The sequence below is a fragment of the Mytilus californianus genome, unplaced genomic scaffold (genome assembly GCF_021869535.1).
Source record: "Mytilus californianus isolate M0D057914Y unplaced genomic scaffold, xbMytCali1.0.p SCAF_6, whole genome shotgun sequence".
Classification (NCBI taxonomy): Eukaryota; Metazoa; Mollusca; class Bivalvia; order Mytilida; family Mytilidae; genus Mytilus; species Mytilus californianus.
This window is the reverse complement of record NW_026262712.1, coordinates 16,450,350-16,522,438: the sequence shown is the minus strand read 5'-3', so window position 1 is coordinate 16,522,438 and position 72,089 is coordinate 16,450,350. Positions and strand designations below refer to the sequence as shown.

At 32.7% G+C, this 72,089-nt stretch overlaps 1 protein-coding gene across 1 annotated transcript; it reads right to left on the bottom strand.

Annotated features, from left to right (window-relative positions):
* Positions 1 to 24,023: 24,023 nt before the first annotated feature.
* LOC127706285 (synaptonemal complex protein 3-like) lies at positions 24,024 to 58,887 on the bottom strand. Its single transcript, XM_052210796.1, has 8 exons — positions 58,746 to 58,887; positions 48,771 to 48,831; positions 37,791 to 37,825; positions 32,807 to 32,924; positions 29,329 to 29,428; positions 27,544 to 27,642; positions 25,602 to 25,706; positions 24,024 to 24,280 (listed from the first exon to the last, which is right to left on the bottom strand). The coding sequence occupies exons 1-8, from the start codon at positions 58,861 to 58,863 to the stop codon at positions 24,227 to 24,229; spliced, it is 690 nt and encodes a 229-aa protein (XP_052066756.1). The 5' UTR covers positions 58,864 to 58,887; the 3' UTR covers positions 24,024 to 24,226.
* Positions 58,888 to 72,089: the final 13,202 nt, after the last annotated feature.

Below are 72,089 nucleotides of genomic sequence, written 5' to 3'. Positions count from 1 at the left end.
ACAGAGGCGAAACATACCAAAGGGACATTCAAACCAAGTCGAAAACATACTGACAATACCATGGCAAAATAAAAAGACAAAAACGACATGAAGACAAATAACGGTCAATAAAACACAACATAGAAAAGTAAAGACTGAGTGACACAAACCCCACCAAAAACCGAGGGTGATCTCATTAGCTCCAGAAATGTAATCATATCCTGCTCCGCATGTGGCACCCATCATGTTGCTCATAAGAACAAACCCGGTGATAAGTCTAAGTTGGTCACATTCGGAGAAAGAGGACGGCATTGTGGTTACGACAATTGGAACATATCCGTATTTATATGTGAAACAGATATTCCCATAGCGGTCAACCAACTCGTGATGGCGTCAGTAAAATTTCGAAGGGATGATTTCAACTTCACGACTTGGAACGCTTGGTTCAATAGCTTGTAAGCAGCAACCCTCTATCAAGGAAATCACGATATATAGGAAATACAAGCTCTGGAATATCGTATAAATGGAGAGAGATATACTCCATATGGAGGCGCTGCCGGAATATTGCTATACATAAAAATGGAAGGTTCACAATTGGGAAGCTGAAATCATCTCTTTTGTCGTAAAGTTTATTTCTAAACCGACCCTCATTGTCAATTTCTAGGTGTAAGTCAAGATATGAGGCAGCCTGTATTTGTCGTATCCATTATTTCAAGTTTGATGGGAAAGATGCGTTCAAAATAGTCACCAAATTTTGAATTCAAAGAAGCAGACTTAATATCTCTCAGTTATAAAATAGAACGATATAAGAAAACAAAAATATTTAATTAATCAAGAGGAACACAATACATTAATATGTAGATTCTTTTATATTATAAACGGGTTTTATACGGGAAAGACACGAAAAATGACGATTTAATGCCCGCATCAATATACTGAATGAGGTAGGAACAATTTCTCCTGACGATTTCCCTCACGGAAGGGTCAAAATCTAAAAGTTGTCAACCATACTCGAAATATTCAAGCGTCTATATCATATATTAATGTATTTAAAATATTTGTTAAAATTTTTTATAAAAAATCATTTCAAATGAACAAATTCCCATAAAATCCAAACGTGTTTCACAAATTTTGGATCGACGGACGTCGGTATAACCAAAACGAATTAATTCGTATCCGGAAGTTAATACATCGCTATTCTTCCAGCAGTATTTTGAATTTGGCTATAGATGTCCTTATAATTTTGAGTTTATCATTTATTAATCAGTTTAAATGTAAGCCGTAATATTTATTGTTAATCTTGAGGTAAACATTGAATTCATGTAAAGACTGAAAACCTTTTGTAAAATTCCCCAAACGTGAAATAAATTATTGGGGAAATAGCCCTACCTATGTTTGTATGACTTTGGTGGTCATAGTCTCAAACAGAGGGACATCAAAAGTAATTAAATCACTTTTACATATGTATAAAATTTACTCAATCCGTAACATTTAAACTTTCTGTATTATGGACGGGTTGATTTCACAAATAACAAATTCAAATTTGAGATATTTCGGCGCGTACGGCACGGCACGTTTTCCGGTACACTCGAAAAAAGTTTTGAAATCCACAAAAAAAAAAAAAAAAGTTTGAGAGCTGTTTGTGGGATTTGTTACCTTATAGTTTTAGTACATTTGTTACCTTATAGTTTTAGTACAATTGTTACCTTATAGTTTTAGTACAATTGCCTAAATCTACATAAATCAAAGAAGAGATAATTCATCATTAAATTATATCATTAACAAAGCTCTGACTATATCGGACACTAAATTATATCATGATTACCAAAGCTATGACTATATCGGAAACTTTCAAAGCTCTGACTATATCGGACACTTAATTATATCATTACCAAAGCTCTGATTATATCGGAAACTAAAGAGCTAACGATATTCATTTTCATTTGGGATACTATAACCTTAGTAAAAATGTATGTGGTAGAATAATTACAGTAACATAACTGGGTTGAAGTATTGTCCATGGTTTTGTTATGTTATTGTAAGCATTATGACAAGGCACGGTGTTTTCCATTTTATGAATATTTCCTAGAATTATTGCTCTTGAAGTAATAGAATTGTGATTATAACTGTCCAAATTCGAATACCCTTTCCAAAAAGCTGACTTTACGTGGCTTAAAACAAACAATTGGTTTATTTTTCTTTAAATATGAGAAACCAAAACGAAAAAGGTAACCAGCTCCCCCTCGCCCCCCCCCCCCCCCCCCCCCCCCCCCCCTCGCCCTCTAAATCTGCTAAATGTTTATTACAGAAACACATGTACTCCAACTTAATTAGCTGTGCATTAATTATATCATTAATTATATCATTAAGCTTATGATTTGCCTTATTTTTAAACCGTGTTGATGCCTCTCAAAACATTCGGTTTCGACTCTACTGGAGGAGTTCAATTGAAAACTGCAGTGTGCTAAAATATAAAAAGCGTATGTTTATCGTGATATTCATCTTATTACCTGATGAAACTAAAAAATAACAATAACTGCATACATCTGAATTCAAAAGTTTTTTTTTCTGCTATGATGTAAATGTCTTGAATGAAAGAGCACATTATGGCTCGCACATATATATAAAACTTAATCCATATAAAATAATCTTGAATTGGGACTACCATACACGATTTGTAATCTCAAAAATAGAAGGAAGGTGTTTAAAGTTATTTTTTTTTCTCTAAACAGTTTGATTAAAGTTTAAATTCATAAAGTGGGAATGACTAACGTTAAGTATGCTTTGTCCCATAGCAATATGTCATCAAATGTCCCAAGAAATTAGCGAGATCTCACGATATCTCGTCCTTCTGTATGTATCAAATCCATACTGTTAATGTAACATTTACGCCCTTAATTACAATCTTAATATCATGACATTTATGCGTTTCAAGTGCAATACAGTATAATTCTATTACTAAAACCAATATAACAAAGACAGCTCAAAACTTAAAATTTCTCTATTTTGATAATTTTGCAATTACTTTCTGAAAAATATAAATGAAATACATAAATCAATATTTTATTGTAAATATATATGTATGGTCATATAAGTCTACTTTGTTCAAGATTTCATTGAATGTAAAGGGCAATAAAACCTCATATTTGGCCCAAAATGTAGTGCACACTTAAAGGTTACCATTGTAGATCCAATTTTTTTCCTAACATGACTAAGTTTAAAATGTTCAGAAAATGACTACGAATATCACATTTGACGAGTTGCCATTGCAGCAAACACTGACTAAATGTGTATATTCTTTTACTCTTCTTGATTTTCCTGTTTTTGTGTATGTTTTAGAATCTAGTTTATATTTAATCATTTCTTTGATTGATCATCAACGTTATCAATATGGGATTTTTTATTTAAACCTTTGTGTTTTTTTAAAGTCAGTTTAGTATAAATTAAACATTATATAAAAAAAGATGTGGTATGATTGCAAATGAGACAACTATCCAACAGCCTCCAAATGCTATTTCATTTATGTTGGTAGTGAATTGGCTATTTTCCATTGTTTTGTAGATTTCAAGATTTATATTCAAAGTATCATTTTCACGCAACTTGAAGAAGTTGAACTTGAATGGTTAAAGGAAAGACTATTTATCTTGATTGCAAAGTATATCTATATATACTTTTTGAAAAAATAAATTTGATATCTTTTTCATTTGAACTGGGCCTTCAAACTTCTTTCACCCAGGGAAAAACGATAAAAGAGAGGCGAAAGATACCAAAGCGGTATTTAAACTCATAAGTCGAAAACAAACGGACAATGCCATGGCAAAAAAAAACAAAAAAACAAAAACAAAATCCAAAACAAAACAAAAGCAAAACAAATTTGATAAATTGGTGAAAGACAAGTAGTAAGTTATGGAAGATTTTTGCTTTAACTGTACTGAATACGACAGGTTAAATGGTCATTTTTTTACATCAAATTTGTCAATTTTGACATGCATATACCGCAACAATGACATTTTTACAAAATTTATTTCAGCACTAAAATGACCATGGAACCGTTCAGCTAGTTCATTAACATTTGTTGTACTTGATAAAAATAATTGAATAGATTTTCAGTTTAGAAGGTGTATATATCACACACTTCTGTATTTTTCATCGATTTGGTCATGTATGTGTTCAAATGGTCAAACCTAATAGATTTGTATGTCCCACCTATAAAAATTATGTTTTTCGGCCTGTGCGTCCGTCAGTCCGTCCGTTCGTGTCCCGCTTCAGGTTAAAGTTTTTGGTCAAGATAGTTTTTGATGAAATTGAAGTCCAATCAACATGAAACTTAGTACACATGTTCCCTATGATATGATCTTTCTAATTTTAATGCCAAATTAAGAATTTTGACCCAATTTCACGGTTCACTGAACATAGAAAATGACAGTGCGAGTGGGGCATCCGTGTACCATGGACACATTCTTGTTTTTTATAATGCCGAATGATTAATTCGTATCATATCAAAAACTGAGTCCTAAAAAGTAGAATAACAAAAATACCGAAATTCAAAACGGAAAGTTCCTTATCAAATGGCAAAATTAAAAGCTCAAACACGAATGGAAAACAAATGTCATACTTCTGACTTGGTACAGGCATTTCCTTATGTAAAAAATTGGTGGATTAAACCTGATTCTATAGCTAAATTTCTTTCAGTCTCGATTAATTATAACATACGCACCGTAACTATTAAATTCATGATCACAACTTTTCAGAACTTTGGTGATTTAGAGTTTGGTATATTGCATAGACTTTTTTCTACCGTTGATAACCGTATGTTGACCTCTAGATGTCCTGGAGTTGCTGTCTCAGTGACGTATACTGTCGTATTTCCCAATTATCTTTTTACTAAAACAGCGTGCTTCTATAAACTGGCAATCTAATTAGAATACAGATTCTGTGTCCATGCTTTGCTTCCTTGTAAGTGAAGTGTGGACAAAGGACATGTATTTCAATCAGGTTGATCAACGGGAAAAACACTCAATTTCCTTGAGTCGTTTTCTCTCTATACATAAATAAATAGATAGATGTTTAACGTCCTGCGGGTAATATTTCAACAATATTCAGGACGATACAAGTAAATGAAATTATACAGTTATGATAAAGTATTTGCATACTGCACCCACATAGGCGGATCCAGGGAGCCTAGGGAATCACTGAAGCATGATTGGAGCGGCCCCCCCGTATGAAAAGTTCTGGAACCGCCACTGAACACGTATGAATCAAGCAAATGCAAAATAAAAAACACTTATACACATTTCAATAATACAATATTTTAGATAAAGAATTATACACACTAAATCTGTAGTATTGCAGCGGAACTTTTTGCATTTCTAAAGGTCATCGCGACTTCAGAAAAAAGTTCAAATTCAGGATTTTCAGTTTAAAACTCAGAAACTTGGCTGATCTTATGTAAAAACATGTTATACGTTGTTATTTTTTCACCCAATTAATTGGTAAAGTTGAGGATAGTTTAATATCAGACAAAAAGTGGTATTCATCTCCACTTTAAAACAACATTTACATATATATATATTACCCTTGGTATATATATTTAAATTTTATGCATGTAAAATTTAATGTCTGAAATATTAAAAGTGTGGTTTTGATTAACACAGATGGGATAATATTTTTGTAAATTAAAAAAAAACTTATTGCATTGTATAAATTTAATATTCTCTACATCATAAAACTAACATCAACATTTACAACAGGGTTTACAACCATACAAATGTCAACTCTCATATTTTTAAAGAACATAAATTGACAATAATAGAAATTTACATATACATTAAAATGATCAGTGCAAATTTACATTTACACAACAATACGACGAAATATTAAAATCAAGTGAGTAATGATAGTGTCTGTCCGTTCGACCGTCTTTTCGCCAGCCCAGTAGTCAGCACTTCTGTGTTTACATGAAGTATCATTGACATGGTCATAACTATAAATACACTGTTTACAAAACTTAGATTTTTTCGAAATACTAAGGATTTTCAACTCCCGGAATAGTTAGTTACCTTAGCTGTATTTGGCAAAACCATTTTTTTCTGAAGAAATGTTCTTTAAAAAAATATGTAATTATTTAAAATTAAGACTGTTTTCATTTATAATTCATTTGTGTTGGGTAAGAGCGTTCCTGATGAAGGTCAATCCAGGAAATCGCTTCGTACGCAACACCTTTTTAAAGTGTTATTTTCATATTAACACAAAACTCCTTTAGAAGAAAGAATTTGTCCCTTGCATCTTTTAGACTGAGTAGAAGATGAATTTCATTTTATTAACGAGGGAGGGAATATACAAATTTATATATTATACAACGTTTATTAATGTGGACATATATGTGCTTGTATGTTTATGTTTATAGCCAATGTCTTGTCTTTGTTAACAGTCCTGTAATTTGGGATTTTAATCCAATAAAAATATCTTATCCTAAACGTCGACTCATATTTTTTTTTAAATTGTACAAAGTTGATATTTATATAAAGACAAAAACATTGTGACTACATACACTGATTCTTACGGGTATGAGACAATCGGATTCCTGCCCATTGTGACTACATACACTGATTCTTACGGGTATGAGACAATCGGATTCCTGCCAATTGTGAGTACATACACTGATTCTTACGGGTATGAGACAATCGGATTCCTGCCCATTGTGAGTACATACACTGATTCTTACGGGTATGAGACAATCGGATTCCTGCCCATTGTGAGTACATACACTGATTCTTACGGGTATGAGACAATCGGATTCCTGCCAATTGTGAGTACATACACTGATTCTTACGGGTATGAGACAATCGGATTCCTGCCTATAGATAACGAATTCATTGTGAGTATTTATGTGCTATTTTTATTGCGAGGAGTAAAAAGGTGTATATACTTATATTACATTCGCCAGAGAGAAAACCTTAATAAAAATATATATATTTAATAATCTTTGATTTTTTATGTCCATCATCAAACTTTTCTTGTGGAAATAACATGTCGAGTACAATAAATCACAGCCCGACCAATAAATTATTGTTGATGACTTTTAAGACGCTCGTTCGTTAAGTGTAAATAGAACGTAACAGTTATTTACGATTAGTCGATTGATAGTGTAAATAGTTACTACCTTAATGTCCTGAAATGGGATTTCTCAGAGAAAATATTAGCTATTGGCCGTAATTGACTCATCAGATGAAGATTGCTTGGAGCCTTTGTACAGTAATGTCATTTAACACGCGTCTTTTGTTTTTATATTTCGTATTAATTTAATTCTAACATACTTATTGCTAAGTATTCATGTGATTTTCATTAATGTTGATTCTAATATGGATCAAAGTGCACTTCAGTGATAAATTATAAAAGAATTTGCGATATTTTTGAAAAATCTGTCTTCGACAACATTGTTTAACGCTGAACAATATGATCTTATGAATATGCATAACAATTATAGTAAAAGCTGTAATGTGTATTTTTTACTCTTTTATATTCCAATTCCAGTACGTTTTAACTGTCATATCTTGATCATGAGTAAAAAAATCCGAGGAAACTGGTACAACTTCTTTTAATTTATCTGTTTTTCTCTATTTAACAAATGTTGAATGAATTTGTTATTAAATGTGATATGATTTAATACATCGATTTTTTAAAAAGTTATCTAACAATTTTTCAATCGGGCCAAGTAAATTTTATCGCCCTCTCCAAAGCAGATAAAACCAAACATTTGCCTCATAAAAAGCAGTAATTATGTTATATTGCATTATAGAAATAATATGTTATGTACAAACTACCTACTCCAACTACAGAGCCAGACACATGTGATAAGTTATGCTAAGTCGTAGCTTATGTTTTTAAAAGCATTCTTGCCTTACCGTCCTGTTTTATTTTGCTGGTTAATCTATGAATTATGGCTGATGGAAAATTCATTAATTTTGAGGTGGTAAAAAGAGATAAAAATGCAGCTGTATTTGACAAATATGATTTATGATATGATATCTTTACCGTTCCTTAACGTATAACTGGTGTAAACCGCCGCTTTTTGTCGTGTTTTTATGGCTGTTGTCCTTCATTTTGTTTGTACGTCAAACTTACTTGAAACATAAATTATTATCTATGTCAATTTGAGTATCCCGGAGAAGTTACAGAATACTTCTAATAATGATTGCCGAACTCTAAAGTATGTGAATATGTTGTTTATCAAGTATTTGCAGCTTAACAAACATGCTTATGTTCATTTAAAACACAATCACTGGAACATTTACACTGATGATCAAATTTCATCCAAATCTTTATGCAATAATGTGTATGTAATGTAATGTAATGTAAGGGGAAACGGGGCTGGTTTTCGATACATTGAAAAAATATTCCTCACAAAAAATGTTTAAAAGAGAATAAATAAAATTGAAATTTAGGAAGTTTTTTGAAAAATTAATTAGCAACGAATTAACAGACATAGAAGGCAATAGCAAACAATGTTTGTTAAAATGTTAAAAAAGATATTTCACAAGAAAAGTATCAGTCTTGCTCCAAAAGCTGATGACAAAATTAAGAAAAGTGACCACAATTTATCTATAGAAAATGGGAGATATCTTAAAATACCAAGAGGAGATAGATTGTGCAAAACACAAATGGATATAGAACTCACTTCATTTTTCATTGTGAAATTAACAGTCTTATTAGAAAAGTTTATTTTGATTTTGGTTGATGAATGAAAATACACACAATTTAACTGAAATAGATAAAATGACGTATATCCGAATCCCAAGATCATACATTCAGGTTTAATAAGCTTAGTTCCTTTTTAAATCAGTCAATAGAACTGAGGAAAGGCGACTCTTGAAATTTTTACTTAAATAATTATATTAATGTTGTTTTTGTTTAAGTTTTTGTCACATGCTATAGTTGTAGTATATCATGACAAAAATTCTAATAACTATTTTGTATGAAGGAAAAATATCAAAAATACCAGGCTTAGAATTGTGTACGCCAGACGCATTTCGTCTACAAAAGACTCATCCAGTGATGCTCGAATCAAAAAAGTTAAAAGGTCAAATACGGTACAAAGTCGAAGAGCATTGGTGAGTTAAGACCTTTTCAACTGATTTTTATAGTTTGTTCTTATGTTGTGCTGTAACACTATTGTCCCAGGTTAGAGGGATGGTTGAGCGCTCACAAACATGTTTAACCCCGCCACATTCTTTAATTTTCCAAGTCAGGAGCCTGTTGTTCAGTGGTTGTCATTGGTTGTCATATTTGTTTTTCATAAATTGTTTTGTTATAAATTAGGCCGTTAGTTTTCTTAATAGAATTGTTTCATATTTTTCATGTCGGGGCCTTTTATAGCCGACTATACGGTTTGTGTTTTTCTCATTGTTGAAGGACGTACGGTTGCCTATAATTGCTTTCACCCATTTCATTTTAACTTTGGTGGATAGTTGTCTTATTGGCAATCACACCACATCTCCTTATTTTTATATTGGGTACCAAAAATTCCGAAAGGAACTTGTTTAAGTATTATCTTAACCTCTTTTGTTTATTGATAAAGGAAGTTGATATTTTTTTATTTCTAAATTTCTATTATATTTTTTAACATTAATTATAGGTATGAAGTTCTGGTCTCCTCAAGGGTTTTCCTGCAGGATTCTAATGTTTGGTAAAAGGGAAATAACTAAAACTGTTGATTTCCTGATGCAGTCTAACCTAGTTGTATTGAAATAAAAGGTGAGTCAATAGAACAACATTTCTTCTTGCAATTGAATAAACAGTTTTATTCGGCAACTGCACTCATTAAAACTTATATCGTTTTTTTTAATTACCTTACTATGTTAATAAAAAAACATAAAGTGCAAATCCATATTGGCTTTCTTTCATAAATGCATTAGAAGCTTATCAAACAGTTGTCATTTAAAATATCAGGCTTATTACAAAAATAACACTCAATAAATTTTCTGAGTATATTATAAGCTAATCTTGTATGTTAGTCTCGCGTCTCACTCTCAGTATTTAGTCTTCTATGTTGTGTTTTGTATACTCAGGCGGATACCCAGTTGAAATTAAACAAAAAAAAATGAAACTCTTTGTGCGAGAAGGTAAAAAAGCCAAATTGGTATATTTGAATTGTTTACATCTGTTTCTATGGGCTTTAAAAGTATAATAAAGGTGCACAATTTAGGAATTTATGCATCTTATATACGTGTTTTACTTCGTCAAAATTATCTCCCCATTTTTACAATCGTATCGTAAAAATGGAAGCAATTGTAGGGATGACGCTCTGCCAATTTAGCTCTTGAAAACCGATAAATGTATCCTCATAGCACCGTTACGATCCTTATATGCCAGTTGTATTTTAAAAGACAAATGTATCTACTAGTTATTGAGCATCATTTAATGTAATTTTCTGCATTTAGTCAACTTAAAACTATTGTCTGGTCGTTTGTCAGGTGGAAATTTCGAAAGTTTAAAAACATTTAAAAAAATACTAATTAAATATTTCGTGAAAGGGCATAAACATAAACAGGTGTACTCGACTTTCTCTTTTCGATGAAATTATTGCCCATTTTTTAGGATTTTTTCCCCAAAAAACTGTCGCCGGGGCAGAGATGCAAATTAATGCTTTACAAAGATCAGTCTATTATCTTTCTGTGGAATTTTTTTTGGCGGAATTTATGCTTATGCACAAAATTGATCCACTTGTATTTGCAGCTATCATAATCGAGTGTTTTAATCGACTAAAAAAGAGTTCCATTTCTTTTGTTACGCCCCAGCGTGCCATATCCACCTCTATTTCATGGCCTTCTGCAAATGCCCATCAAAGTCAATTCGAGTTTCAAGAAAAATAGGATGAGATTAAATTGCATACAAGTCCATCAAAGTTTTCTTTGATCGTTGTCACTGTAAAAATCCTCAAAAAGTTTGACAAAGTTTTTTTTGTCAAAGAACACTTGATAGTGACAGAAGGGCTTAACATTTACTGCTATAAACGAGTGTCATTAAACTATATATTGAACAATCTTTCTAAAGAGGTAATCCGTATTCTAGTGCAACCAGTATTATGGTAGACTGAAGTTATCAGTGCCCATAATGGCATTTCAGTCTGTCTAAAGAGATTTGGATACAGAACAAATTAACAAAGGAAAGGACTAAGTCTGTCTAAGACAATAACTTGATAAGAACACCTCAAAACAGTTAAAGCTAGTAAACGTGACACGAAAGATTTGTAACCTTAGTTTTAGCACAATACAATTATACATACTTTTATAAACTAGAAACTTACAAATAAACAGTATCATTTAAATCATAAAGTACCGAAGCACTGGCTACTAATCGGGCGGTATACATAAAGTGGAACTCGTCCTCAATACATTGACTACATACTTTGCGTAAACGATCCATTTTGGGTATATTCAGAAAACGACCAGTCTCAATATTTAATGAATGTGCAGATAGTCTTATTTTTGTAATAGCCTTTCGGTATTGTAAATCAATGTTTATGATTATATTTCTGTAAATAACAAACTTGCTACTGTTTTTCAACAAAAAATATAGTTCTTGTGTTTTTATATCTAATAGACGCTGTTTTATTAGTGGAAAAGCGTTTTCAAATGTCAGTTCGGTCTGGCGTAGCCATAATTCACTTAGTCCGATGTTGTTTAATTCATCTTTAATCAGTTTTACCCAATTCATCGACCTGCGAATGTTATTTGCACTAGAGGTTTTAAGATCTTCGTAGACACCTTTCAAAATACAGTTATTCGTGTTCAAAAGTTTGAGCCAATATTTAAAAATATGCAGTTTACGTTTCACAATCAACGGAATACGTTCCAGCTCATAATACACCATAGCAGTATTGGTTGATTGCTTCACTCCGAGTAATCTTTTACAAAAACATAAATGTACTTTTTCGGTTTCAGCTGCTTTGGAAAATCCCCAGACTTCACAGGCATACGTTAAAACACTACCAACATAAATATCAAAAAGTGACAACAGAGTATTTATGTTTAGATAACAGTTTCTGCAATTAGAAAGCAGTGCAAACATCGATTTTTTTCCTTGCTCAGCAAGTTTCTTTTGTGAATTTGTAAATTTTCCGTTGAAGTTAAATATATCGTAGATAACAAAACTTGTCCACTAATTCTTTGGTTTTGCCGTTGTAAAACCATTTTTCGTCTTCTCTCATCTTACCCCCGTTTCTGAATATAACTATTTTACAGTTAAATCGAAATTTGTTGTGTACAATTCTAAAGAATCAAACATAGATTGTAGACCTTACGGTGACTCCGCAAATAACACCATATCGTCCGCATACATCAATAAGAAGAGACTGGGATCTGCTAGTTCATATGGCATCCGTTTTTGAGAAAAGAAATTTCGCAATCATTAACGTATAATTAGAATAATATCGGCGATAAAACCTCCCCCTGTGGGAGACCAACCTTATTTTCAAAGAAGTCAGAGTACGATCCATTGAATCTTACACAAGATTATGTCGATTCAAACATTGAACGTAATGTGTTTAACAATCTTCCCCGAATTCCTAAGCGAGATAGCTTTATCCAGAAGATCGTTCTATTTATACTGTCAAAGGCGCGCTTATAATCGACAAAACAACAGTAGAGACGTTTCTTCATAGCTAATAATTTACTTATTATAGACTAAAGTACAAAAATAGCATCAGCGGTCCCATGTCCCTGACGAAAACCAAATTGCGCATCGGTAAGAATGTCGTTACTTGCGGCCCACTGTATAAGTATTTGTGCACAACACGAGTTTCTTGAAATAACCTTCATGGCAAGATACGACCGTGGCAAAACGTTTTAAAATAAAAAAAAATAAATAAATAAATAAAACGTAAGAGTGTAAAAATTAAAAAAAATATGGATGTAGACGAAGGGGTTTTATAAAGGTCTAATAATAACATAAACGGTACCAATTTTTCTAAACTGACGAAAAGGAAAATCGTGAGTATAAATCTCTTAAAGTGTGATTTCCGATAATTTCACGTAGAACTTAAGTGGTATCTCACCGGCATGTGATGTACATGTGTTCATACAAACCCCTTTTATAGTGCAATCGGTAAAGATCTTTAAAGATGCTATTACTTGAGATTTCCACCCTTAATTACCAAGATTTAAAAACAACTGCATTAAAAACTCTTGAAACAAAATTGTGAGTTGGTGCATATGATTAACTTCGTATCTAAATCCTTTTTTGAATTAAAAAAAGACTCTCTTTTGAAGTTTTTATACCAAGAAATTTAAAAGAACTACTTGATAATCTAAATCGTTCAAGCGCTTAACGTTATTGCGTTGTAACCGTAATTGAAACATCAAAATAATCAATGTCTCCAAACTGACAATGAGCAGTAACTCATAAAAAAGATTGTTGACCGTAATAATGTCATTTCAGGATAAAATTGTAGTAATTTCTCAGAAAACTCATTAGTGTGCATCTCATCTCTATGCAATCAGCATGAAATGTGCTTACTTTGTAGGTCATTCCTTTATAAATGGAAAATATAGATATGTAACTTCAGAGTCAATTAAAAAAATATGTGTCAAATGGATATACCTGGTTTTGTTTTAGATTGATAATCCCTAGAAAATTGGTTTTACCCTTGCATAGCAGTAAAAGAAACTTAAAATAATTTTGACCAAACACATTATTCAGACTACAAAGTGAAGTATTTGCTCTTATTTGGAAATGCTACTTGCACGATGATAAGTCCAAGGTCATATCAGAGCGACACAGAGGGTTGAGAGCTCACAAACATGTTTAACCCCGCCACATTCTTTATGTGCCTGTCCGGAGTCAGGAGCCTGTAGTTCAGTCGTTGTCATTGGTTCATGTCTGTCATATTTGTTTTTCGTTAATTGTTTTGTTAAAAATTAGGCAGTTAATTTTCTCAATTGAATTGTTTCATATTTTTCATGTCGGGGCCTTTTATAGCCGACTATATGGTATGGGTTTTTCTCATTGTTGAAGGCCGTACGGTTGCCTATAACTGCTTGCATCCACTTTATTTGAACTTTGGCAATCATACCTCATCTCCTTATTTTAAAACAAACAGTATACTTCTCACAACATGAGATGACTATATTAAAAGTATTCTCAATTAAAACAAATGCACATACCTACTATTATTGTTCCACCATTAGCCGGAGATGAGACCTCTTGGAAGGAGCATGTCAAAGAATGTTTAAACTAGAGGCTCCAAGAAGATGATGATAGGTGGCTGTTTAACGTCCAGTGGCAAATACCATCTTCGGTACAGAAACCTGGATTGACAACAGCATAAAAGGGTGATTTTTCCGAAAGGATAAAACGTATTTAGAAATGACAGAAACCTATGAGGAGGTGTTCTTATAGCAGTAATGGACAAATATAAATGTATTATCACATATGTCCTATAATTGCAAACTAACTGTGATTCAAAACTAGAGGCTCTAAAGAGCCTGTGTCTATTAACATCTTCAACAATGGACTCTCTCCAACATTGTGGACTAGAATAGAATTCATGACAAAAACCCTTTTTTGTTGATCTTGTATTGCTAATATTTTTTTTTGATGATCTTGTATTGCTGATCATTTTTGTTTGTTTGCAGTTTCTCCAAGAACTCCCCCAAAAAAAGTTTAGCCCAAAATACAAAAAACGGTAAAAAAAATATCATTTAAGGCAATCACTCCTATAAAGAGTAAACCAACGACTTCGGCAATATTTGACTTATTTGTAGATCTTGTCTTGCTGATCATTTTTTTTATTTGAAGTTTTCAAGATAGTAGGCAAAAACGTAAAATATTGGTAAAGTCCTCATTAAAAATCAGTATCAAAGGGCAATAACTCTAATAAGGGGGTCGTCAGACGATTTCAGTAATTTAACTTATTTATAAAGTTTCTCTCCATCTATTATAGTTTTTCAGACATAAGCCAAAAATGAAAAAAAAAGGTAAAATTTGTCATTTAAGGGCAATAACTCCTTTAAGAAGTCGTCTGACAGTTTTGAAGTAAACAGACAATAGGTAGATCTCATCATTTTGAACATTTTTGCCTCTTTCAGATTTTCTATATTAATAGCAGTTTTCATTTCACCCTTATGTTCTATTTTTAGCCATGTTGGACATGTTGGTTGGCAAGCAGGGTCATGGGACACATTTTTACAGCGGATGACTGTGAGGGCATTCCGGTGTTATGTTGCCGCAGACATTTCTACCCACGTGACTTGCGTTTTTGACTGATAACCGAACGTATTTCGTATAATTACGCGGATATTATCGAGTGCAAAATAACATTCCTTATCGCTTGTTACATATTAATTTCATCAATAAATATTCATGAAAATAATTTTTACGAACATAGATAAATAATATGAAAATGTTTTGTCGTGAGAAATATATATATCAATAACAAATCAAGAATACCGAACATTTGTGTTAACGCATGCGGAAGAATATCTCAAGAACGTTTTGTAACAAACGTGGGAAAATATGAATGCCTACTCAAATCCAATCTATTAGAAAAACGAATTATTACAGAAGAGTGTCCACCATGCACTTGCACTGCACTATCATTAGAACAGTAGAATAGAATGATATACAAATGGATGAAAATTATATATAACTGTTATACAAATATTAATATAATATAATAACAAACCAGAGTGTACTGATAAAAATGATTATATCACTACAATATAATAGTTATAACGGTGAGATTGAATTCCTTGTCATTTATTCATCATCCACACAGGAACTTGTCTCAGAAAAAATATATCTGTGTTCCTTAACCTAACTTTCAGGTATAGAGATGTGATTTTTTTTCTGAGACAAGTGCTTGTGACCATCCACCAGACATTGCGGTCATCCGATGTTCAGTACTTCAGTACTTTGATTTAAACTAGACATCCTAATGATGATTGTGGCCAAGTTTATTAAATTTGGCCCAATATAGTATCAGAGGAGCAGATTTTTGTAAAAGTTAACGATGACGGACGCCAAGTGATGAGAAAAGCTCAATTGGCCTCTTAGGCCAGGTGAGCTAAAAAATGTGCAAACGGTTTGGACCTATCATCATATTATTACCCTGTTACATCAAATAAAGAAAGCATAAATCAGTACGGAAAGATCATTAAGCACAAACAATACATTCACTCAATGAGTCGAAGAACCCACAAGAGGCAACATCTTAGATCTTATATCTACAAACCGTTCATCTGGTTTCCGTAAGACTGTGATCAATCCAAGTATATCAAATCACGACATAGTGTGTTCTAAAATAGATATAACATCAGCTAGCCACCAGCTATATATGGCAAAGCAAAATGTGAAAATGTACAAATAACATCAAAACGGTCCGTGTAACACTTCACAATTCAAAATTTTAATAAGTTTTAAAATTTTATTTTTTTTAGATTTTTTATCAAAGTTTCAAGATATCAACATTCCAAATTTTTTAATTTTTTTTCTAAATTTTGGAAAATTTCACCAAATAAATAAAATTCTAAAATTCGTTTTAAAATTTAATAGTTTTCATATCTAACCAAACTTTAAAAATTCTAAACTTAACGTGCAGCTTTGATCATTTCGCTTGTAGAAAGTTTTATTTTTTTTTATTTTTGATTAAAATATCAAAAATAGAAAACGGACTTAAAGAAAACAATTGATATTTTATAGTATGTTTTTCTATGTTGTGATGTTACACTATTGTTTCAGATAAGGGTGAAGGTTTGGTACCTTTAAAACGTTTAAACCCGCTGCAATTGTTTGCACCTGTCCTAAGTCAGGAATCTGATGTTCAGTAGTTGTCGTTTGTTGATGTGGTTCATAAGTGTTTCTCGTTTCTCGTTTTTTATATAGATTAGATGATGGTTATCCCGTTTGAATGGTTTTACACTTGTAATTTTTGGGGCCCTTTATAGCTTGCTGTTCGGTGTGAGCCAAGGCTCTGTGTTGAAGACCGTACTTTGACCTTTAATGGTTTACTTTTATAAATTTTGACTTGGATGGAGAGTTGTCTCATTGGCATTCGTACCACATATTCTCATATCTATCATTATTATTATCGCTTTGTTGGGTTCCTGTAAAGTGCGAAACAACACCACGCCACACCACACCACACAACAACAAAACGATACGAACTCAAAAGCATGAGTGCGAATCCCGGCGAGGGAAGAACAAAAATTTTGCTTCCGCAAATTTGCAGATTTAACATTGTTGTGCTGATATTTAGAGTAATTACGTAATTATTACTGTATATACATAATTATTTCTGCAAGTCTAAATTGAAAAGAACGTTCAAACCTATGATTGCGTTGGATAAAAACCGCAATTTTTATACGTGTGCATGCAAAAAAAATTTCTTGGTAGAGGGGTCTAAATACAGCACAAACAACATTTTCCAAAAGACCAAATGAGTGAAAAAGAAACGGTATTTGGAAGGCCATATAATTTACCATCAGTTTTAATTATATGAGCAACACAATGCTATTTACTTTAACGATTCAGTTGTAAGGTAGTTTTGATAGTGAACTATTTTTTTGTGTTGTCGTAGTTTGTGTGTGCGATGATTTTTTTTCTCTCTCTTGGAGAGGCTTGCAGATGTTTAGCCTGTTGTCCAACCCAATTTAATATATTTTGAAGGAAAACACATTGTAAAACAAAACCGTAATTCAATTAACATAATGTTTTAAAAATTCACATCACCGACAAACATAAGAGTAAGTTGAACAGAAGTGACCAATCTTAATGGTGAACTATTTAGATTGCTTTTTGTCATATTTACTTTTCGTTTCTTGTTTTAGCATAATTTAGGTCCGTTGGTTGTCTCATTTTATCATGTCATTAACACGGTAGGTACAGTGTACGACCAAGATCTAATCTAATCTCACTTATCTTTAAACCCCCTTTGTACAGGAACCATATTTTCATATGTAGAACAGGTGCTCTCTTTATATAGAGTGCTGCTTCTACTTCCACCATTGGGCATCTAACCATATTTACATGCTCAGCTCGGGTGCTCTCTATATACAGTGCTGTTACTCCCTCCACCATTCGATATCTGATGTGCGCATATTTACATTGATCAGTCTCATCTTTGTACATTCTGATCCTGTTGCTCTGAAGGATATATACGAGCCTATAAGCAGCTTAAATTTTATATCAATCTTGCTGTATCAATAGTAGAGTGGCAGTTCATTTTGAGTAGAGGGTGTATATTTCCGGTTCTCAAATTTTCAGTTGTTCAGAAATTGAGCCCTTTATATAATGGCTGTAACCGAACTATTGACCTATTCCAGTGATTGTATATTGTCTTCTTGATAGTTGAGGTCCATACGGTCTTCTTAACTGGGTTGTTCAAATACCAGCTTGCCTCCTGCAGGTCATACTTTCGTAGCATATGCTTTTTAGAGATTTACAATAAGTGTATGACTCAGACCCGAGTCCGAATACGAGTCAGAGTAAGACAGTTTAAATGACGGGGGCGATCTCAAAAAAATAAAATTATTGTAAACAATGTACTTTAATCATAATAGTATTCGTTGAAAAGTTGTTTTTGACGATTGACAAAGTACAGAACAATGATTACCACAAACTTTAACTATGGCTTAAGTGTGTGAAGAGGAAGGAAGCCTCCAACGACTTAATAACATTTCAATTCGCCAATAACATGTTAAACGAACTCGGTATTCTGCAATGAGTCTGTTGAGCCTCCTACACTTTCTATTTTATTTGTTCTGGTTATCTGCTGTCTGGTGTATGTTGTACATGGCTGATGAAATAATTCAACCTGTTTTTCTTGGATAGGATCAGGAGCCACCCACTCCTGTATGAGCAGTAGAGGAACCTGAACTTAAAAAAAAATGGATAAAAGGATTGACATTAGAGATATAAATACAGGCGATGCTACAGCGAAAGCTGAAGAAATTGAGACACAGATAATGATTGATTGTGAGCTTGTTGTTGGTAGTATTAGCTCTAATCCATACAGTAGAACTGGAGAGATGTAAATTTTGTACAGTTGCGCCATTTTCTCTACGTCAAGACCGTTGTGGCCATGGAATCCTCCCCCAAGCAGGCTATAAGCACTTCTTCTTGCTTTTTTTAATATTTTCTTCCACATTTGTTATCATGTTGCCCTTGAGTGATGTAGTTCTAATGATTCCTAGATGTGTTGCTTTCTCAATTGATGACATATCGTTTGGTCCCATTTTAAAGGTCTGGTTGTTGGATTCCTGTTTTCGCTGTTTATGGGAGATGTTCAGGACTACACTTTTTGTTGGTTGTAGTTCATAGCCTTCCATATATGCATAGTCATAAGCCATATAAATGAGTATTTGTGCTTGATCAGGGTCTTGACTGATTAGTGCGATATCGTCTGCACATGCTGTACTATTAACAATAATATTTCCTATCTTATAGCCAGCTCCAGTTGTTTCGTACATATTAAGAAGTTGATTGGTGTAGAGTTTATACAGGTTAGTGCTGAGTATACCTCCTTGTCTGACTCCTTGGTCAACTTGAAATTGTTGAGAGATATTTCCTTCCCATTTGACTACACTTTTGGCGTTTTCGTGCAGGTCTATAATCAGTCCCCAATGTCCATTATCAATCCCTGCCAAGAATACCCTTCGGAGCATGTGGCTATGTATTACTGTGTCAAATGCTGCTTTTGCATCTAGGAGTACAAGGTAGAAAGTTATAGTGTTGTCTTTTGATTCTCTGTAGCTTTCTTCTATTGGTAAGGCTGAATTCAGTGGCGATGACCCTGCTGTAAAACCTCTTTGCTTTTTGTTTTGTGTTTCCAGTACGTTCTTTGATGATAGTTTCTATAATCTTTCCTATGACTGGCAACACAGTAATCCCTCTGTAGTTGATAGCTTGCTGCCTTGTTCCCTTGTTTTTTTAATACTGGTGTTAAAAGGCCCATCTTGAGTGTTTCTGATATGCTCCCATGTTTGAATATGCACTGTACCAGCAGAACAAGAAGTTTCTCTATGTCAGATTCTGCGTAGATGATATGCTCTATTGTTATACCATGGTAGTCTGCCGATTTTCCTTTGTTTATAGAACGGATAGCTTTTGTTATTTCTTCAGATGTTACGTTTTTGATGTTATTTTGTTGTACAAGCTTCTTTATTGATTGAATATCGTCTTCAACTAAATAATGATAAAGGCTGTCTATACGTGTTTTCTCATTGAATGTTGCCAGACTGCTAAAATGTTCTTGAAATCCATTGATAATATTATCGTTCTCAACATATTTTTCATCATTGACTTCTAGTTCCATGATCGCATCATTTCCTTTTTTCCTGCTGTTAAGGACCAATTTATGAAACATTTTCGCATCTTTTGTCCTTGTTTCGAGGATAGTTTCCTTCTCCTTGTTTTTGTTTGTTCAGCTAGTTCAATTCGTACTGCATGTCTGAAGTCCTTTTTAGATTGCTTCTTCTCCATAAGCATTTCATTATTTTTGTTGTTGGGTTTCCCATGATTTTTCCATACTTTATATTTTTTCCTCGCTGTTTTAGTGCTACTTGGATTTCTGGTGGCCACACTTTCAGTTTTGGTTTGGCATTGAATATTGCCTTTGATAATGAGGTGAGGTCGGCTGTTTCCCTAAGTAGTTCACACAATTTTAGTATAGTTTCCTCTACTGCTGTTTCTTCCATATTTTCGTTTATTTGTAGACTGTCAATATGTGTATCAATGTGGGCAGAGTACCATTCTTTGTCAACCTTATCCCAGTTGACCTTCTTTTTTATCCTGCTGTTACCGGGTATTTTGCTTATGATTAACTTCTGCATTTTTGTACTTGAATTTGATGCTCATACGGATAGGATGGTGGTCTGATGTATTTTCTATCAGTTCGTTCAGGACTTGTTTTGCTTGAAAGTCTTGATCTGCAAGGTTATGCAAAAAACAATCAATTTCTGAGGATTCTTGTGCTATTGAATTAGCAAAAGTTTTTGCCTTGTTGTCATATTTTAAGCCGCATTCATTTATAAAGTCTCGCAGGTATAGATTGCGTTTTGTGCCTGTTTGTACATTCAGATCCTCGTTTGCATCTCCTATAATAATTTTATGTGTTTCATTGTATTTTTGGTAGAGCTCATATAATTGATCAATTACGTCTTGGTATTCTGATAGATGGTTTTTACTCCTTTTGGTGGTAGGTATACCAGAGACATATACTGTATTATATGTCTCTGGGTATACTGATGTTAAGAGTATGTTGGAGTTGGAGTTTTTCAGGCCTTGTTTTCTATACACTGTATTCTTTCTGATCCTAGGTCTATTGGTTTTATCATGTGATTAATTTTTTTCTTCCATAGTATGGCTACTCCTGCGTATCCTCGAGGCATACATATTGGTAATAGCGGATCATGTTCATTAAGTTCACCGAGTAGATGTAGCTGTGTTTGGAACAACCAATGCTCCTGAATGAGAATTATATCATTACTGTGTAAAAGTTATGTATTATTGGTCCACACGTTTTTGTTTTTACAGTTGCATGAATGAGACAAGTTGTAGTTGAGAACTCTCTGATGTTTCGACGCCTGTTTCTTCTGTTACATACGGTTCAGGTTGAGGCATTGTAGTGCTAAAACAGACTGTTGTGCTGAAGTTGGTATATTATTTCTATTGCCACTAAGTTCTTGTTTATTTTCCGTTGCAGAGTATGACACAGTCTTTGGCCACAGATGTTGATGGTGACTGAGCAGTATGATAGTCTATATTTGGCTTATTGCCGCGGTTGTATATTATAATGCATATCTTTCTGTTTTGGCAAATTCTGGTCTGCTGATTTTTTGTAGCTCAGTGGTTGCCCAGTAAGATGTTGTACTGTGGTTTGTGTTATAAGAGCTATATTTTCGTTTTGCGTATGATTTAGTTTTTTCAGTTTGCCTACTACTGTCCGTCTTTGGTGATTCTGTAGCTGCTTGCTGATTGCCATCAAAGAGCTTAATCTTGTCGAGCTGTCTATCCATTTCGTCTAGTATGATGTTTGATAATTTTGTATGGGGATTTGCTAGTTTTTGATCAAGCTCTTGTTTCATCTTATGATAGAGGTCCTGACTACTAGTTGGGGCTTCACATGTGTTGGGTGAAGCAGGCATAATTTTTGGGGCCTTTATAGCTTGCTGTTCGGTGTGAGCTAAGGCTCCGTGTTGAAGACCGTACTTTGACTAATTAATGGTTTACTTTTATAAATTTTGACTTGGATGGAGAGTTGTCTCATTGGCACTCATACCACATCTTCTTATATCTATAGCTAGGTGGCTGTCAGATTCAATACTTCTTTTGAGTAGTTTAACAGTTTGTTCTAATTCAAAATTCCTGGTTTCTAGCTGTTGACATCTTGATTCTAGCAATATTTTCTCATTTCGTATCTCCTTTAGTGATTTTTCCTTAATTATAAGTTGCTCTTCTACTTTTTTAACTTTAATTTCCAGTGGAAAATATTTTTTGCATGTTCAAGAACAAATTAACAATAAATACAATAAGCAGGTCCTGTAAGGAAGGCTGTTCCGGATGTAGGTCAGGAAATTTAGACTGCCAATGGAAATTGAGGGTATATTAGATAGGGATAGAAATTGGGTTGCAACAGGCCACCAACGAACCCCTCAAAGAGTTGTTGCAAGGCAATAGCAGGTGACATTTTCTCTACAGGCCCCATTCTGACCAGACGTGGCTGCATACTTGTACTTTGCTCAAAGTTGATTGTCGTACGATAACTTTCAAAAGTGCAAATAACAAATACTGAACTATCCCTACTACATAAAGTGAATACTAGTACCCCGTTTCCTTTAATTCGCCATTTAAAATGTATCATTGTTGAAGCCCTCGTGGAGGTATCTTAGTCAAATATACAGACATATACTATTAATAACCACATTTAGAACAGTAATCACAAAGTCGACAAATAATTTCTGTGTATGGTTCATTTATTTAGAGAATCAATGTGTGTCAAATTCAGGTCTTACTAATCAATTTTTCCCTTTAGAAAAAACATATTTTTCATTTTATCCCTGTAAATCAAACAAGTTAGTATATTTTATATTATATATAGTTTTTCCAAAAATATTCTTTTCTTTTTATATCGTTTTATTAAATTTTATTTAGTTTTTTTTCGTTACATTCCGTTTTTTTCCCTTCGTTTCGCACTTAACAGGTACCACTTTTTAGTGCTTTCTAATATTTTAATAAAAATTAAAAAATTCAAACTTTCAAAATGCAAAATGATCAAAACTTCCCTTTAACTATCCCCAAAACTAAAACTTGGAAAACTTTTAAAATTTTGAAGTGTTACACGGACCCAAAACAATACATCATTTATTATTATATATGACAATTGAAGACAAGTGAGTAGGCAATAAGTGGATAGATTCCAGAAAATTTCAGAGGAGAGTATTTAAGAACATATTACCTCACAAAAACCAAAGGGTAAAGATAGATGCCCATGGCTAAAAAGGCACTTAAAAAAACTCATTGGAAAATGGGATAGGTGGTACAAAAGAAAAGAGAAATCGGGTATCCATGACGATGAGGTAAAATGCAAACAACTAAAACAAGAAACACAACTAGAGTTTGGACGTGCTTACTGGAAATATGTAGAGAATTTCCACAACAGGATGGCACTAGAAATTGCATGAAGTACTTTGGGACTGAGTGAGTACATCAAACACAAAGATCTGATAATAACAGCATCCCTCCCCTTAAATCATTGGAAATCCTCTATAATGAATCAAAGGATAAGGAGAACATTTTAAATTCCCAGTTCCAGAAAACTTTTTCATTAAAAGCAGATGCAACACAAAAAGAATTCAAATACAAGATGGCATGAAACCATTCAACTATATCCAACATAAATTAATATCACCGAAAATGGACGGTCTCCAAACTACTAATCAAATTTAAAGTAAATAAAGCAGCTGGACCAAACGATATCACCAAACAACTAAAATTTAACGTACATAAACATCTGTCATAGACATGCAATTAATCAGAAATAAAATGAGTCAATTATATCTACTCTTTAGTTACAACCAACATTTTCTGCTCATTAGAGGTTCTTACAACAAACTAATATTAACATTTTAATACATTCTACAATGATAACAATGAATATTTCATCCTAAAACAATCAATCTTGCACAACATGATAAATAAATAATTAAAGTCATATCAATAATCAATCAGTCACATAATGTTTTCTTGTTGTCTAAAATAACATGGTTTGCAGGGATTTTCTAACATTTGCCATCTCTTGTTGTTGCTGAAAAAAAACAACATGTAAGTAATGCAGTGCACAACATGATAAGTGATTAGAAAAAAAACAAGAACAAATAAGTTATTCAGCGATGCATGCTAAATTCTGTTTGACAATTTTCAAATGAAACAGAAAATAACTAGATATCATTGAGATGGGGGCCATCTCTGTGGGCCCCGCCGTGAATAACGTGTGGTAAAAAATTGGTATCTTTACCATAGGACATGGGGTTGTCAACTGAAACCATAGTTTTTGACCTTGACCTTTGACCTAGGAAATTGCACATAAATTATGACACACCCTCTGGTGTTGGTTTATATACATGTCAAGTATAAACTTTGAAATCATAACGGTTCTCAAGATATAGAGCAGACACGATCTCTACCATAGGACATGGGGTTGTCAACTGAAACAAAATTTTTTGACCTTGACTTTTGACCTAGGAAGTTGTACATACATTATGACACCCTCTGTTGTTGGTTAATATACATGTCAAGTATAAACTTTGAAATTATAATGGTTCTCTAGATATAGAGCAGACACAATTTGTTACAGACGGACGGACAGACTGATCACTATAGGCAACCCACCATTTGGCGGGGCCCTAATATAAGAGCAGTGTTCAAACATCTCCAGCTGCATAAAGCAAGTAGCAGACAAATTATATGCTAAAATAAAACTTGACAGGAAGATGTCAATCCTTCTTTCATGTAAAGGAAAGGAAAGGGTGCAAAAAAAGTTTTATTTGATCTAGATTTTAAAATTCTATACAACACAAAAAACAGGTAGCTTAGTCTCAATAAATATAGTTGTGATGTCAAAGAAAAACCAATTCTATGTGATGTGTTAGCTCTGATTCCTTGTCCCGGTTTGGCTATACTTTAAGGTTATTTTTTGGTTATATCAGTTTTTCAAAGTTTGTATACAGATATTTTGAAGAGGTAAAACATTGTAAAACATGATGGCAAATGAGATTTTGCCTTTTATTAATCTCCTTATACATTTGAAATTTCAAAGCCAAATGTTCCATTAAAACTGGTATTATTATATTGTATTGTGTATTATTATATTGTATTGTGTATTATTATATTGTATTGTGTATTATTATATTGTATTGTGTATGTATACACATGCAATGGCATTATATTGTACAACATTGAATTGTTTTGATTTATGTTTGTAAATTAACATGCTATTCTCTTTGCTGTTACTGTTTTAGCTTACCTAGCAAAAGCATTTATATGATTACAACTATGCATAAGACAATTATATGATAATACCACTAACAAAACTTAATAAGAAAGTAACAGTAATCTATATATCTTACTGTATCCATCAGAATTCTTTTCTGTAACAAAGACATTTCCTTCTTCATTTCAGATTGTACAGTGGAATGCTGACTTTGATGACATTTGTCTAGATCTCCTATTCCCTGAAAAATGACCAAAAAAACCAATCATGCACCACATTTCTACTTTTTTTAAATTGACTTTAGTTTGGGAAATTAAGCATACAGGAAAAACCTCCAGTCTGGATGTACAAATCACCTAATTTTTTAGGGTTCTCCACTGGAAAATAATGAATTTTGGTCTGAACTGTAGAAAATTATTTTTCACATTTAATGAGGTACTACAACAAAGCAAATTTATGAAGTATATATATTTTGTAGAATTTCTTGATTTTCCTTGTTTTACAATAACCTTTTAGTATAATTTGGATTGGCAAAGTATGTGTGCACCCAAGAAATAACTTTATATTTGGTGAGATTATGTCAATAGCAATAACAAAGCATCTCTAAAATTATTTCATTGTTTCTTGGCTGTGCACAATGTTTCATCTAAGGAAATATGGATGTAAAACTGCAAAATTCAACAGTTTTTTTCTTCATTTTCATGAAAAAGGTGCTTAAGATGATGTAATTGTTACGTCATAACTTCAAAAGTATTGTGTAAATCATTTTTATTTCCAAGCATTATGTGCAAATTATATATAGTTCTGAAAATAAAATTGAGAATGGATATTGGGAATGTGTCAAAGATACAACAACCCGACCATAGAGAAGACAACAGCCGCCAATGGGTCTTCAATGCAGCGAGAAACTCCCGCACCCAGAGGCGTCCTTCAGCTGGCCCCTTAACAAATATATATACTAGTTCAGTGATAATGGACGTCATACTAAACTCCAAATTATACACAGGAAACTAAAACTAAAAATGATACAAGACTAACAAAGGCCAGAGGCTCTTGACTTGGGACAGGCGCAAAAATGCGGCGGGTTAAACATGTTTTTTGAGATCTCAACCCTCCCCCTATACCTCTAGCCAATGTAGAAAAAACAAACGCACAACAACTTGTTTTCATGGGTCAAAAATCAGGACTTGTCTTGCACAGTTGCAGATCATTTTTGCTATGAAGTTTCTCTTTAACTATTATTATTTTCAAGATAATAGACAATATAATGGAGAAAAATAGGTAAAATTCATCCTTCAAGGGCAGAAACTTTTTTGAAGAGTCTCCTTACAGTTTTGGTGTAGATGGGCAGTAGGGAGAACTCAACATTGTAAACATTTCTGCCTAAGTTAAATTTTTCTCTATCTATAGTGGTTCAAGATAATTTATTACAAAGCTTTCATTTTAGCCCTATGTTCTTTTTTTTAGCAATGTGTGTCATGTTGGTTGGCAAGCAGGATTACTGAACACATTTTTATAACTATATACCCCGATGATGATTGTGACCAACATAAAAGGAGATGTGGTATGATTGCTTATGAGACAACTATCCACCAAACACCAAATTATGTAGATTTTAGCAACTATATAGGTCACTGTATGGCCTTTAACAATGAGCAAAATCCATACTGCATAGCAAGCTATAAAAGACCCAAACATGACAAAATGTAAAACAATTCAAATGAGAAAACCATCGACCATACTAATAAATATGTACAAAACAACAAATTGAAATAAAATCATTATCTATCCATTAACTGTAAAAATCATTGGCAATTGGCTAAATTGAAAAGATACTAAGTTTTGTTCCAATAGGTCCATTAGTATCAGAGAAGATTTTTGTAAAAGTTAATGGATGACAGTCGGAAAGATACAAGTAATGAGAGTAGCTTACTTGACCCTTTGAGTTAGGTGAGCTAAAAAAGACCAAATCAAAGCATATCAGAGATTTGTAAAATTTTTGAACAACTTAGTAAAAAAGTTTCTTTTCCATTTGGAATGCAGGTTAATATTTGGAAAATCTCTGCTCATGACCCTACCTTGGAATATTGTTCATGCAGCTGTTGAACTGTTTTGAGTCTTTGAGATTGTACAACTCTTGCTTGCTGAAACAATTTTTGTTGCTGTTTGAAAAGTAACTGAAAATAACAAATAATTTTTAGGTACTTTCAATTGCTGTTCAACAAAAGATCAAGAAATTCAATAATACCTTACAAAAGTACTTTAATATCAGATGTTATTTTAGATTGATGATACATTTCAATAATTGAAAAAAAAATTTTTAGTGCAAATTACCGGTACTTACTACTTGCTCCCTCAATTTTGTCAACATAACGTAACTATAAACAACTGAGAAACTGACATGTCAGCAAGGGCCCCGCATGACATTTTTATGTGAGGCAAAGAGACTGATGCAAACAAAGCCAATGTTAATAGGTTGCCAATTTTATGAATTTTGACACCAGCAATTAATTTAGGATGTGTTCTCCATTAGTATATGATTTCTGAAAATCCAAGCAAAATGACATGTATTTTGGTGGGCATTTTCATAAATGGTGGCCAACAGATAATTTAGTCACACAGAGATTCTTTTTGCAATGATACCTTTCTCATTTAAATCCTAGCATGAAAAATGACTCTCAGAATTAATCATTATTTTTAACAATTTTTTTTGAACTACATATCTATTATATATCATTTTTGGTTTATAAGAAGACATTTCTCAAAATTTGCGATTTTTTAAGAAAAAAAGATTTTTTCCACAATTAATTTCACCAGAATATGCACAACAACTGTGCAAAATGTCATATTGGCCTCCTACCTAAACTTTTGAGTTTTTGCATTTTTGAAAAGACATTTCTCAAAATTTGTGACTTTTTTTTGAATAAAAACTAAGTTTTTTCCAAAAATAATGAGCCAAATTTCACCAAAATATAATATGCACATAAACATATTATGCACAACAATTGTGCTATTGTTCATTAACCTCCTACTTATACTTTTTGAGTTTTTGCGTTTACAAGACATTTCTCAAAATTTGTGATTTTTTTTTACAAAAACATAGTTTTTTCAAAAGTTGATGAGCCAAATTTCACCAAAATGAAATATGCACATCTACATATCATGAACAACAACTGTGCAAAATTTCATTGGCCTCATACCTATACTTTTGGAGTTTTTTGCATTTACAGACAGACAGACGGACAAAAGTGAAGACTATAAGGGCCCTAACAAGTGGGAGGTTTAGCTAGCTATTTAACTCAACATTTTCTTCAGAAAAATGTAGGTACATAGTCAGGAATATGACAGCTGTTTTCCATTCCTTCTATTGGTTAATATATATATATATATATATATATATGTCGAGCATTTTATTTTGTCAGGGGGGCCTCCGTGGCCGAGTGGTCTAAGCAATTACTACTGTAGTCACTATCCAGTCAACACTGAGGTTGTGAGTTCGAACCCCGCTCGTGTGGGTGCACTCGACTCCAATCTTCATTGACTAGGATTTTCAGTTTTCCTATCTAAGGTCGTGGTTTTCTCCGGGCACTCCGGCTTCCTCCGCCAATAAAAACTGGCTGCCACGAAATAGCCCAAAAGGGGTGCCTTAAAAGTGGCGTTAAAACACCAAAAATCAAATTATTTTGTCAGGTTTTATGGAGTTTTCCCTTTTTGAATTCACCTTGGAGTTTTGTATTTTTGTTAATACTTTTTTTTCATCACAGAATGACAACAAATAATAGTATTTTAAGACATTTCCAAAACAGATAACTTGTATATTAATTTTTTTTACTATAGGCCTTCCCAAGAAACTTATAACTTACTGTTAATTTTTCTTCTTGTTCTTTTGTTTTTTCTATATCTGATTCCCATTGACTCAATACATTACTTATTTGTTTGTTGTACTCATCCTGGAGTTTTACCCTGAATGAAAATTAAACACTGCCCTCTAATATCAGCTACGAATGATGATATACTCAAAGCTGTATTTTTTCTGATACATTATAATGCTCTTAAAATAGTGTTATCAACTAGCAGTTTTGTGTTGATATGAATACCATACACATTGTAAATAAGACTAATTTACTTCAAAGCACAAAAATTAGAGACCCAAAAGGAGCCTGTACTGAAGTACATAAGTCAGCAACAAGACAAAATTTTCAAGTTATTGATAACTATTTTACATAATATTAAATCAATTATTGAAGTATAAGTGAAACAGTTGCACTTTAACCAATCAGTCACTAAAGTGTGATCAACAAAAGCTTAGTGAATTAAACTTTTCAAAACGACAGGGAATAACAGGTATCAAAACTTCCTGATGGAATAGAACTCAAACTGGAATCCATCAATTTTAGGACTAAAAGAAATTTCACAGTACCTCAACATCAATTGCATGACCATATAAGATTGTATTAAACATTAAATTTTCTGCACAAAATTCAGTTTAGCAGTCAACTTGAATTTGTCATAGTTTTCACTAACATGCATACATCAAATTTATTGTTCACTGTAAAGCCAAATGTCACTGCTCAAGTCATCACAAGATTACAACCAACTGTAACCAATCTAAATCTGTTGAAAGTTTGTTACTTTTAACCTTCAAGTAAGACATTCCAGTTTTCTTTACCTGTTGTACCTTCTTGTGGTGAAGAACATAAAATAATATATGGTTTAAACTCCATGCATACAAATAACCATCCCATTTTGACAGAATCCGTAATTTTTTTTTAGATGTCAAGATTTATAAATTAATGTAATGTAACATTTATGAAAGTGATAGTTAAGATTTACAGAAAGCATGATTTGTAAACATAACCTTGAAATTTTGTTACTTTAAACATATTTTGTGATCTAGGCCTTCAAGCTTAACCTTGTTCTAGTGTTGTTATTGCATACAGTTTCTAGTTTACCTTTTAAAGCTTACCATACAGTATCAGACATGGGGCAAATTACATTGCTTGCAATGTAATGCATTACATTACAATTACTTGGACAAAACCAGCATTATATTAAAATTACAATTACATGTATTTTGGTAATTAATGCATTACATTACAATTACTTTACCAAAGTAATGCATTATATTACACATTACATTTTTTAAATTTTATTATCAAAAGAAACATATATGCAACATTTTATACTGAAATCATGGTAACTATTAAACAGGTATTTTAAAAATCCTTTCATTGCCCTATTAGACCAAATGTCAACAGTCAAACAAATGTGATCAGCTTCCAGAAGGCTATCATACAATTTTTGACGTACATCCTTGGCCTTAGTCTGTATCAATTTCGATGAGAGATGTTTACGGCTTCGCTACTTGGAATTTGGAATTTTGGGTTAAGATTTTCTAAGAAGTTCTTAAAGTTTTGACTTTCAACTGTTGAAAATGGGAGTAAATCACTTCTAGCAATATACTCGAAAAGTGAATCTGTAGCTTTGTTTTGCTGGTAAATGGACAGAAAGTCACAGGACAAAAAGTCACAGGACATAAAGTCACAAATTTGATAGGACAAAAAGTCACAAATAATTTTTTGACAATTGTTTAAATAAATTTTGAAATATTTTCTTTTTATTACATATATTCATTTTTAAGTTAAGGAAATTGCTCATAAACCTTGATAAATGAAAATGTATTAAATTTTAATCATGCAAAGGATATATTTATTGGCAAAATGAAGCCATTTAAAGTACCAAGCCACTTTTGACATTGTGTTATCATAACAATCATGACAACTATTTGATCATTATTGATATTTATTGAATAAATTTTAACTACAAAGTTGCTTCATATATAAAACTTTAAGAAAAATACAAAAAAATATTTTCAAAATAAGTGTTTTCTTGTTCAAAGAAAAATAATCTCAAAACTGAATTGTGACTTTTTGTCCTGTGACTTTTTGTCCTGTGACTTTCTGTCCTACATTCGCTTTGCTTTGGGTCATTTTAATTGATATTTCTGAATACCAGATGGTTTTACAAAATTTGCAACGTTGATTGTTCTTCTGGGTCAATCTTTTTATATTTCGAAGTATACATCTCTGTTTTCTCAAAAAAGAAATAACAAAAATTTTGTAAGGAATTTATTCTACCATTATGTTTTTTTATTATATTGTTAACTTAATCTCAATGTTATTTAATTACTATAAAATCATAAATTCACTTATCAAAAGAAATGAATTGATTGCTATACAAACTAATTAGTGGTTTTTGACAGGTGTCAATTATCAATCATTCATCTTTAAATATCGATGTATATGTATTTTCAATGACTATAATGGTATATGGAAATGACTGCAAATAAAAAACTATATTATTTTTGTATGTTTATAAAATATATCTGTTTTGATTATTGATATTCATGTTTTAGTATTAAGGTTAGATGAAGAAATTCATTAGTTTTCAACAGTTCTCAAATTTACACTTTTTGTTAATAATTTAACTACACATTGATTTGTTTTTAATTTTCCTATTTTCTTAAAGGACAGAATAAAACAGTAGGTACTTATTATCCCTGAAATTTGTAGCAATATATAGCACTATCAGACAAGAAGTAATGCTATGTAATGTCATGTAATGCATAAATTACATGCATTTTTCAGTCTTCACAATAGACTTTTGAATCTAAAGGCACGAAACTGAATTTTAAGAAAATTTTAGTTAGATTATATTGGCCTGTGGAAATGAATTTTACAGGCCAGACAGAAGCTTTACAAACCTGGGCTGGTGGGCCTGTGGTTGAGCGCGAAGACTGATTTTTGCCAATGTAATGCATTACATTACAATTACATGCATTACGTGGGGAAATGTAATGCACTGCCGGCATTACAATTACAAATTATCATTACCCCATGCCTGCACAGTATAGGTTTTGCTCATTGTTGAAGATGACCTATATTTGTTGACATCTTTGTTCTTTAATGGATAGATGTTTCATTGTCAGTCATATCACATTTCCTTATTTTCTAAAGTACCATAATCTAATTCCAACCAGTATTTATGATATAGAGCAGTCATGATGTGTATTAGAAACAAATAGGACAGAAAGACTGATCACTATGTGGAGCTCTAATAAGATTATTTTCATCTATATTTTCTGTGAATTAAGTGCTGTATTAATATTATTTCTTAATTTTCAAAATAAATAACACTTCATACTTTTAATTTTTGATTTGTGTTACACATTTATTTTTCATTTTGATAACAACATAGCTATAGGTTATTTTTTTATTGAATGATCACAAAATCTTAAAATGAAATTATGATGAAGCAAAAAAAAAATCCTCACTGACAAACCTTTCATTCTTTTGTGTTGTCCAGATATCTTCTACCTTTTTGTTGGTATTTTTCAGTGAATTTTGTGTCAACTGTTCTAATCTTTTCCTCTTAGCTACCATAGTTTTTGTTATGTCAGCTAAAATAGTAAAAAAAACAATTGTCATGAGCAAAGGGTTTTGATTTAAAGCAGACTAATACTATCTTGAACAAAATTTCCCAAAATTTTTCACTGTTATTTAACAAATTGAATTTTTAGTTTATTAAAAGTAGTGCATAACCATTTGAATTTTTAAGTAATACAATAAAGCTATCTAAACTTTACTAATAATTTGTGTTTGGTGAATGTAGATATATGAGAAGTTAGTAGTATTGTAATTTGATCATCAAAGCATACTTGAACTAGAGTAAGACATGTCTTGAAATTTTTAAAATCTGATGGTTAAAGTCCCATAACTCTGAAATCACAAATGTCAATACATGTACAACAATAATAGAAATTTAGAAGTAAACTGATACAAGCACACATGACTGACATGAGTTAGTGTGCAACATGTAAAATATATGCTTCACTGAGCGCAGCTGGATACGCCCGCAGAGGTCCAACCCTGAACAGTTGGGGCAAAAATGGGCACAATATTCAAGCTTGATACAGGTCTGAATTTGGATTGTAATTAAATATTTGACATATTATAGGTTTCTGAATAAATGTAGTCAAAGAACTTGAAATTGTTTATATGAATTGAATTTATATTCAATTAAAGATTTCTTGCTGTTGTGCAATACACTGTGCTGTTGCGCAATACTTAGTAAATCTGTTGTCAGACTATAAACAAATAAAGTTCAATTTCTTCTCAATGTCATATTTGAAATTTATGAAAATCAATAGGGAGATTACATCAATAGCTATAAATAATTCACCAACGTTTCATGCGAACTGCTTAAAGCATTTTTGAGTTATTGTCCAAAAACTGGAAAATCCCCCCTTTTTTAATGAATAAAACCCCATTACTCAGAATTGTAAAATCTAAAATTTATAAAGTTCTAAAGGGAGCTTACATCAACAGATATAAACAATTCACCAAAGTTTCATGGAAACTGCTGAAAGCATTTTTTAGTTATTGTCAGAAAACTTGAAAATCCCCCTTTTTTATGAATAAAACCCTGTAACTCATAAACGTAAAATCTAAAATTTATAAAAATCGAAGGGAGCTCATGTCAATAGATATAAACAATTCACCAAAATTTCTTGCAAGTTGGTGTAAGCACTCTTGAGTTATTGTTGGAAAACTGGAAAATCCCCCCCTTTTTAATGAATAAAACCCCAAATGGCAAAACTCAGAAACGGTAAATCTGAAATTTATAAAAAACGAAAGGAAGCTCATGTCAATAGATATTAACAATTCACCAAAGTTTCATGCATATTATTTAAAGCGTTTTTGAGTTGATGTCCGACATTTTCGAATGAGTCCCTTAATTACAGCTTACTGACAAATCAGAAAATGATAAAAATTGAAAAGTAGCTTGCTTTTACAGCTCCAAACAATTGTGTAAAGTTTCAAGTAAATCGATATTCAAGTTAGTGTGCCCCTGCCCACATGTGAAAAATTTATTTAAATCTATGAATGAACAACAAGCCACCAAATTTTTAAATTATAAGAGAGCTTTCCTCCACAAATTAAAACCAAGGCTCATGAAATAATTTTGATCAAAGCTTTCTCTCTCTTTTGTACAATGTGTGGATGGTCAGACAGACAATGGAATACCATAATGCTGTCAAGTGTATAAAGTGTTGATCACCTGTGATACTTCAACAATGGACACTCTCCAACATTGTAGACAAGTATAAAATTCATGACAAAAATCTCTTTTTTGTTGATTATTTTATTCACATTGCAGTTCCTCTCTTTCTTCTATAATTTTTGCCCAAAACACAAACAAGAGGCTCTCAAGAGCCTGAATCGCTCACCTGTATTTCAGAGAAGATTTTTAAATGTTAGCAAACTTGATGAACAAATGTGTAAAATTGTCTTTAGAGGGCAATAACTCCTTAAGGGGTCAATTGACAATTTTGGTCATATTTACTTTTTTGTAGATCTTACTTTGCTGAACATTATTGCTGCTTACAGTTTATATATATCTATAATAATATTCAAAATAATATAAAAAAACTGCAAAATTTTGTTAAAACTACCAATTCGGTGGCAGCAACCCAACAATGGGTTGTTCGATTCTGATAATTTCAGGGCCGATAGATCTTGACCAATTAAACAATTTTATCCCATGTCACATTTGCTCCAAAAGATTTAGTTTTTGAGATATAAGCCAAAAACTGCATTTGACCCTTATGTTCTATTTTAGCCATGGCGGCCATGTTTGTCGATGGATACAAACTTCAGATACAATTCATAAACAAGATACCCTAAGGAACATTTAATTAAAGTTTGAAGGTAATTGGCCCAGTTGTTTCAGAGGAGAAGATTTTTAAATGTTAGCAAACTTGATGAACAAATTGTGTAAAATTGTCTTTAAAGGGCAATAACTCCTTAAGGGGTCAATTGACAATCATGGTCATATTAACTTTTTTGTAGATCTTACTTTGCTGAACATTATTGCTGCTTACAGTTTATATATATCTATAATAATATTCAAAATAATAACAAAAAACTGCAAAATTTTATTAAAACAGCCAATTTGGTGGCAGCAACCCAACAATGGGTTGTTCGATTCGTCTGAAAATTTCAGGGCCGATAGATCTTGACCAATTAAACAATTTTACCCCAGTCACATTTGCTCTAAAAGATTTAGTTTTTGAGATATAAGCCAAAAACTGCATTTGACCCTTATGTTCTATTTTTAGCCATGGTTGCCATGTTTGTCAATGGATACAAACTTCGGATACAACTTATAAACAAGATACCCTAAGGAACATTTAGTTAAAGTTTGAAGGTAATTGGCCCAGTAGTTTCAGAGGAGAAGATTTTTAAATGTTAGCAAACTTGATGAACAAATTGTGTAAAATTGTCTTTAAAGGGCAATAACTCCTTAAGGGGTCAATTGACAATTATGGTCATATTAACTTTTTTATAGATCTTACTATGCTGAACATTATTGCTGCTTAGTTTATATATATCTATAATAATATTCAAAATAATAACAAAAAACTGCAAAATTTTGTTAAAACTACCAATTTGGTGGCAGCAACCCAACAATGGGTTGTTCGATTCATCTAAAAATTTCAGAGCTGATAGATCTTGACCAATTGAACAATTTTACCCCTGTCAGATTTGCTCTATTTGAGATATAAGCCAAAAACTGCATTTGACCCCTATGTTCTATTTTTAGCCATGGCGACCATGTTTGTCAATGGATCAAAACTTCGGATACAATTTATAAACTAGATACCCTAAGGAACATTTAGTTAAAGTTTGAAGGTATTTGGCCCATTAGTTTCAGAGGAGAAGATTTTTGAAATAGTTTACGACGACAGACGACAACGACAGACAACGGACGCCAAGTGATGGCATAAGCTCACATGGGGCCCTTTGGGCACTGGTGAGCTATAAAGGGTAAAAAACAAATCCTCATTTAAGGGCAATTAATTACTACTATAAAGAGTCTACTAAAGATTTCCACAAAATTTGACTTATTTGTTAACCGTGTCTTGCTGATCGCTTTTGTTATTTTAAGTGTCTATCTCTCTTTATTGATTAATAGACAAAAAACACAAAACAAAAATTGGTAAAAATCATCATTAAGATCAAGAACAAAAATTAGTAGTTGACTGACGATTTCAGACTGATCATTTTTGCTACTTAAGTATCAATTGATCTATTATAGTTTTAAAGATAAAAGGCAAAAACACTAAAAATTGTCATTAAAGAGCAATAACTCCAGTAAAGAGTCAACTGAGGATTTTGGCCATTAGACTTAGAAGATCTTGCTTATCATTTTGGTTGTTTAAAGTTTCTATTTATCTATAATATCGTTTTTAAAACTAATATAAAAAACGCCAAAAAATTGGTAAAAATTTGTAGATCTTGTCTTGTTGATAATTTTTGCTTTATAAAAAGTTTTTTTTTCTACCTATTATAATTATACTTTTCAAGTAATAGCCAAAAATGAAGAAAAAAACTGGTTTGTCATTCAAGGGCAATAACTCCTATAAGTAGTCCTCTGACAGTTTTGATGTAAATGGACAGTAGGTAGATCTCAACATTCTGAACATTTCTGCCCCTGCCAGATTTTATAGCGATTTTCAAGATAACTTGCAATTTACCCCAATGTACTTTTTTTAGTCATGTCGTCCATGTTGGCTGGCGGGCGGGGTCATTGGACACATTTTTATAACTAGACATCCAAATGATAATTGTGGCCTGGTTTGGATAAATTCTGGCCAGTGGTTTCAAAGGAAAAGATTTTTGTAAAAAATAAATGGACGACGACGAATGCCAAGTGATGAGAAAAAGCTAAAAATTGTTTAGTCATTTAAGGTCAATTTAGGATTTCCATCACTTGATTTTCTGGTAGATTTTGTCTTGTCAATCATTTTTACTATTTACAGTTTCTCTGTATCTATCATAATTTTCACTAGAATATTGCTAAAAAGATGTCAAACTTGAGTATCATAAAGAAAATCATTTAAGGGTTATTTTCTCCTATAAGGAGTTGATCGCCAATTTTAGTTATTTGATTACTTAATTTTAACAGAGATAACTTAATTTTTCTAAAAGGATATACATGACTGAATGTGATTTTTTAAATGTTGAGCATAAATAGTTTTTCAGCACTGTGAATTAAAGAAAACTGAAAAGCTACACCAACCCCACTATTAACACAACTTGAACTATCACATTTCCATGTTCAGTGAACTAAGAAAACTTGTTTAAACAACTAAAGATAACATTCCAAACTAGACATCTAAATAAAATCAAGTTTAATTTCAAAGTTAAAGCAAAATTGTTCTCTCAGTGAGTTGTTAATAAACTAAACATAAGATGCATACCTCCAAAGCACTCCAGCATCTTTTGCATTTCTTGTCTGTAAAATAAAACAACTCATTAATATGCTTTGCATCATTTTTCTGTGCCTTTTGTCATTTTTTTTAGTTGTTTGTGCTCGGTAGCGTTCTGATGAGTGTAGCCCCTTTCTAACTGATTTCAAAATGTATTCAATTTTTGTTCTGTTGACCATTTTCCCTGGTTAGGGGAGGGTATATGTTTAGCCCTGACACAAATCTTAAAGCTTGATGTGCTGGTCCCAAACCAGGAGCTTGTAATCAAGTGTTTGTTGTTTGTTGATGTCTGCAATAATAATCAGTCAAATGATTTTCTCTTTTGAAGTGTTTACAAATTTACAATTAACAATTATGATAGTATAAGCAACAAACATGAGACATTAATGTACAGTATAACCTGGCAGATATTATAATAGACAATGAAAATAGCATTAATAACAAAATTACATTAAAAGTACTCTTGAGTATTTTTTTTTCCCTTCCTTTATAGCTAATTGTTGAAGGCCGTATTGTGACCTGCAGCTGTTCATCTCCTTCTCCTTTGTTGGATAGTTGTCTCATTGGGTATTATACTGCATCTTCTTATTTCTACTTTTTTTAATGGAAATTTAAAAAAAAATTGCTGTCTTCAGATTTTTAATTTTTATTTTCATTGTATAATAAAATTTCAATAAAAAACAATTGTGCTTATGAGGCATAAAATGGGGGACAGGGTGGAGAGTAGCCATTCATTCAAACATAGTTACCATGTTGACTATTAAAACTTTTTGCCTTGGTAAATGGTGGTAGGCCACTCAAACACTTCAGGCTTGGCTACATGTATTTTAAGCTCAAATTGCAAAAGTTATTGAACCTTTGAAATTTCAATAGAACCACAATGAATTGTACCCCTTTATCCATATTCTACATTTGTACATCCAAGATGTTTTCAAGCAACTTTTAGTAATATCCTTTCATGAAAAAAGACAAAAGACTCAGTGAGACAATTTGAAAATAAGGGGTACAAATTTTGTAAGCGAAAGAGTCCTGTTTAAGTTCTGACCAGATCTGTAAAGGCCGTTTTCATTTAAATTTCAATAGACCTTTAACATGTGCATTAATTAAGCATGAATAATGATAAATACAATAATAAATTTTATTATCAAATGTTAAAGGGAGTGAAAGATACCAAAGGGACATTCAAACTTATAAGTCAAAAATAAACTGACAACGCCATGGCAAAAAAAGACTAGACAAAGTGATGCCCCCGCACTCCACTCTGAAGTAACTGTATTATAACAAAGTCAATGTAGGACTTTCTTTGAGATATATTATTGTGTCTGTGAGACACAAATGATGCCCCCGCAGATGCAAAGTGTTATTTTAAAATACACAAAGTTGAGCATGGGAGCACATAGGTTTATGGTTCACTGTAGGAGGAGTTACCCGGAAACCCTATGCACCTCTTATGCAAGTATATACTCCAATAAACAGCTGCGCCATGAGCGCAAAGGGCTCGACAATAACGCTTGTCCTATTGTCCGGTACCAGAGGTAAAAAAGGTCGGACAAGTAAAAGCCATATCAAGCTTGTCTGATGGGACAAGTAAAATCATTCTGTAGAAAATAAATTAAATCCAACTTTGATGATCAAAGTAATAAACAAAAAACAAGAAAATTTGTTAATATGACATGTTTACTTGCGATCCATAATTCAAAACTGGTTCTTTGTCAGATACTTTATAACAGATTAAAGCACACTATTCTGGGAAACCAGTCTTACAGCTTTGTAGATAAGGTAACAAGACAGTTCAACATGGCAGGAAAATGAATTGACTCCATGTTTAATAGACAGTTCGGCACCGTTGGAGACATTTCAGACCAAGACAAACCAGTACCTTGTTTCCCTACCTTATTCTGTTGCTTGATAATAAATATGATAAATTTATTTAACAAAAATATTTAAAAAAAAAATGAAGAAATTATTGACCATAAAATTCATAAAATTATATTTGATCATATGTAGACCCTGAGACTACTATTTTTAATTATAGTAGTCTCAGGTAGACCAAACAATTTTTGATTGCATTTGAATAAACATTTGAATATATTAATAAAATGCTTCGCTGAGCATAGCCTGATACGACCGCAGAGGTCGAACCCTGAACAGTTTGGGCAAATTTGGACACAATATTCAAGCTTGATACTGTCTGAATTTGGATTGTGATCAAATTTTTGACATAATTTAGGTTTCTGACACAAAATAAATGTGGTCAAAGATCTTACAAATCTATTGGGCAATACTGTGCAATTGAAGATTTCTTCTTGAAACTTTTCAAAAATTCGAAATTTTAAAAATTTTGAAAAAAAAATATGAATCCCTTAAAAAAATTGGAAAAAAAAATCCCCCCCCCCCCCCCCCCCCCCCAACTTTTTGAAACCCCCTTGGAGCAAAAACCCCAGACTCAATCCCAGCCTTTCCTTTGTAGTATGGAACATTGCAGTACAATTTCAGAGAGATCCATACACTTAAACACAAGTTATTGTCTGGAAACTAGAAAAATGCTTGGTTTTGGCCCTTTTTTTGCCCCTAATTCCTACATGTTAGGGGCAATTAACCCCAAACTCAATCACAGACTTCCCTTTGTTATATGGAACCTTGTGGTACAATTTCAGAGAGATCCATACACTTACACACAAGTTATTGTCTGGAAACTAGAAAAATGCTTGTTTTTGGCCCTTTATTCCTAAACTGTTGGCCCCATAACCCCTTAAATGAATCCCAACCTTTTACTTGTGGTATTAAACATCGTGGTACAATTTCAGAGCAATCAAAATACTTATACACAAGTAATTATCCTGAAACTAGAAAAATGCTTGTTTTGGGCCCCCTTTGGATCCCTTATTCCTAAACGGTTGGGATCATCAACCCCAAAATCAATCCCAACCTTCCTTTTGTGGTATTGAACCTTCTGAAAAAATTTAATAGAGATCCATTCACTTAAACTAAAGTTATTGTCTGGAAACCAATGTGTCTTCGGACGACGACGACATCATACCATTATACGATCCCAAAAAATTTTTTGCGGTCGTATAAAAACAAAACTGATTGTAAGTAAGACATTAATTATAATAATCAATATCTTATCAACATAAAAGACCAGGATACAAACCAAATGTGTGTAGACTGACAGGCCTAACAGACTATGCCTCATGTGCAGAGTCTGATGAGACTTTGGCATTGATGAAAACTATATCTTAAGTCGGATTAGTCCTGTGACATGACTAGATTCAGTTGTTCTCGACTCATATTTCTAAAAGGATATTAAATTCTTTACTATTGTTTTAATTCATTTTGTTCATTGAATCAACTTAAAATCCAATAAAATGCTCCGCTGGGGTGCAGCTTGATACGACTGCAGAGGTCGAACCCTGAACAGTTGGGGCAAGTATGGACACAACATTCAAGCTTGATACAGCACTGAATTTGGATTGTAATTAAATATTTGACACAGCATAGGTTTCTCACACAGAATGAAAGTGGTCTAAGAACTTAAAAAATTTAAATTTACCTATTCAAACCATATCATTATTATTTGCTTTTATATATAAATCAGAAATAACCAATTTAAAATGGAAAATTTTAAAGAAAAAAAAGGAAAAAAAAATCCCCCCCCCAAATTTTTTGAACCCCCTTATGATTCATCACCCCCAAACTCAATCCCAGCTTTCCCTTTGTGGTATGGTACCTTGCAGTGCAATTTCAGAGAGATCCATACACTTGAACACAAGTTATTGTCTGGAAACTAGAAAAATGCTTGTTTTTTGGCCCCTTTTTGGCCCCAAATTCCTAAACGTTTAGGGCAATTACCCCCAAACTCAAACCCAGCTTTCCCTTTGTGATATGGAACCTTGCAGTACAGTTTCATAAAGATCCATACACATACACACAAGTTATTGTCCTGAAACTAGAAAAATGCTTGTTTTTTGCCCCTTTTTGACCCCTAATTCCTAAAATATTGAGGCAATTACCCCCATCATCAATCCCAGCTTCCCTTTGTGGTATGGTACCTTGCAGTACAATTTCAGAGAGATCCATACACTTGAACACAAGTTATTGTCTAGAAACTAGAAAAATGCTTATTTTTTTCCCCTTTTTGGCCCCCAATTCCTAAACGTTTCGGGCAATTACCCCCAAACTCAATTCCAGCTTTCCCTTTGTGATATGGAACCTTGTAGTACAATTTCAGAAATATCCAAACACTTACACACAAGTTATTGTCATGAAACTAGAAAAATGCTTGTTTTTTGCACCTTTTTTGGCCCCTAAATCCTAAAATTTTGAGGGAATTACCCCCAAAATCAATTCCAGCCTTCCCTTTGTGACATGGAGCCTTGTGGTACAATGTCAGAGAGATCCATACACTTACACACAAGTTATTGTCTGGAAGTTACAAAAATGCTTATTTTTGGCCCCTTTTTGGCCCCTAATTCCTTAACTGTTGGTACCATAACCCCCAAAATCTCTTCCCGACCTTCCTTTTGTGGTATTGAACCCTATGATAAAATTTCATAGAGATCCATTCACTTAAACTAAAGTTATAGTGCGAAAACTAATGTGTCTTCGGACGACGACACCAACGTCATACCAAAATACGACCGCAAAATTTTTGCGGTCGTATAATAAATATTCATTGATTGAACCAGAGACATATAATACTTGTTTATAATATGTCTCTGATTGAACGTATTTGAACATGCTGGCGGCCAAAGACCACAATTAATGATCCCGCTTTTCGTTGTCCACGAATATAGTTCCTTTTAATTAGAGTGTATTTTTTCTTAATTTTTTTTCTTTCCCTTCCTCACTCATTTCTTAGATTTTTTTGGATGGAAATGAAAGAAGAGAGGTGAAATAAACTTTTGGATGTTGTATTTTAACTGATTTTGATATGGAAAGAGTAATTAGGCCAGGTGCAAAAAGGTGATATTTACAGTTTTCGGAACATCTCTTGACTTGTCCATAGGGGTATGGATGTGTATTGGCTAAAATTGTAAGATGCTGGGGAGCGATATTTCTGAATGTTTGATATATGTTTGGACTAGTACTGTACTTTACACACACAAAATATTTGACAAAAAGAACCGGAGCATTTTTTTTAATGAAACAAAACGTTATAAAGAACTAATAGAGAATTTAATTGTGGTCTGTGGCCTAAGAGGTGAAATTCAGGAAATATTGAATTTGTACTTTGACAACTTCCCTGAATGATATATTGGTATTAATTTGTCAAACTACATGAGAATAAATGATTTCCACTTTTATTTGATAGAAATTTTGTAAAAAAGTGACATTTCAGCCTACATGCCCAAAATTGAACTTTTTCAGTTGTTTCAATATTTTTACAAAAGTAGCATGCTTACTTTCTCTCTCACAGGTTTTTCTGATTTTCTACTTGTGTTTGTGGTATCTAATGTAGATGTTTAACTCATTTTTGAACACTAAACATACAAAAAAAGTAGATAAAATCAGAATAAGAGTGCAAAATGTGCTGCTTTAATGGTCCTAGTCTAACGGTCAGTATGAAGCAAGTGAAAAATGAGGTTCTATGCACATACAAGTTGAATTCCTTTTAGCAGATTTCACTGAAACTGTATCAAAAGCACTTATTACTGGTTGTTTGACCTTGTCTGTTTCACAGACTACCTTTATTTTCTTTTGTTTGATAGCTAGTGGTTAAAATATTGGCCTTTTGAGGCTGAAATTTCATGCCGGTTTTAAAAAGTAAAGTAAATAACTTTGCATTAGATCATACTGTCTACATATATAGTTGAAAGTGACAGTCTTGTTACATCCAGGCTCCATGTTTTATCATATCTGAGCAAAGATTTGAGCAAAAGGAAGCATATCTTCATCTCCCATATCATTTATATGCTTTTTAATATGCAAATGTGGGGAACGACCTAAATTGACAACCTGTTTTTTTAAGCTTGACATTGCTGAAGACCATTTTATTCACATGTGTTATGCTATTTGAAACTTATATTTTCATTAAAAGTACATTTATAATATGTAAAAGGTTTTTTTATAACTTAGCAACTTCAGAAAATTGTGGTAAGTGAAAAATATTACATTGCATATAAGGCCTCACTTCATTTGAAAACCTCTATTTTTTGGCACAGGCCCATATGAAATTTACTTCTGGCCATTTTTTATAAGTCTGAAACATGAAGTATGCTATCTGTTGCTTTTAATAGGTGATAACTTATACATAGAGACATTAAAAAGTGTAAGTTTTGGTATATTTTGGTTTTTAGAAGCCCAAATTTGATAGTTGAAATTATTCTAATTCAACGCCACAATTCAGCACCCAAAGTTCAGATATAAAAAATGCCACAATTTTTATAATTGGTATCATATGGCTTTGAAACTTTGTAAACTGTTTCATAGTACACTAAGCTTAAATCATACCAAGTTTTATTAGAATTGGTCAAGGTTTAGACCCCTAATAGGCCAAAGACCACAATTAATGATCCCGCTTTTCGTTGTCCACGAATATAGTTCCTTTTAATTAGAGTGTATTTTTTCTTAATTTTTTTTCTTTCCCTTCCTCACTCATTTCTTAGATTTTTTTGGATGGAAATGAAAGAAGAGAGGTGAAATAAACTTTTGGATGTTGTATTTTAACTGATTTTGATATGGAAAGAGTAATTAGGCCAGGTGCAAAAAGGTGATATTTACAGTTTTCGGAACATCTCTTGACTTGTCCATAGGGGTATGGATGTGTATTGGCTAAAATTGTAAGATGCTGGGGAGCGATATTTCTGAATGTTTGATATATGTTTGGACTAGTACTGTACTTTACACACACAAAATATTTGACAAAAAGAACCGGAGCATTTTTTTTAATGAAACAAAACGTTATAAAGAACTAATAGAGAATTTAATTGTGGTCTGTAGCCTGGCAGCCATTGACCAGGGGAATATAAGTAAGGGAGAAAGAAACCAATGTTAATGCTTATTCTTAGTATAAGCCTCCTTGAATTAGGAGCACCTCCATATGGAGTTTTACCACAACTTTAAAATTTCAAATTAAATTGCGTTTCATTTGATTTTGCTTTTAATTTTATGCATAACAAAACATTAAAAGAGGTTTTATTTAATAAGATCTATATATAAAAATAATAAGTTAAGATGTAATCAAAGTACTGAAGTACTGAACATCGGATGACCGCAGGTTCTTGTGGATGGTCAAAAGCACATGTCACAGAAACAGATCACATCTCTATACCTGAAACTGAGGTTAATTTACAGAGATTTTTTTTTCTTATACAAGTTCGTGCTTGGATGATGAATAAATGACAGGAAATTCAACCTCACCGTAATAACTATTATATTGTAGTGATACAAATCAGTATACCTTAGACTATTATACTAATATAATAATAGTTCCAGAGAATACACTGGTTTGTTGTTATATATTATATTAATATTACGGTTGCATGTATATATAATTTTCATCTATTTGTATATCATACTATTCTACTATTATTATAGTGTAATGCAAGTGCATGGTGGACACTCTTCTGTAAAAAAAAATCAAAGTCTTAAAGGCTGTAAAAGCAATTGCTGCCATGTTAATGTTTTGTGGACTTTTATTTTTCATCCATATATATAAGAATTAAACCTGACAGGACAGGAGTGTTGACTAGTGAGAAGCAAGACGGTTTTAACTTTATATCAATATAAGACTTTAGCAGGAAATCATTTTAAATATGTTTTATATTTTACAAGGAGACAACAAGTTTACTAGGCTAAAGTTGGAGTTAATTATACATGTGCTGAAACATATAACTGAAAAAAAAATCATTATGGATTATCCCCTGGTAGTGTTTGTAACTGGGCAATAATTTCCTTTATTGGTTTAATTTTAACCATTTTCATAATTTAAATTAACCATTCAGTTAAAACATTTCAACTTTCCAGACGCTAATGTTGAAAAACGGGACAGAAATAAAATATCTTACAAGACATAAACATGTAAAAAATAAATATATATTTCAGCTTACTAAAAATATTTTCATAATGTTACTTTGACATCATTTCTTAAAACTAAGACCCAAACATAATTGCTCAGTTGACATGTGTCATCCTCATGCGATACGAGATAACTATAATTCTGATGCAATCCCAAAAAGGGGGGTCATCACAAACAAACATGACATTAAATTGTCATTATACGAACTAGAACAAACAGCTCTATGTTGCTTTGATATTTATCAATTTTCAGGAAACATGTGAAATAAATTTCAGGTCCATTTCATTATAGTGCCTAACAAGATTGTGTGAGGTAGACGAAATTGACCTTAAAACGATCGTATTGTCTTTTGATGTCCAAAAATAGGCATATCGGACATATACGGACTTTATCTAATGACTACATAAATTTGGGATTTATTATTATTATAATATTCTAATGAAACTGAAAATTGTAATTTTTTTTTAGGATAAACAACAATTTTACCTGGCGTAGCCGTTCATAAATGTTTTTCTGCATTTATCTTCGAAAAATGGCGTATTTAATGGAATAGAACGTTTATACAGTAAACTTTCTCTTTTTTCTCCGCAATAGGCTATCAAAAATAATTTATCTAATGTGTATGTGGAAAATTATGTGAAAAGATAAAAAGTGGCAATTGTTACCTTTCATACCTTAAGTTTCGTTCATCTGATTCTGACCAATGCTTATATACTAAATATCTATTTATATGCCGCTATTATTGTTGTTGTTACCAATTATGTAAATCAATTGTATCTGATTTTATGCCCTTTATGGGCCCTGTAATTTGGGAAATAAAAAAAAAATCTATTCATTGATAAAACGTAATATGGACTGGTCCAGTGTCCAGTTTGCAGGTCATTTAATTTTCTGTACACATTCATGCACGCTCTGATTTAATCACGAAAAAGCATGAACAGTTTGAAGGTAATCTAATAATAACTTAATCCAATCAAATTGCATAAGATTCAATAACAATGTCAAGTCCACATCATAATGAGTAATAGAGGTAAACTGGGTAGGGAGAAAATGACAGATATTTCAAGTTAATATTTATGCAATAACGAATTAAAATTTGTCAACCAAAAGTTTAGCTTCAATTTCAAAAACATGTCGTTCTGTATGGGTATAGTTTTCGGATCTTTCATTAGCGTATTTAAGGCTATAAAAAGTTTGGGCTTCAAAAGTACACACAATTATTGACTTTATACAGAAAATTCGTCCTTGTAAAACATTTAATAGTTCACAAATGATACGCGATTTTAAAGTAAAATTATTTCTTAAAACACTGCAAAAAATTTCATTCATATTGATAAAGTGGTATCGTCATAAAGTGCGTTGAAATGAACAGTGGTATAGCAAACATCGAATTCCCTCACAAAATGTTATCACACACTACAGTAAGGGGAGTCAGTTAAGTTTGTCTATTTTTAGATACTATACAGGTAATCTTTTGACCACTACGTATACAACCTGTGTGACCTGTGTAGTGATTTTGATTTTACGATAAATTCATGAATGAACGATAATTTTATGAATGAACATGAGCACCTGACCTCTTTCTTAAACACCTATTAAACATATAAAACCGTATTTAATAAGGAGATAATTCAGTCAAATTTTCAGTACTAAATCAACAACTGAAATGATTCCAATTTTTGATGAAACATCGTACGAACGGAGAACGGAATCGCAGGTATAAAAATGCACTTTTTTCCCTTGTAATGACCGCGGATCTATAATTTTTATAGATCGGTTGAAATCCCAAAACTAATTTGCATAATGGAAATTTAGGCGATAGCAATACATCGGAGTGACCTCAAGGTCATCCTCTGTAAAAATTAAATAAAATCTAAAAAGGCAGATTTTTAGTGAAATGTTTTATGTACTTCATGATCATATATCAATGTATATACAAATCAAAATAAATTGTAAAAGCTTGTTTTGACACCATCAATACATTAAAAAGGTTTAATCATATACAAGGTGGCCAGTTTTAAACCCATACCACTACCACAGAATGAATAGGTCCATAGGAGAACCTATAGTGGTTTGGGAAGAAATGATGATTTAATGATCGACACATGATATTGACATTGAGTCAGAGAACTCAGTCTTGCAAATAATCTTTTAGTCTGAAATAATAAAATGAATTTTGATGTGGTATTCATATAGGTGTAATACCACCATTGATTTTCCCCTATTAGTCTTTGTTAAATTTGCACTTTTCAAAAAATTGTGCAGAATTGATATTTGTTTCAAATAAAGAAGTAGTTGGCATGAGTAAAGTTTTATCCTGTCCAGTACTATAGACAAAATTTCACATAACATTTCATTGCATATAAGAAAATAACCATCACTTGAAGTTAACCAATCAAATTTTCACCTCTTTTTTTCCTGTGTACAAGCTTTAGTAACCATGTAACCTCAAGTTTCCAAAATATTCTATAGAACCACCAAATAAAAAAATAATGGTGCTTTGAAACACCCAAGATATATGTTTATGACTCAGAAATTTTTTACTGCAATGAAATGTAGGATTAATTTCAAATTCAAGGGAAAATTTTTTTCGACCCTTTTTCGTATGCAACCGGATGTGACATACTATGATTTGGTGGTATTTCACCTAAAACATAACAAAATGCTCCCTTTATTAGGTACAATCAAACGCAAGTGTTATTATTGCATATCATCAATATGTAAGATTTTCAATTATGAATTCGGACAAGTGAGTTAAGAGTTCGGACAAGTTGATTATCTTGCAACTTGTCCGAAGGGACAAGTTAGAAAAAATGATAATGTAGAGGCCTGATTTTAATCAAGATCATCAAAATTAAAAAGAAGATTTTTGCCAATTAAAATTTACAATCAGAGCAAAAATGTCATTGGATCTATCATATTCCATGTGGCAACATAAATAAAACATTTACCCAACATCTTCATCTGGTCCACCTTCATTCTTCTTTTTTCTTGGTATCATGGGAGTTTCATCTGAAAACATGACATATAATATATATTTAATAGAGTCATTTTTAAAATATAAAGCTAAATAAGAAACATATGAAAATACTAAAGAATATAAGGGTTTTTCATGCAACTTTGTTTTAAAGGTCGCAAACATATCTGTTGTTTTAATACATCTTTTGTCATATTTTGGTCTCTGGTTAATAGTTTCTCATTGGCCATCATACAACATCTCCTTATTTTAATATATTATATGAAAACAAAAGGTTTTAGCATAAAAACATGTAAATGTATTGAGATAAACAATTCTGAAAATTTTTGTATAGCTTGTATGCATTATTTTCATGCATCAGGGTATATTTCACGCAAATACTACAGATTTGTCCATGGGTAACCAGATTAAGCTCAAGAGTGCACACGCTGAAATGTCTCGCCTGCTTTACTAACCTTGATTAATTTAATGTTGAAAATCTTAAAAATAAAGGTTTTACTTTAAGCATCACATAAACTAAACATTATCAATAATTGTTGATAATAAGGTCATGGTCAGGCAAACCCTGGCAGACAGACATGTACACCTTACAATCATTCCAAATTTGATCCTAAGTGCTTATAGTATCATGTAACTTTAACCTCAATCACTGATCCATAAATTGAGGTCAAGGTCAGATGAACTCTGTCTGTCAGACATTGCAAGGAACATTTATACCAAATTATACAGTTATCCTATTTCATAATAAGGCCATGGAAAAATGAAAGTTGGTTTCCAATAACATGTGAAAATTATAAAGGACTGGCAGGCAGGATTCAATTTAATTTTTTTGTGGAAAACCAGTTTTGCTCTACAGAGAATATTGTTGTTAAACACTTAACCTGACATTAAATTCTTGTTATTCTATATTGTGGTATAGGCTAGGTGAAACTAAAGGAATGATAATTGAGCAATGTTGACACATTTTAAGAGATTCAGAAAAGCATCATTGAAAATTGTCCAAAGAAACCAGAGCATCAATTTTTTTTCATCTGCAAAACTAGAGGCTCTAAAGAGCCTGTGTCGCTCACCTTGGTCTATGTGCATATTAAACAAAGGACACAGATAGATTCATGACAAAATTGTGTTTTGGTGATGGTGATGTGTTTGTAGATCTTACTTTACTAAACATTCTTGCTGCTTACAATTATCTCTATCTATAATGAACTTGGCCCAGTAGTTACAGTGGAAAATATTTTGTAAAAATTTACAAAAATTTACAAAATTTATGAAAATTGTAAAAAATTGACTATAAAGGGCAATAACTCCTTAAAGGGTCAATTGACAATTTTGGTCATGTTTGACTTATTTGTAGATCTTACTTTGCTGTACATTATTGCTGTTTACAGTTTATCTCTATCTATAATAATATTCAAGATAATAACCAAAAGCTGCAAAATTTTCTTAAAATTACCAATTCAGGGGCAGCAACCCAACAACGTGTTGCCTGATTGGTCTGAAAATTTCAGGGCAGCTAGATCTTGACCTGATAAACAATTTTACCCATGTCAGATTTGCTCTAAATGCTTTGGTTTCAGAGATATAAGCCAAAATCTACATTTTACCCCTATGTTCTATTTTTAGCCATGGCGGCCATCTTGGTTGTTTGGCCGGGTCACCAGACACATTTTTTAAACTAGATACCCCAATGATGATTGTGGCCAAGTTTGATTTAATTTGGCCCAGTAGTTTCAGAGGAAAAGATTTTTGTAAAAGTTAACGACGACGGACGACGGACCCCAAGTGATGAGAAAGCTCACTTGGCCCTATGGGCCAGGTGAGCTAAAAAAAAAAGAATTGACACAGAGGGTAAAAACAGACCCAGCAGGGTTGGGGGAAACCAAAAATCATTTTTGCATGGCCTGAGTGAAAAATTCACATGACAAAAAAACATTTGTTTTTTTTCAAACAGTCACGGAACCATGAAAATGAGGTCAAGGACAATGAACATATATGACCGACAGAAGAGACAAAAATCAGACATGGTCCAAATTTTGATTTTATTTAATCTTTTTGTGATGTGATATTTATATTCATTCTTTCAGGCTGTCATTTATCTTGAACCAAAAGTTGCACATTAAAAATGAAGATACTTTCAACTTTGGTCTTAACTAATTTTCAGTATAACATACACTTTGCTATCATACATGTTTGGTATTTTTAATAGTCAGTTGCTACAAGTACAATTTCTAAACAAGAGGCTCCTAAGAGCCTGAATCCCTCACCTGGAATCTTTGTGTAGATCTTGCATAAATGACTATTTTGCTGTTTAATATATATTAATGTGTGTTTAAACATCCCTTTAAAAGATTCTCTCTATCTATTATAGTTTTTGAGGAAATTAAAAAAATTGGTTAAAATCATCTTAACTTCTATAAGGGATCAATACTCCTAAAATACTCTTCTCTATAGATCTTAACCTTCTGATCATTTTAACCCTGTCAGTTTTGCTCAAAATGCTTTTAAATTTTCCTATTAGAATTGAAATAATTCTATCATGCCTTGCTCTATGCTCATTTTAACATGGGTAGGCATTATATTTGTTAACATTTCACACCTCGCCAATGCTCTGTATAAAGATATTGACATAAATAATGCCTACCCATGTTAAAATGAGCATAGAGCATGGCATGATAGAATTATTTCTTAAACAAACATCGCTGATGAATTATTCACTTGCAAGTGAGTAATTAGACCTAATTCAATCTGGATTCATGTGACCTTTAATTTAACCCCTTGACTAGAGATGGGTTATGCATGAACTAGCGGTGTTCAGCTTTTAAAAGGAAAAGAATGTCAACATTGAAAGTGAAATCATTTGGTTGACTGATTCAATCTTTATACTTTGGATATACGTTTAAGTAATGTTATAATGAGAATTTGAGTCAAATCGGTGAACATGAATTTGACAGCTAATACCCTTTTAAAAAGCAGATGAAAATGAAAGGTACGTGTCCTTGTTTTTGAAATATGCAATTGAAAATGATTCTCTCTAGTTTTTTCATACATTTAACATTGGCACCTTTTTTCTTTCAAAAACTATGTAAAAAAGGGGATTTAATTAGATTTTCAGTTTGTGATATTTGTTTATGTGTATAATGTTTCTTCACTGGAGAGCGAGGGGAAACTTATTAGCTATGCCATCTAGAATTCTCGATTCAGTTTTTTTTCAAACAGTTATAAATCGTACTTTGATTTTCGTTGTCTACAAATATAGTCCCTAGTGTGGACAGTGTATAACTTGCAAATTTTTTTCATACACCTTTCAAATTTATTTCTTTTTATTTTATGCATGAAACATTAAGTAAGGGGATGCAATTACATATTAGGTAAAGTAGTGATTTGGTCCAGTTTAAAAAGGTCAAATATTAGTATGTCTGAAGCTGTCAAACTGAATTATAGACCCCCTAAAGATAGAATTGTCCATATTTTGAGTTAGAGCTGGTAGACTTTCCTATAATTTTCATATAATTTGTCCCAAACATAGTTTAATACACTGTAAAAATCTTTTTGATATAGAGCAAGTGCAATTTTTTTAATTTGAAGTTTTTGTCTAAAAGAAATGCGCTACGAAATTCACATAACTGTGTTCTTAGGCCAGATAAGGCATAAAACATAATCAACGATACTGGGTCAATAGACAAAGATAGCGTAATGTTTACGAGACCCGGGATGCATATACTTATTTGGGTATCAATCTATTTCCGGTTTTATCTAATTCATGAACATTGATGTTTTGACTTGTATATGTTTTTCACATGTTGATCATTGGCAATGGTTTTGTTTACGGTACCTATAATAATACATCTTAACAAGTTGTGAAAATAATTCTATATTTTTGAATAAATTGAATTTTGTCCAGTGTAATTTTGTTATTTGTCAACGGGTAACCCAGACAAAAAAATTACTAGTCTCGGTGTTCAAATGTACAAGTCAGGCATAGCATTTCCACACCCCTGTATTTGTATATATATATATATATATTGCATACATACACTGATCAGTTTAGGGGTGCATCAACAATTTCATATGAAACACTAAGGGTTTTCCACAGTATATTCACATGATAATTGATGAAAGAGTACTTTCAATTAAAACATGTTGAATGAACAAAACGATTTTAAAAATTAGAATAGATTTTGGAGTTTTTTACTGTACATGTACTGATTTTGTATCATGGATGGATACCCCATATCCCTTGTTTCTATTATACTTGGTTTTTAACCAACTCTGCGGTCTCAGCCAAGTCAAACCAAATTAAGATTGGTATTTGCCTCTTCTCCTCTAGGCACACAGGTGTATTACTATTAGAGCAAAGACTGATTGTGTTGGTGTCAGAATGGTGTGTTGGGTCAGGGTGATATTAATCCAAATAATTATTACGTCTTGAAAGGCTATTTCAATGTTTTGCTGTTATGTATCCTATGACATCACAGTAAAAAAAAAATAGCCTTTCACAGCATCATAATTATTTGGACAGTACTAGGGCTGTATGTCTTCCTGCCAACTGCAGTCTTCGAAATTAGCACAGGACCGACAGGACATGTCCTGTAAAAATGTATTCCGTCCTGTCGATTTTTGTTAATTTTGTGATACATTCCTAAGAAAAATTTGAAGAATCATAAATTCGGTCTTGTAAATGCCAAACCCCAATTTCTATGACTGCTACTGATACCTTGAGAACTAAGATGTTAAAAATCTGGCTCAGTGTGTTGATCTTATTAAGTACACAGACAGATTAAGGTAGCTGAGGTGTCTACATGTTCGACAATTGATTTTTCTTAAACTTCTGTAAAAGACTTCTTGGTCAATGTAGTTTCAAATTTCAAAATAAAAACTGGGGATCACAGACTTTGTTTTTTCTTTAAAATACATTGAAATTAACGAAATTTGGGTTATTTCATATTGTTTGTAGAGGGGAAACTTAATTTTTCCTTATCAAGGAAACATTAAACGATAGAATTGGCTAAAATTTGATGAGAGATTTGCTTACCATTAATACATCTGAAATATCAAATAAAAATAGGGGTCACAGGCCTTATTTTCTAGAAAAATCAAAATAATTCACAAATTGTCCTTTCAAATTCAGTATAATTATCCGCCCTTGATTTTAAAAGTTTTTTTTGTCCAAAAATTCTAGATAATACACTTTACAACACTTAATTTTGATAGTTTAATCTTTAAATTTCAAGTTTATGTCTTTTGTTGTATATTGATTGATACTTGGTAAACTATTTATAAAACAAAAAAGTATTTTTGCAAATTGTCAAAAATATCATAAGGACCTATGAGCTTATTGTTGTATATTGAATGATACTTGGTAAACTACATGTATTATTAAAACAAAAAAGTATTTTTGCAAATTGTCAAAAATATCACAAGGACCTATGAGCTACAGTTCTGCACCTATGAATTACTTGGGACTACATACAATGTAGTTCATTAATTCCGTCCACTTAAGGCTTTGATCGTATGTATTTCTGCTTAATTACATACAAATTGTATCAAATTTAATATAAATGGATTAACTGACAACTCAATTTTGAGAAGTGTACCACATTTCCCTCCAAAAAATATGTTTTTATCAGAAATGTGTTTGTCCGGTAAATCCGCCCATCCGCAGTAAATGTGTTAGTAGGGCCAGTTTATCACATAATGATGAAAGGAAAGTGGTGATTTATCAATAGACCACTTATACAGTCCTACAACTATGCCCAAGAATTTGAAACAAAATGATGTTGGATGGATAATCAGCTTATCACCAACACCACTTAGAAAACACAAAATTTTCAAATAAATTTGTAACACCAATTATAAGTTTGTTAGCTGTTGATGAATACCACATGTTTAGTTTTCTTGATAATTGGTGGTAATTGTTGCATGAATGAATTAATAGTAAATACAAATGTGAATATTTAGTGTAAACATGTAATAGAATTTAAAAAATTATGAGTAGACAAATAAAAATTTCTATTTTTTTTTTAATGTGTAGGGAAATATAACATCACAAACTTTCCTTCATCTTTTTTAATATTTAATTTCCATGAGTAGTTATTAAAATGTTAAAATAATCAAAATTTCAATTAAATTCATTGTTCCTGTTCTGGAATGGTAATATCAATGTCTCATCGGCACTCATACCACATCTTCCTATATCTATATACATAATTGTGTATTATCATCTCTACTGTTATTACAAACTCAGTTTTTTTGTTTTAAACATCTGTTTGTTAAGTATTATTATTGCGTGAACCCCTGAGGGTTCACACATATTTATTAGTTAGAAATATAGTCTATGGAGGAATATTTGGAAGCTAAATTATTGTTCATTCGGAACACCTATTCATCTTATCTGTATTAGCTTCCTGCAATTAAGAGCACCTCTATACGGTGTATCTAAGATATTTAAAACATGGCATTAGAGAATTTTCACAGGTCGCTAATTCACATATCTGATATATGATAATAAACAATCTAAAGATCCTTTTCAAACATGTATATTTATTGTAAAGCTACATTTTATGCATTCCAAGGGTTTACTGACTTGAGCAAAGTTGACAGTTGTACCCTTTGATAAACAAGTGAAAGTTAAATGGTCAAGATTTAATTATAACGACCTATATGGTATCAAACATCTGTGTCTCACTGAGATATTCACATTCACAGAGAGATATTTTAAAATCGTGCTGTGGTTTCTACATAATGAGTTATAGTGGGCTTTGGGATTTGATTTGTAACAATAAAATCATTATAAAATTGAGAATGGAAATGGGGATTGTGTCAAAGAGACAACAACCCGACCATAGAGCAGACAACAGCCGAAGGCCACCAATGGGTCTTCAATGCAGCGAGAAACTCCCGCACCAGGAGGCGTCCTTCAGCTGGCCCCTAAACAAATATGTATACTAGTTCAGTGATAATGGACGTCATACTAAACTTATGCACACTTGTCATTTTGACAAATCAGATAAAAAAAGTATGCTTCAAATGAAAATAAAACAATTAAAATAAAGACTGTTCGTTAATATACATTTTTACAACTTTTACTGTTTCCTTTCTACAGTATTCTCTATCAATTAAGTTATCTTGTAAGTTAATTAAATGTTTATCTCATTCATTGATGTCACTATTATTTCAGTGACCGCTGCAGAAAGTCTTGACTCGTTCAAGAGACTATTGCATGCACATTAAATTTCAAGTCCCATGTTTTTATTTGCACCATGTATAAATTTTATGTACAGCACAAATTATTTCCTTTCTGTTAATACTATTTTTGGGCTTGTCATAAAGTATGCAAGTGCACACCAAACAGTGACAGGATAGTCAACCAAATGACGGTGGTCACTTAGTGGTAGAAGTAGAAATTTCTTATATTATTCACACACTGTAATGCTCTTAAATTTATGTGTGTTTTGGATGTGCACTAGTGATTGGTAAATATTGATACGTTTCTGTGTTTTTAGTATATGTGACTTAACATCAAGAATTCCATTATTATGGAATTGTTCACTTTTGTACCACCTCGGTATCTAAATAGAGGGTGGTAAAAGGGAGGGTCTGAACACGGAAACACGTTAAAAAACAAATCGCAAAAACGTTGCACGGAAAAAAAACACTCTGGAAAAACGAAGCCAAGGAATAAAATCGTAAATATTAAGGAAAAAAGTACCAAAAGTTATTACTCAGCCATTCTTGGAGATCATGCAGTCATTATAAATGGACATGGCGACCCTGCACATGGTCAACTTTTAGCGTCCGTTAGTTGCATCCGATTTATCATAGTAATACAATAGGCTATTAATAAATATTTTGGGACCAGTTAATTAGTTTATAATTTAAAACAATATTTGGGCTGACTTTGAATAAGTCCCGGTTTACTTTTTAATCAAATGCGGGACAAGCACGAGAAAAAAAGAGTACTGACACGAAACACGGAAAATAATTAAGGGAAAACACGAAGCACGCACATCGAACCTTTTTTACCTCGTGTGACTCTATATTATTAATGAAATTTTTTGTATCTTGAATTTAAAAGTTATGCCTCTTCAATAATTGGATGTTGGATGTGTACTAATTGATAATTTAGTCTTAGATGCATGATTTTTTAATTAGTTGTTAGTGGCTTTGTACTAGCTGTCAGTAACTGCAAGTACTCTCAGATCTGTACTAAGTGTCTATTTGTTGTTGGGATATACAAGTACCCGGCCACGTCCACTCTGTGTAGTATTTCTGTTTGTATCCATCTGATGAGTTAAGCCTTTTTCAACTGATTTTATAGTTCGTTCTTATGTTGTACTGTTACACCACTGTCCCAGGTTAGGGGAGGGTTGGGATCCCGCTAACATGTTTAACCCCGCCACATTCTGTATGTATGTGCCTGTCCCAAGTCAGGAGCCTGTAATTCAGTGGTTGTTGTTTGTTGATGTGTTACATATTTGTTTTTCGTTCATTTTTGTACATAAATTAGGCCGTTAGTTTACTTGTTTGAATTGTTTTACATTTGTCATTTCGGGGCCTTTTATAGCTGACTTATGCGGTATGGGCTTTGCTCATTGTTGAAGGCCGTACAGTGACCTATAGTTGTTAATTTCTGTGTCATTTGGTCTCTTGTGGAGAGTTGTCTCGTTGGCAATCATACCACATCTTCTTTTTTATATTTATAATCAGATCAAGTAAGTATCTCTCGCGGGAGAGTTACACTTATTGATGATTGGTCGGTAACGAACATTAATGTGTCCTGCTAGCTGACCAGTTCGCAATGCCTCATGACTTATTTCTAGATTAATTTTATGAATTTTTGGGAGAAGGTACATGTGTCCTCCATGTTTTGAATTATTATCATTCTTTAAGAAATTATACGTCTGGTAATCTTTTTTTTTCTCTCCTTGCTTTATATTTAACACTTCTCTCAACATGCCAAAATTGTAATGATTTACAATAAAAAGAAAATATTATCCTCTACACACATGGCCAAGATAACACCGATATATAATTTCTTATTCTGACAGTTGAATTAATAATTAGAATAAAAAAGTTCTAAGGTTCACGGATTGTCTTTTTTTTTTAAAAAAGCAACTTGTCTGACCATTTATCAGCATCAGGTGACAGATTTACAGCTTTAGTTCACCATTTTCTAAATGAGAGAAGATATGAAAATTTCACTCTGTAGGGTTTGGATGCAAGACTGTATAAAGGGATTCCAGACAATAGAGAAAAAAAATTTCAAGTCAGAAATGAGTTCTGTTAGCAATAATATGATTATCATTAGTTTTAGGAACTGTATTATAGATATAACTCGAAATTTTCTTAATACAAGTTTTTTCTTTAAAAGTTGGCATGCAGTGAGGATAAGTACAGTTCCTATGAATAAAATAGCAGACGAAATATTCACAGAAGTGACAATTACATAAGTAAATGGGTGGGTTTACCGGACGAGCGGAATTACCAGCGGAATTACCGGACACTACTGAGGCCCCTCATGGGGGTGTCCAAGTAATCACAAATTTTTTGCCATTATTATCACATACTCATTAATTATTTTTTTAAACAAGGTAATCATATAATCAAAAATAGTCCTAGATTATCAAATAATCATGAAATATTTGGTCTGGTAATCAAATAATCACTATAAAAACGGTCAAGTAATCACATAATCAAAAACCCCATGAGGAGGCTCACTGGTAGACACTGTAGTACATAGACATTGACATAGTCATAGAACTGGATAAGTAAGTAAATATCATAATCATGTAATGTAAAGTATACATAATAACATAGGCGGATCCAGGGGGGTCCAGCCCCCCCCCCCCCCCCCCTTTCGTGGGAAAAATTTGGTTGATTATATAGGGAATCACTGAAGCATGACTGGAGCGTATTAAAAATGCATAGTTGAAAAAAATGTTCTCAGCACCTCTGATTGGACTGCTAGATTGACTGCTCTCTGATCCATTATTATCATCATCAATAAGTTGTTTTACTTGCTCGAGTTGTTGGTTTCCGTCAGCTTTTCTCTTCTGCGCTTTCGGCATGTTGATATAGTATGAAATGCAGACGAACCAATAACATCCGGTAGTGCTTTGTTATAACATTACGCGGAGGCACAGAGTTCGTATTTAAAGAATATCTTTATCTTGCTTTATGAGGGATGTCGACTTTGAACAATATATATTTATTGTTCCAGATGTTGTGCATTAAGAATTTTGTCCCAAATCATAAATAATTTCATTTTGAAATAGATAAGAACTACGCAAACAAATTCATGCGCAGTTTCTACTTTCGATATTTTGCTCACCTGGTCCAAAAGTAGGACAATTAAAATTAGTTTGAACCCACCCACTCCCATTTACTTCTGTAATTGTCACTTCTGTGAATATTTCGTCTGCTATTTTATTCATAGGAACTGTACTTATCCTCACTGCATGCCAACTTTTAAAGAAAAACTTGTATTAAGAAAATTTCGAGTTATATCTATAATACAGTTCCTAAAACTAATGATTTAATTTTAAATAACAAAAATACCGAACTCAAGAAAAATTCAAATCGGAAAGTCCGTTATCAAATGGCAAAATCAAAGGATCAAACATATCAAACGAATGGCAAACAACTGTCATATCCCTGACTTGGAACAAAAGATCCATATGCTATGAGCTATTGTCAAAAATACACCTTATCGCTATTTGCGCCGGATGACCCGAGAATCTTCGCCTCTTGAACTATTGACGTCATTCAACAATCACTTTTTCATTGTGGCGTCAGATATTTTCTATTGTGACGTAAAAATTTTACGGGAACCTTTGTGATGTCCAGTAATGGCGGACAAATTTAATGTTGGTTTTTTTGCTGCTTCATACTTTTGCAATCCTATATAGCCATGGTAAAATTGATTGTGGACAAAATTGCTCTTTCAAAATTTCCATTTGGGGGCCCACATGGGGGAAATCCCCCGCAAATAGTGACAGTTGGCAGGTATGATGCATGATGATAGACAGAAACTTTAAATAGCACAATTAACCAGAAAAAGAAAATCTATACTGTAATATTAATAATAAAAATCTCAACGCATTAAGTATCATTCCATTCCGGGGAAACTTAGATTAAATACATTCTTGATCTTAATTTTTTGTCAAAAACTGAAAAGATGCCACTTTGTCATAATGACCTTGAACTTTGACTTATTGACTTCCAAGGAAAAGAAAAAAATAGAGAAACCATTTGTTTCTGATACAGTGGGATAGAAGGACAGAGATGGCGGAAAAGGGAGGGGTTGGCAATGTGATGACTATATGCCCCATGCACAGACCTAGCTGCCAACTATCCCGATTTTGGCGGTATCATCCCAATTTTCATGCCTCATCGTAAAACAAGTCAAAATCTACCCGAAACAATTGCTGGTTACCGATTTTTGGAGTTTTTCTGATCAATTTCTATAAATCTATAATTTTACCTGGCGACCTATTTATGACAAATTTACGACCCCCGCTAATCAACGGTCACAACAGGCGTCATAATTTGTTGTTACAGGTAATCTGCTTATCCGATGGGTCAAAATGCAGTGCTTTGCTTTTGCGCCAATTGGCATTTCATTTGCGCCAAAATAATCTTTCATTTGTGTCACAAACCATATTTCATTTGCGCCAAAATAAAACAATTCATTTGCGCCAACAATACAGGTAAATACAGATAAATAGTACAAAAAAATAATTCAATTCAAAAGAGACCTTTTTTAACACAGTTTTTGATTGCTTAATAAAACATATTCCTCCGAAATCAGTCATCGTAACCATAATGAAAGCACTATACACTGATACGTTCTTACTAAGAGACTTTTCATAATAATGTTAAAACACATCTCTGTTATAAATTAACGAGATCATATAACCTAGAAGAAAGCACTATACACTGGAGTAAAAAATTACAGACTTATTACCTCTATATAAAAATAAGGAGATATGGTATGATTGCCAATGAGACAACTATCCATCTAAGTTCAAATGAAGTGGATGAAAGCAATTATAGGCAACCGTACGGCCTTCAAAAAATGAGAAAAACCCATACCGTATAGTCGGCTATAAACAGTCCCGACATGAAAAATATGAAACAATCCAATTGAGAAAACTGAAAACTAACGGCCTTTTTGTCTCAGAATTGACAATGTCCATCTTGACACCTCAAACATATGCACACTATATAGTTTTAAACGTAAAAAACTCTCAGTTTTATATTAGAAATGAGTTTGAACTTACTTATATAGTTACCCAGGGGAATACTCAAAAACATTTCTTATTCACGATGTAGCAATGAATATTTTAAACTTTTCTGTTATATGTTACCTGTAAAATGGCGCAAATGTAGTTATTTTTTGGCGCAAATGAAATATAACCTTGTGGCGCAAATGAAAGATTGGATTTTGTAAAAATTGGCGCAAATGTAATGCGCCCTCATAATGATCCTCAAAATTTATTAATTTGTAAATAGAATCGGGCAGGCGGCATTTCAATTTTAATCAATTTATCATACGATCACAATTTGCAACGTTTGTTGTAGTTTCATGACAAAAACGTAGAAGATTAGGTTTTTGGAGGGGGTGGGGGTGGGGGGGAAGGTCTTCATTTTGAATTCTTTATTTTTTCGGCCATTTTTCTCAATTCTTAAGTTATTTTGCCAATTAATAAGTACAAGAATTAAAAGAAAACAAGGCTTATTAGATCATCATCAGTATACCAGTATACCCTAACCCTCTCTATCATTCTCTTTTTCTCCCTCCCTTTCTCGCCCTTTCACCCTTTCGTAACAACCTTAGCCACCTACAACCTATACCCCTTCTGCTTGGTGTTAAGTCCCTATCAGAAAAGTTGGTTAGTAAATGAATACGATTTTTATAAGATGTACCGGATATGGAAAAACCTAATTTTGAAATATGATCCGAAGGAAATTTAGTAATTGACATAAAATATAAATATACGACACTGAGCCATTTTTTAAAAATGGAGTTTTTTATATTCTTACACATAATGGTCATCATATCATTCGTACAAAAGCTTAACAGCCAAAGTTACAGAAAGCCAAATTGTGAAATGTAAATTTGAAAAAAGAATGCTATTTTGATTGATAATTATTATGAATGCCAAAATCATTCAACTCTAATTTTGAAGTGTTTTACGTGAAAATGAAAAAAAAGTTTAAAAATGCAAAATGGTATTAAATATACCTGTCTGCTTGTACTAGCCGGCTGGCTAGTCCTGTGGGTTTGCTGGACTTTAAGGTGCTAGTTCACCAAGACAAATGCCCACAGTAAGAAACCTATCTTTTCCTTTTGGAGTACCAGTTTTGAAGTCTCCGTTTTGACTTGGGGGCTTAAATTTAACTGAGATAAATCTGAAAAAAAAAGCTAAAAACAGTCTCCATTACAATTTAAAAATTTTGTTATAAAAAAAGTAAAATATTCCCTTTGCCACATCCCCTTTCCATTCCTAAAATGGATAAACAAAATAGGTAAAAAGTAAAATAACAAAAATACCGAACTCCAAGGAAAATTCAAACCGGAAAGTCCCTTATCAAATGGCAAAATCAAAAGCTCAAACACATCAGCCGAATTGAAAACAACTGTCATATTCCTGACTTGGTACAATCATTTCCTTATGTAGAAAATGGTGGATTAAACCTGGTTTTATAGCTAGCTAAACCTCTCACTTGTATGACAGTCGCATAAAATTCCATTATATTGACAACAATGTGGGAACAAAACAAACAGACATAATAGGTAAATATGTCCAAAATAGGGGTACAGCAGTCATTGCCAGTCAACATTGTGTTATAATCTTAATCACTATAAAAACAAACAAATATGTCAACAAAGAAAAACGAAATGGCATATAGACAAAGCACATAAGCAAAAATGAAAGGCAAGAATACAAAAAATGACCACAGCACAACAACACAATGACGGGATGCATAAGTACCGAGTCACGCCAAAAGGATATAACCAAAAATGGACTAAACAGTACAGGTTAATACTTTACAAAGACAAATAAAAGAACACTATAACACGTAATTAAGATGATAAGCAACGTAAAATATCCTTCTTTTCCCAATCAAAATGTAGATAAAGTTTTAAGTTTTTTTACCGAGACACCGCACTTGTTCAGACAGAGCCACCAAGCTAGGCTCAGTCAGACATTACACGCCATAAGTTCACTGACATCCTAGATGACCACGGCCTACAACAAATGGTAGAAGAACAAGAGAATCAAACACTCTAGGTCTCATTATTACAAACTACCAGAACTGCTTCATCAGGGTTGAAACAATACCTGGTAGATTTGATCATGACATAGTCTTTGCAGTATTAAAAACCATTCCATCTAAACGAACCCATGCAAAGGCTAAGCAAAACTTCACTATACAAAAAAGCAAAGTGAGATAACATCAAAGAAAATCTTAAATCAATAAATGAAGAAATAACCAAGCTGAACCATCAAGATTGTTGCACGCAAGATATGTGAGACCATTTTCAGGACAAACTTGAAAATACAGTAAATACCAACATAACACAGAAAACAGCCAGATCAAAAGACGGTACCCTTGGATAACAGCAGACATCAAACGGCTAATTCGAAAACGGGACAAACATTACAAGAAAAAAAAATCAGCTGATCCAAAGCATAACAGCAAATACAAGGAACTAAAAAGACTGGTGCAGAGAGAAATCAGACGGGCATATTGGAAATATATAGAGGACATTATAACACCTGATCCAAATAACGACAAAAACCAAACTATATGAAGCGTTTCTGGACATTCATCAAACACAAATGATCAGCCGAAAATCAAATAACAGGCGGTCCTATGAAACAGGTGACTTACCAGATATATGGAAAAGAGCAAACGTAAGTCCGATATTCAAGAAGGGAAAACGGTTTGACGCAACTACCGTCTAGTTTAACTTACCCGCATTTTCTGCAAAATCATGTTGCACATTGTAACAAGCCGCACAATGAACCATGCTGACAAACATAAAATACTTTACCCACTACACTATGGATGCAGGAGAGACCTATCCTGCGAAGCACAACTGATCGACTTCAATGACATCACCATAAACATGGATGCAGGGAAACAAACTGCCTAATTATGGATTTTTCAAAGGCCTTCGATAAAGTAAGTCACAGTCTACTAACACACAAACTGGATCATAATGGCATCAGAGGTAAACCCAACAAATGGATACAAAATTCCCTTTCTGACAGGAAACAAGTGGTAGTTGTAGAAGGGGGAAAATCTGGTACAATCAACGTAGAAATAGTACAATCAACGTAGAATCAGGCGTCCCACAAGGTTCAGTACTCGGACCCAGTTTGTTCCTCTTCTTCATAAACGACATGCCAGAAGGTATTCGCTCAATTGTTAAACTCTTTGCAGATGATACTATATAGTATATCTTACCATTGCATCAGACGCAGACAGTGAGAACTTACAAGAGGACCTCAACAAACTGGCAATCTGGGAAACAAAATGGAAAAATGACCTTTCATCCCTATAAACGTAATGTACTAACAATTTCAAGAAAACGCAAACCTATTGTTAGAGAGTACACAATACATGGCCACACCCTTGAATCTGTAAAATCTGCTAAATATCTAGGTTGTACCATCAGTTCAGACTTGAAATGGAACGAACACATCCGAAACATATGTAACAAAGCAAACAAGACCATTGGATTTCTGACACGAAACCTCAACATCAATCAATAACACCACTATAAAGGAAAGTGCATACAAATCCCTAGTTAGACCAACCTTGGAGTATGCATGCACAGTTTGGGACCCTTTCCAGCAGAACAACAAACACCGACTGGAAATGGTACAAAGAGCAACAAGATACGTCATTAACATATATCACAACACCTCATCTGTTAGTGACATGCTTACCCAACTCGAATGGAAAACCCTTGAAGATCGGAGAAAAGCAGCAATACTTGCAATGATGTACAAACTTGTCAACGGAATGGTTAATGTTAATACAGAAGACACTCTCATTCCACCAGACAGAATATCCCGTAACTTTAACATCAACGGTTTCCAATTTCCCTCATGTAGAACAGAGGTATGGAAAGAATCGTTCTATCCAAGAACAATAAGGGACTGGAACGCACTACCACTCATCACCACCAGTGCAGGTAGTCTTGAATGTTTCAAGACTCACCTACATGAGACGATTTAGATCGCCGTCCAAGATGATTTTAACCTCACTGTTACTGTATATAGAATGTATAGCACAAACATAAAAAATTTACATGCACATCCAAAAATGGCAAAATAATCAGTATATTGATGGTGGCGGCAAAATGAGAGAAAGGATCGAGGTATAGCATCTGTGAATCCTAAACACAGTAACCGGCTTAATTAACTTCACCATACGTATCAGGAATAGTATCCAACTACTTCGTGTAATTTATTTTCAGTTAGTCAAGTTTATCTGCTGCATCTTGTGTCATATTTTAGACATCTATAAAGTATACATATTGTGTTAGAGATTAAACTTGTAGCCATTTTTTCTATTTTCTCTCTTTGAGTTTGAGCTTATAATATCAATAAAAGCAGATGAGACATGAACAAATAGAACACCTCTGCTTAGTTATTTATCACACACGATCTTTGATATGGAAATCATATTTCATATGTTACAAAAACTATACTAAGTAAATGATCCTTTAACATGAGATCAAGGTCAGGTAAATCCTATCAGATGGACATTTATACCTTAAATTGGTCAACTGTCAATATTAAAATCAAGGTGAAATCAGTTGAACCCTGAACCCTGCAAAACATACATGTATTTTTTCTATCAACCAAATATAGCCGAATCATTCCTAAAACGTAGTAGACGTAAAACCTTAGTAAAATAATTTGATCATTTAGTAATTGAATCAAGAAGGTCAAGGACAACAGGACTACTTCAAATTATTATGAATCTGTATACTGATTACTTATCTGTTGTATCTGACAAAAAAAAAAGGTTTATAAAAATTTGTTCACCCTACCAACAGTTTAGGGAGCTACCATTTAATTTTTATGGGGGAAGGGAGGGGGGCTAGGATGAAAAATGTTGTCCTGCATTTTTTTTTAGTTGTAATCTCTGTCCTGCCTTTTTATTTTTCACTCTATTCGGTCCTGCCTTTTTTTATTAGTTTATCCTGACTTTTTTTTACATAAATTGTCATCCTGCCTTTTTTTTTGCAAAGTGTCTCATCCTGCCTTTTTTTTTACTCAAAACTCTTGTCCGGCCTTTTTTCAAATTTCATCCTAGCCCCCCTAAAAATCAAATGGTAGCTCCCTTAGCATACATATGTCTGGTCTTCAGTGACAGCTGGTAAGACAATACAGTAAGAAACAAACATCTGGGTTAACAAATGGTCTTCAACAGACAACTTTAGTGTTTTTTTAATCTTTTTTTATTTTGAAATTTTCCAGAGAATTTTCATTGCTGTCTCATTGACGCACATCTTGCATCTTTTAGTCAGCTTTATGTTAAGCCAAAGACATCTAGTTTATTCACCTAAAATACTGAAACCTGTTTGTCAGACATAACAGCAGTGTGTCTCATTATGTGATGATTGTTGATGCATTTGCAAGAGGTAACATTACTAAAATGAGAGACCTGCAGTTGTCAGCCTACCAATCCAATAAATGCAGCTAAGTTATTCTCCATAATCAAATATGGTACATCCAAATGATCAACAGTCAAACCAAAAACTGAAAAGGCCATATTGGGAATTTTAAGATCACATTTTTCCATCAAATTATATTTAAAGTGTCAAAAAAAAGAAATGCATTCTCACCTTTAAAGTTGCTTTAATAATTCTAATATGTAGGTGGAAAACAATTTTATAAATCATTTCATAATAAAATTCATCATTCAGTAAAAAGTAGTTCAATATCCTTAATACATCACTCTTGTTACTGCAATACAGCTAGAATTCCTTCTGTCCAAATATGCACAATAATATACATGTCCTTTTCTCAATTTGTAAGGCATCTACATACAATTGATTGTTCAGGTTGAACTAATGGAACTGGTATCAGTTAAATTATATCCACATATCCTTCTAGATAACTGTTAAAATGATTGTCAGTTCCAATAATACAGTTAAAATAATTCAAAGATCTATAGTCTCCATCATGATATCTCCCGGGCTTCACAAGAGCTACTTCTCTCAACAGACTGTGAAATAAAGACATAAAGTACATGTATAAAATGTATTCTACAATCAAGCATTCATAATCAAAGTTCAATTAAGAAATTTTCAAACTTCCCCTAGCTATATTTGGATAGAATCTAAGCTGTACATGATTTCATATCGGTTAAAGATTTCAAAAGAGACATTTCATATCAGTTCATTATTAAAAATTTTAAAAGGGACGTTTCGTATCAGTTCAAAATTAAAGATTTTAAAAGAGAAATTTCATTATTGATAGTGGTATGGTGACCCAAAGTTTCTTGCATCTACTCAATTTGGTCTATGGTGAATAGTTCTCTCATTGGCAATCATATCACACACATCTTCTTAATTCTATATATGTAAAATGTCTTTTCTTTTTTTATGGTGGTGTTGGCAGCTTCGTTAAATTACTGTCTCATTAAAATTTACCATTTTGTGTTTATTTACATTCATTCTTAATAGGTATTTATCAAATGAAATATGTTAATCTCTGTTAAACTATTCATGTATGATGATAGAACATAATAGACATTTGTGAGAGAATTAACTGAATTCATTCAGTGTAGCACGTTTATCAAAGATATCTTAAAATGTATCAATCAATCATGAAAAGCAGATCATGGAGACATTGTTAAATTGTTAAATCTGGTACTATAGTATGGTTTCACACAGCCATGTCTACATCAAACATGGACAGTATTTCACAGTAAAATATTACAGGGGAATATTATCCTGACCAATTGGACAATTTTTTCATGGCAAAGGACACCATCATGAAATAGTGTCCTTGGCAGTTTTTGCCATATTTCTATATAAAATGTTGTCTGCATTTTGTATGAAATTTTATCAGGAGGACAATAATTCCTAGCTGGGGACATTGTTTTATGTTACATTTGTATACAGTATCTGGTCTTCTCATTGCTGGACGTCGTATGGTGACCTTGGTTGTCTCGTTGGCAATTTTACCAGCTTTTCATACTTGCCAGATTTTCATACTTCATATACAAGTCAAATATTACAATATAGTGCCACATCTTAAGAGAGGACTCACTGACTTATTATAATTGGTTGCTGTTAAATGACAAAAATACAAAAAAAAACATGTAAAAATGAAAACACGTTATAAATTTCATGCGTCTGAATCGCTTTTCTAGATTTACCTTCATCAGGAACACTCAATGCCAAATATTTGAAAGCCAAGGATGTATAAGAACCGAAACAGTTGAAGAGCTATACGACCGAAAAAGACTTGAAAAATAGCCAAATCCATTCAAGGTCAACTTTGCCTGAGGGAGTTGAAACCTTAGTTTCTAAATAATTTCAAAATGTACAAACGGACAATTTCAGAAAGGTAAACTATGCAAGGAAGAACATTTTGTCGTTTTTTTGGCCCTGTGAATTCACAAAAAAGAAATTCATATTTAGTGTCTAAGTTGCCATATTGTCCTGACCATGCAATAAGTATTTACCATGTCCATTTATATTTAGTTTCTAAATTGCCAGATTGTCCTGACCATGCAATAAGTATTTACCATGTCCATTCATATTTATTGTCTAAGTTGCCAGATTGTTCTGACCATGCAATACGTATTTGCCATGTCCGTTCATATTTAGTGTCTAAGTTGCCAGATTGTCCTGATCATGCAATAAGTATTTACCATGTCCATTCATATTTAGTGTCTAAGTTGCCAGATTGTCCTGACCATGCAATAAGTATGTACCATGTCCATTCATATTTATTGTCTAAATTGCCAGATTTTCCTGACCATGCAATAAGTATTTACCATGTCCATTCATATTTAGTGTCTAAGTTGCCAAATTGTCCTGACCATGCAATAAGTATGTACCATGTCCATTCATATTTACTGTCTACATTACCAGATTTTCCTGACCATGTAATAAGTATTTACCATGTCCATTCATATTTAGTGTCTAAGTTGCCAGATTGTCCTGACCATGCAATAAGTATGTACCATGTCCATTCATATTTAGTGTCTAAGTTGCCAGATTGTCTTGACCTTGCAATAAGTATTTACCATGTCCATTCATATTTAGTGTCTAAGTTCCCAGATTGTCCTAGTCATGCAATAAGTATTTGCCATGTCCATTCATATTTAGTGTCTATGTTGCCAGATTGTCCTGACCATGCAATAAGTATTTGCCATGTCCATTCATATTTAGTGTCTAAGTTGCCAGATTGTCCTGACCATGTAATAAGTATTTGCCATGTCCATTCATATTTAGTGTCTAAGTTGCTAGATTGTCCTGACCATGCAATATGTATTTGCCATGTCCATTCATATTTAGTGTCTAAGTTGCCAGATTGTCCTGACCATGCAATAAGTATTTGCCATGTCCATTCATATTTAGTGTCTAAGTTGCCATATTGTCCTGACCATGCACTAAGTATTTGCCATGTCCATTCATATTTAGTGTCTAAATTGCCAGATTGTCCTGACCATGTAATAAGTATTTGCCATGTCCATTCATATTTAGTGTCTAAGTTGCCAGATTGTCCCGACCATGCAATATGTTTTTGTCATGTCCATTCATATTTAGTGTCTTAGTTGCCAGATTGTCCTGACCATGCAATAAGTATGTACCATGTCCATTCATACTTATTGTCTAAATTTCCAGATTTTACTGACCATGCAATAAGTATTTACCATGTTTATTCATATTTAGTGTCTAAGTTGCCAGATTGTCCTGACCATGCAATAAGTATGAACCATGTCCATTCATATTTATTGTCTAAATTGCCAGATTTTCCTGACCATGCAATAAGTATTTACCATGTCCATTCATATCTAGTGTCTAAGTTGCCAGATTGTCCTGACCTTGCAATAAGTATTTACCATGTCCATTCATACTTAGTGTCTAAGTTCCCACATTGTCCTGGTCATGCAATAAGTATTTGCCATGTCCATTCATATTTAGTGTCTAAGTTGCCAGATTGTCCTGACCATGCAATAAGTATTATCCATTGGACATAAAAAAAAACAACAATCAATCAATAAACAAAATCTGAGAATTGTTAGCAAGTTTTTTTAAATCACAACAGGTAATGGAAACATCTGATTTCAGCTGTTTCATGTTTTTTTCTGTGCACTTAACTTGAGTAACCATTATATACTTTCTGCAAAGATAAAAAAAAATGTTAAAATCATGTGAAAATTACCAAAATTTTAAGGGTAAATAATCACTTGAACTTTGAAAAATCTGGTCGGTAGATATAAAAATATAACCAAAATTATAATTAAGCCATAAAATAGCTAAATTTAAATAATGATATTGAAGTGAACTGACAGAGGCTGCCTATTTTCCAATCTTTTTGATTAATTTTTCAAGTTGTGTTCAGTCATTGCAATTATACCTTTTCGATTGACAAAGATGGAAGGATTGTATTCACATAAATCTGGTTTATCCCTAACACATTTTGTTCCTGTACAAAGTCTGGCTATCTGGACGATATGTTGTTAGTTGTCACTATTTGCTCATCTTTCATTTTTGGAGGAGTTGGACCATTCCCCATTTGGCAGGTTGTCCCCAACATGGTTAAACGTAAACATGCATCTTAATAAATTAGGATGGTAAGTCTTGTTTGAATTGTTTCAAATTTTTCATGTTTGGGCCTTTTATAGCTTAATATATGGTATGTTTTTTTTCTCATTGTTGAAGGCTGTATAGTGCCCTATAATTGCTTACCCCCACTGCATTTTAACACATATCAGTATTGGAGGGCATAAAAGTTATGCAAAAAAGAGGAACAGGAATTACCCAAAATATTGGAGACTGACTAAATGATGATTAATTGAATGAATATACAACCCAGTATAAAAAAAAACAAAGAAAATATTAGTCTCTCAAGTATCTGCAAAATGGAAAACAGAAGTATATCACAGATAATTCAAATGTAGCAAACATCTCCAAATTAAGGTACTTTCTTTGTTGAAAGTAAAACTGGCTGCTACAAAATTTCAAAACAGACTTTCTCTCTTTAGTATAGATCAACAATTAACTTTGTCTACCTAAATACAAGATATATGTAAGTGAGAACAACTCAACAGTCTTTGTATATGTAAGAGAATGATAATCCTTTTCTTTTTGAATTGGGTATCCCAAACGTCGATAACCATGATTTAAGCTCGGTTTGTGATTACTCTTTGTCTGCTCTACGTGCCTCAACATTCGTTTCGGCCAATGCAATTCTAGGGATATTCATCGACACCCTTGTCCTCTTTTTATCTCATATAATCAAATCAAATCAAATCAATGTTATAAAAACATAAGTGATAAATTTACAATATAACAGGTTGTCAGTCCAGGATCATCACGGTCGTGGTTTTCATAGCACTGCACTGAATTTAGAATTTCATTAGATTGTGTGTTTATTTTGTATTATTTTTCACATATTTATTTGACTATATATATATTTTAGTATATTCTGCAATCTTCAACACAAGTTCTGGTCAGTTCGATACTGACGAATTTTATAAGTCACTAAATGATATATGGACATATGGACATATGGCAAATCAATGCAAGAAAAAATGTATAAAATGTGGAGAGGAACACGAAAACCAGCCGTGTAACTCAACAGTTTTGAATTGTGTAAATTGTAAAGGCAATCATATGTCTAATGACAAGGAATGTCCTGCAAGGACTCAACAAAAAATGGCCCTTAAGTTGTTGAAGTAAAAAAAAATAATTTCACTGCAACAAGCAACTAGCCAACTTAAAACTAATGTGCAGCTTAAAAAAGCTTAAAAGTAACTGACAAAACCACAAAAGGTCAACATCTAGTTCACCTAAAAAAATAAATGTACTATCCAAGACCTGGTTACTGTGATGCACCAGATAATGAGCTCTCCTACTAAACCCATAAACTTTACTTTAAAGTCAGTTATGAGTTTTGTAGGAATATATGTCAAACAAATGTTTGGGTCTCACTTTGATTTACCACTAGGTTTAGAAATGGCTAGTAGAGTTACTACTGAAATGATATAATATATATCATCTAGTATCAAAGAATAAACT

What these genes read in the sequence shown, in the direction of transcription:
- LOC127706285 (XM_052210796.1), bottom strand. Translation starts at nt 58,863, where the DNA reads ATGCCGAAAGCGCAGAAGAGAAAAGCTGACGGAAACCAACAACTCGAG. An exon ending in AACAAGAAGAAAAATTAACA is followed by an intron (nt 27,643 to 29,328) that starts GTAAGTTATAAG and finishes TGTTATTTTCAG; the next exon opens with TTACTTTTCAAACAGCAACA. An exon ending in AAAGAATTCTGATGGATACA is followed by an intron (nt 24,281 to 25,601) that starts GTAAGATATATA and finishes GTTTTTTTTCAG; the next exon opens with CAACAACAAGAGATGGCAAA.